Genomic DNA, 72,089 nt, shown 5'->3' with positions numbered 1-72,089 from the left:
TAGTTGCCACACTTGCGTATCACTAAAGCAGGTACTGTTGGAATTTTTTTCTGTTTTTACACCAACAATTGTATACTCCCCCCCTGTGTATATACTTATATTTTTTATGCTGATTCATGATTTATATTTATGTATATATTGTTTTATTGGATAGGGTTCCGTGTCCTTTTTTTGTACGAAACTACTACGATTTTGAATAAAACCCTGCTAGTTCCGTTGTGCTGGGGCCCAAGAGAGGGAGTCTTTCTTTTCGAATTCGCCAGCTAGGCAGGAGGACGTGCATCCCATCAGCTGAGCGTGAATCCTAAAGCCTTTTCCTCCAAGAAGAAGAACTGTACAACACAGTAGACGCGACGAGGCGGTTCTCATTTCAACTTCTATTGGGCACTGCTACGGAGAGTGTTTTCAAGGAAAGAAACTCATATGCAAAGAAGTGATACAAGCTTCACAGACCCTTTCCACAGACTTGGAGCAAGCAGCGAGACTTTAATTTGACGAACTTAAAAGGTGCTTGAACTTTGAACATTATTTTTGTGAGTACGTTCCTTTATTCAAGGCTTTATTTCGGAAGTACTTTTACTTTTAATATATTCTGTGGTAGTCGGGTTAACAAACGACCCTTCCGTTAAAACATTGTTTTATATAGAAGAACCAGCATTTTTTGTTTTGTTACTGTAATATTGCGAGCGTGTTTTGTCTTCGTTATTTTGGCGTTTCTTGTTAATGCCGGCAAAGGGAAACAATTTGCAACTGTTTTTCTGTAAATAAAACCTATTTTTCATTTCAAACAAGACCTGTGTTAACTTCTTTACCCCCATTTCTTTCTTAATTTTATCCTCTTATTTTTTTTGCTGGCTTTGTTCACGCGTCGAATTTATCTGGAAGCAAGATAAATTCCGACATTTTGCAAATTGTCTTTTACCCTAAAGCGTCGTATGAACGCGTACACGTGCCTCCCTTTCCCTCCTTTTAGAGACAGTAGTTAGATTTCTGTCCTGCCGTTATTTTAACCAGGGTTAAATTGGCCTGTTTTCGCAAGCCTGCTACTTAACGCTGACGCTATCTCCCTTACCCTTTTAGCCTTTCTTTGAACTACTGTCTCATTTCTATGGTCTTGTTTGAATTAGAAAGAGAGTGTTTTTTGTATTTCCCTTTTTGTTGCAGGCGAACGTGAATTTATTTTAAACTTTTGTATTTTTTAATTTTGTTGGTCTAATTATTGTAAACCTCACGATGTCGGTCGATTCATCTTCATCTTTTCTTGTTAAGAAACGAAGTTCTTACAAAGGCAGAATTGTGACTGCCTTAGACTTATTAAAGTCAAGGGGAGAAAGTTTGTCCAGGGATTATTTTCAATCCGAGAGAGCCATAATAGAGAATTGGCTGGCGTCGGTAAATCTATTAAGTGAACAGATTTGCGACCGCCATTTGGAGGAAGATGGGGACGAGTCTGTCGTTTCTACGGACTATAGTGTTGGGGTTGAGTTTGCCGCGGGTATCAGAATGGATCTCTTCAGTTTGGCTGGCAGGTTTGATAAGCTTTCTGTCAACCCCCCAGTGAGTGCTAGCAATATTGAAAGGGCACCTATTCACCATACTTTGGCGCCCAAGTTAAATTGTCCAACCTTTGACGCCAGTTCCTTGGATGCGGATAAATTTGCGTTCAAGAACTTCTTATCCCAGTTTGAAAACTGTGTTATGAACGTAGCGTCTAAGAGCTTACGGCTCCAAATTCTAAAGAACCATCTCTCTGGTTATGCTTTCCAAATCGTGGAACCCTTAACCATTTCTGAGGAGAACTATCAGGTTGCGTTGGACCTCCTGACTGAGGAGTTTTTGGATCGGGAGTGTATTATAGATGCAATTTTGGAGCAGATTTTTGGCTCAAAACCCACGTTGTCTGAGGACTTTTCTTCAGTCAAGCATTTTTTGACAAAGATGAAGGCGGATCTTCTCGAATTGAAGAATTCGTTTGATATAGATTGTTTGGAGGAGGGTAGTTCCGGCCACAGGGTGATGAGTCATGTGATCTTCGCCAAGTTGCCTGGAGTGTTGAGAAGGGAAATGATTCGTACTGCAGGATCGAATTATCCTTCTCTGGGACAAATTTTTGCGTCCTATAATAGCATTATTCGGACTTTCCTCTTAACTAAGCCACGGGCAGCCAGTAGCCATGCGCTTGAAAAGCATAAGAAGCCCAATTATTCCTATGGTGGGAGAGCTGTAGGCAAGACCCTCAAAAAGGATTCCCTTAATAGAAAACCTACTACCTTGGAAAATTTCAAGGTTGAGTCAAAGGTGGTTCGATACAAGTCCAATTTTTGTATGACCAATGAGCATATTTCTTTCCTTTGTAGGAAATATGTTTCCTTGGAGGAGAGTCTTGCACGCTGCAAAACAGCTAATTTATGCACTTTGTGTACCAGTCGCATACACTCTACTTCCCGTTGTCCTGGCAAGACTGATAGTATTGCCTTCCAATGTTGGCAGTGTAATAGTAGAAGTCACTCTGGTGCCCTTTGCCCAGTGATTAAGAAAGCTGATGTGACATCCAATGTGTGTTATCAAAGTAGAGATCAGCATCAGGATCTCCTCCTACCCATCATGAGTATTAGGGTCATTAAAGGAGGTAAGGAGCAATGCTTTAATTGTTTGTTGGACACTGGGAGTCAGCGATCCTACCTGTCGAGTGAGTTGTTAAACCGGATAGGGTACAAGGGAGGGATAAGCGATTCAAGAGTGTATGATGTCAATACCTTTCTTGGTTCTGTCCGTAAGAGTATGAGAGAGGTTGGTCTGTCAGTGGTACTATCTGAGGGTACCCGTGAGATACCCTTCTTGATAGATGATGATATAGACATGAAATTCACTGTTCCTGGATTGTCATCAGCAGTCAGGAATTTCTCTCAGAAGTCTATTAGGTTAGCTGTGGATTTTTCGAGTGTCAGGAATGATACGATTCACGTTCATGGGTTGGTTGGTGTGGACCTGTTGCAGTACTTGCACTCAATGAAATTAATCAAGTTCTTGAATGGATATGCATGGGAGGTCGCTCAGGGCATTATCCCCTTTGGAAATGTTGAACATTTTCAGCTCTTGGAGACGAACTCTGCTGCTCGTGACTGCATGCAAGTGAACAGTTATCAAAGCATTATCTCCCAGTATTCTGCGTGTCCTGTCACACATGTTAATTTTGTAATGAATCCCAAGGCTGACTATCTGGATCCTTGTCAGACATTTGAAGAGTCGAGTGTGGAGCGGAAGCTGGACATGATGTTCAGTTTAGAATCATTGGGGTTAAAGAATGACAATCCTATAAGCAGTTTTGATGAGTCCAAGATTAGTGCTTTTCGTGACTCCATAGTTTATGAGAATGATACTTATTATGTGGAGCTTCCTTGGGAAGAGGACAAGATCAAGTCTGTCCCTTCTAACTATAATGTAGCATTGGGAGTCCTCGACCGAGTAGTCACGAATCTGACAAAGAAACAGCTCTACGAGGACTGCTGTAAAGTTTTCCTTGAACAAGAGAAGGAAGGCTTCATTGAAAGGTGCCATATTGAGCCGGCACAGTATAAAAATTATATTTGGATCCCGCATAGGCCTGTGTTTAAGAATGACTGTCAAAGTACCACTAAAATACGGCCTGTGTTTAATTGCTCTCTCAAGACTGGTGGCTGTCCTTCTCTTAATGAAGCGGCCTACCCAGGCATAAATCTGTTCACTGATATGTTGGACCTGTTGCTTAAATTTAGGACAGATAGGTACGTGTTACTCGCTGACGTCAGGAAAGCCTTTCTTATGATCAGGCTAAAGAAGGACTCGGATAAAAATAAATTCTGTTTCTTCTTGAAGTTAGGCGAGGAGTTAGTTTGCTTCCGATAAAATACACTTATCTTTGGATTTGTTGCCAGTCCTTTCATTTTAAATTATGTGCTTAAACATCACTTAAGCAAGTATGAAGAGAATGCCTGTATAAAGATGCTTAGGAGTCATTTCTATGTGGACAACTTAGTTAAAACCCATAATAGCCCTGATGAATTGTTGTCTCTTTACCAGGAAGCTGGCAAAATAATGTTAGAAGGTAATTTTCTACTAAGGTCCTGCAACTCTAATAATGAGCTGTTGAGATCTCAAATGGAAAAGGATGGGAGTTTGGTAGTTCACAATTCCTGTTTCGAGAAGGTACTGGGGTATTTATATGATCCTAGCGCCGATAAGATTAGCGTTTCCTGCAGTGCCCTCCGTACTGGTGCAAGTACTAAGCGAGAGATACTTTCACAAAACTCTAGTGTTTTTGATCCTTTGTCGCTTTGTCTCCCAATTACAATTAAGGGGAGACTGCTCTTACGAGAGCTGTGGAAATTGAAGTTGGGCTGGGATGCCCAGATTCCGGCTGAATATCTGTCTGCATGGAATATTTTATTTGAAGACCTTACACAACTGAACTCTCTGGAATTTCCTAGATACGTGGTGGATAGTTCGGCCCCTTCTCAACTGGTGGTGTTCTGTGATGCCTCTCAGAAGGCCTATGGGTTTGCGGCTTATATGGTGCAGGGGTCCTCTCAGAATGTGATATTTGCCAAGTCAAGGGTGGCTCCTTTAGCAAGTAGAACTTTGCCGACCTTGGAGTTGTTGTCGGTTTATTTGGCTCTAAAGTGCCTCCCCAGCTTACTAGAATCTTATCCAGGTATGGTGTTCTCAGGCATCTCTGTAGCGGTTGATGCACAGATTGTTTTGTCTTGGGTGTTGTCCGATACCCTCAAGACTAAAAACCAGTTTGTAAAAAACAGGTTAAAAGATATTAAGCAGAATGTAAGTTTGATAAGAGAAAAATATCTTGTGGACATTAGATTTAGATACGTCCCCACATCGGATAACCCTGCTGACTTGATCACGAGAGGTATTGCTCTGAAGAAATTTAAGCCCCAGCTCGGATTCTGGCTTTATGGACCTGCCTGGTTGGCAGATGACTGTGTTAATTGGCCCATTAGTGAGCTGAATTGTTTGAGTGCTGACAACCGCATGGTTGTTCTGTCTAATGTCATTCAAAAGGTGGGGCCAGCCCCTGAAGAAGGAGGCTTAATTGGTTTGGAGAGATATTCTTCGCTCGCTAAACTAATGAGGGTGGCTACTTATTTGTTTAGATTTGTAAATCGGTTGAAGAAGCATGATAGGGATCCTGCACTGTGTGCTAAGTTATATTTGTTCAAGCATGTGCAGTCGCAGTTTTTCTCTGAGGAAAAGCAGTTTTTGTTGAATCCGCAAGGCAAACAGGTGCTTCATTTAGTTGCGGATCTAAACTTGTTTATAGATGCTGAGGGTTTGATTAGAACCCGAGGAAGGACGGGTAAAACCGAGTTTTATGATTATGAGGTTTTGTACCCTATACTGCTGCCGAGAAATTCACACCTTACATACCTTATAATCTTAAACAGCCATTCTGACTGTAAACATCTGGGTATTGCTGCCACACTTAACAAATTCCGTTTGTCTGGTTTCTGGGTGCCCAGGGCAAGGCAAGCAGTTAAAACTGCAATTTCCTCGTGTAGTTTGTGTCGGAAATATAACTCTATTTCCTTTAGATACCCTAAGGTGACAAATTTGCCTAAACATAGGGTTAATTTGATTCGACCTTTCCTGCATACAGGAGTGGATTTTACGGGTCATTTATGGATACGGACCGAGAGTGGAGATAAGAAGGTCTACCTTCTGTTGTTTACATGTTTAAGTGTTCGAGCTGTCCACCTGGAAATCATCGATGATATGAGTACGCATTCGTTTGTGTCAGCTATGATTAGGTTTGTCAACATTTATGGTATTCCTACGCATTTGTATTCGGACAATGCTAGATCCTTTGTAGCACGTAGTAGTCTGTTTGAGAAGATGTATACCTCCGATGAGTTCTCCGATCGCTTGGGAAAGTACAACATTAAACATTTGACGATACCCATGTATTCCCCCTGGTTTGGCAGTGTCTGGGAGAGATTGATCAAGACTGTTAAACTGTGCCTATACAAGTCTATAGGTCGGGGTAGAGTCGATTACTTCGATCTGTTAACTGAGATGTCTGATATACAAAATGCTGTAAATTCTAGACCTCTCACATATAGGTGTTCAGGTGATTCTGGTTTGGAAGTCATTACGCCCAATAGTTTCATTCGCCCAAATTATAATGGTGAGGTCTTCCTTAGAATAGACAAAGATGTGTTCATGGATGAACCCCCTGCAAGAACGAGCCTTGTGGAAGCATTGGATTCGCGGGACCTACTATTGAAGAATTTCCGCAGAGTCTGGCACCAAGAATACCTACTCAGTTTGCGCGAACAGAGTAAGGACTTGTACCAGAATAACTTTCATAATATTATTCAGGTTGAAGACGTTGTTCTGGTGAAGAATCCTGCTAAATCTCGGCCTTATTGGTACTTGGGTAGGGTATTGGAACTCGTGGGAGGAGATGATGAAAATGTAAGATCTGTTAAATTAAGGAGGTCAGATGGTGGAATTCATAGCCATTCGCTAAAGCACCTGTACCCTCTGGAGTTGAGCTTGACTCATTCTCACCAGGCGGCTAATCCTCCTAATGAGAACGCTAATGAAGCAGTTACCCCTGTTGATCAACCTACGGACCAAGATGTTAGATGTGGAAGACCTCAAAGACGCAGGAGGAGGAGGAGGAGGTCTGATAATGAACATGATTTTTTGTGGTATTAAACCGAGCTAGTCGTCGTTGTTGTTTTGATTTTTTTTTTATCTGAACATGTCCCAACTGTACATCGTGTGGTATTGTGAAAATTTTCGTATTGTAAATTTTACAGGTGTCATCCAACTGTAGGTTGACTGCCATTTCCTGTTGGGGGAGAATGTTGGAATTTTTTCTGTTTTTACACCAACAATTGTATACTCCCCCCCCCCCTGTGTATATACTTATATTTTTTATGCTGGTTCATGATTTATATTTATGTATATATTGTTTTATTGGATAGGGATCCGTGTCCTTTTTTTGTACGAAACTACTACGATTTTGAATAAAACCCTGCTAGCTCCGTTGTGCTGGGGCCCAAGAGAGGGAGTCTTTCTTTTCGAATTCGCCAGCTAGGCAGGAGGACGTGCATCCCATCAGCTGAGCGTGAATCCTAAAGCCTTTCCCTCCAAGAAGAAGAACTGTACAACACAGTAGACGCGACGAGGCGGTTCTCATTTCAACTTCTATTGGGCACTGCTACGGAGAGAGTGTTTTCAGGGAAAGAAACTCATATGCAAAGAAGTGATACAAGCTTCACAGACCCTTTCCACAGACTTGGAGCAAGCAGCGAGCCTTTAATTTGACGAACTTAAAAGGTGCTTGAACTTTGAACATTATTTTTGTGAGTTCCTTTATTCAAGGCTTTATTTCGGAAGTACTTTTACTTTTAATATATTCTGTGGTAGTCGGGTTAACAAACGACCCTTCCGTTAAAACATTGTTTTATATAGAAGAACCAGCATTTTTTGTTTTGTTACTGTAATATTGCGAGCGTGTTTTGTCCTCGTTATTTTGGCGTTTCTTGTTAATGCCGGCAAAGGGAAACAATTTGCAACTGTTTTTCTGTAAATAAAACCTATTTTTCATTTCAAACAAGACCTGTTAACTTCTTTACCCCCATTTCTTTCTTAATTTTATCCTCTTATTTTTTTTGCTGGCTTTGTTCACGCGTTGAATTTATCTGGAAGCAAGATAAATTCCGACAGTACCAAGTCAGTTTAAAAATCAATCGTCAACAAAACCACCTGACAAAATTGGGAGCTGGTACGCTAGTGATGTCATCAAACGTGAAGGACAACTGATATTATTAGTTCGAGAAAATGTTTCTTCCTTGACACAGGCAACATTATTACTATCGGAGAGCAGTCAATCTCTTAAGATGGCCTAATCACCACCATATCAAGATTCCATCCCCCGTCAGGAGATGAAGTAAAAATCAGGGTCGATGGCGCTTCGGGATTTCAAGCCCTACTCACCGATAGTTCACTGGAATCGTTCCATATCAAAATAGAGGTTGGAGAAATAAAGAACATTAACAAAAACCCTATTAGTGAACGTTCAATATCAGAATTCCATACAGAACTATGCAAATTGAAACCAAATGGTGGCAAAATAACAGACACTGAATTGACCATAATAATTTCCAATATGAACAGCAGATTCAGAGAAAATGGCTACTCTTCACTAGAAATTTGGACAACGAGAGACCAAATCACAGGAGAAAAACTACCAATAGAATACAAAAGCCTGATTGAAGAGAAACACCGAAATAGATTAAAAAGACATGAATCCTCAGCTAAATATAAGGGCCGAGACAGAACTACCGAAATAAAAACCGATACTAAAGTTGGAGAGATCGTCTATCTATACCAAGATAGAGTTAAAACCAATGCTCGCAACAAATATATGGTGATGGAAGTTGAAGATCAGTATTGTACTGTACAAAAGTTTACAGATAAACAATTTCGGGGAAAAAGATATAAAGTGAAGAAGTCTGACATTATCAAAGTTGAACAACACCCTAACTACCACACCATTGATCAAAACAATACCGAAAGTGAATACGAAATAGATAGTCCCATACATGTCGAATCCGAATCATCAATAGATGAACAATCGGACTCTTCCAAGCACAGTGACACAGAAAACACACAAGATGACAGTATAGACCATAAAGATCCAACCGAAGAAACCCCCCTGGAAGTAACTCCCGAGGAAATTACTTATACGCGTCGTCCGTCACGGATCCGAAGACGTCCGAAGTTCTTGGAAGAAAATTATATATTATAAATTAGCTCAAACAAGTGCGTAAATTCGGATCATACCCGTACAACACGGAGGAAGAGGAAAGAAGGAAATAAAAGGACTCCGTCACATCACGTGACCTCCTTGTTTACCTTAAATACCCTCTTTATGTGAAGAGTCGAGTTCGTCTAACAACTCGCTACACTTCGACGTCTCGTCTCTGACATAAACTGTTCTCCTGTGAATTATTGTTGAAACCTGCCTTATCCCCGGAAAGGCATCTGACCACATACATACGCAGTGAATACTTATTTGTGACTTTCTTAACCTCTGTTGTAAAAAAACAAACAAACAAAAACACATACATTTTATTTATAACGTTTGTTTAACTAAGACAAACTACTTCATTTCATGTGCTATTAATTTAAAGGGAAATTGACATCGCGTTTTGATTACAAAAAAAAATCACCTCCCGAGGAAGCACATAAATAATAAAAAAAAAAAAAAAAAAAAAAATGGAGAATTTCATGGCCTTGAAAGGTGTGAAGCCACTCGTGGATTCACGGAAGCACATTAATAATAAAAAAAAAAAAAAAAAAAAAAATGAAGAATTTCATGGTCTTGAAAGGTGTGAAGCCACTCGTGGATTCACGGAACATTTTAAAGGATGATATCATCCTTACCATTGAAATGTTGGAAGAAGGTGAAGGACCGACTAAGAAGACTTACCAGGAAGAATTAGCCATTATCAAGGATATGCAATTAGAGGTTCGTACCTTAAATAACAAAATTAAGGGACTATGCATCAAGGCAGAGTTTAGGAGTGTGGCTTCGTGGAAGAACAGAAGGAAATTAGATTTCGGACTAGCTCCAATGACCGCCTCTCTGTCATAGAAAGCTCTGTTATAGAACACGCCCCGCCGGAAAAATCTGAAGCTGCCCAAGTTCCTCTGTTATCGATCCCAAAGTTGCAATGCGCTACCTTCAGTGGAGTTAACCCCTCTAAGTTTGAATTTAAGAATTTTCTCTCTCAATTTAAAAATTGCACCGATTCCATTAAGTCTGGTAAAACCAAACTGGCCCTTCTAAAAGGATATTTGAGCGAGTATGCCCTACAGCTGGTCTCTCATCTAACATTAGAAGATGAAAATTACGGTGTGGCTGTGGACTTACTAACCAAGGAGTTCTTAGATGTCCCCTTCATCATAAACGAAATCTTCAAACAAATCATTTCTGCTTCTCCTCTTTATGACCCCGATTTTGTGTCTGTGAAGCATTCAATACCTTGCCGAAGTGAGGGCAGATTTGTCGGAGTTAAAAACCTCATATCGGATCGATTTTTTGAAGAAAAGTCTCCTGGATTTATATTGGTCAGTCATATCATGCGTGAAAAATTACCAGCGATTTTGGAAAGAGAAATTAGTCACCGAGTGGGATCAAATTACCCTACTATGTCACAAATTGTTGACAATTACAGTGAGGCCATTCGTGCTCTTTCAAGGAATAAAAAACAATTTCGGTCATCAGAAACACATTTAAAAAAAGACCGGGGACAGGTCAGAGTCCACGAAAAGAAGAATAATGATGCTGCTGCCTTGCAGAATTTTGTAACAAGCTCTCCCAAGACTTACTGCAAACTCTGTACTGTACGTGGCCACACCATGTCGGGTTGCACTAAATATTCTTCCTATGAGGACAGAATTGAGAGATGTAGACAATCGAGATTATGTACAGCGTGTTCCAGTTTTAAACATAAAAGTTAAAACTGCCCTGGACTCCAGACCAAATCACCTCTCTCATGTAAATTATGTTCCTCTAAGGCGCATATTCCACCATTGTGTGACGGTACCAAAAAGGTAATTTCCCTATTTTCGCACATGCTTGAAAATGACATTCTTCTGCCTATTGTTACTATTTCCTTGAAATACTGCAACCAGAGGACGACTATTAACTGCCTTTTGGATACGGGAAGCCAGCGTTCTTATTTCTCTAAAATAATATTAAAGGAGTTAAGGTACCCTGACGAAAATCCTAATACTTCTGACTACCAAATGAAAACTTATTCTGGTATTACCATGAAAACTCTTGAACAGGTTGTACTAGAAGTTAATATAGAACCGGGGAAGCAATTGCCTATTCCTGTCCTGACTGATGAACAATTTTACATACAATTTGAATTTAGTAATTTCAGCAAGGTGAAATCCAACTTGAATAAATTAAACTACAAGTTGGCATTTGCAAGTGATAACCAGAGTGATACTATTAAAATACTGGGTATCATTGGTATTGATATATTCCAATTCATGACAAGCTCCAGGGTCATTGAATGCATGAATGGACACGCCTGGGATTTGCCTCAGGGGATTTCACCCTTTGGAAATGTCCAACATTTTTTATATCCTATGCTAGAAAGAACAATGCTTTCCTTGAGAAAAAGGAATTTGGAGGAAGCGTACATTGACATTTTTCGTCAGCAGGAGTCTGAGGGGATCATTGAAAGAATTGCACTCTGTGGGGACTAGCTACAGACGTTGCCGTAATTACCATACAGTAGTTTCGGAATATGCATACTGTACTGAGTGGCAGTTAAATTCCATATTAGAACCCAAATCTACATACCCAGCTCAATTCCCGGACATATTTAAAACTTCAAACGTGGAAAGAAACTTGGAGAACATGTTTGCTGTAGACTCAGCTACTGCCACTCTGGGAGAGGAACTTGTTAGCGACTACGACAAGGAAAAGGTTGAGACATTTAAGTCGTCTATTGAATTCAAGGACAATTGTTATTTTGTGGATTTACCCTGGCATAAGGACAAGGTCAGTTCAGTTCCTTCCAACTACCAAGTCGCACTTAAAGTGCTAGAAAGAACAATGCTTTCCTTGAGAAAAAGGAATTTGGAGGAAGCGTACATTGACATTTTTCGTCAGCAGGAGTCTGAGGGGATCATTGAAAGAATTGCACTCAACCCTCGAGATTTCCACAAATACATCTGGATACCACACAGACCAGTCTTCAAGTTGGACCCACAGGTAACTACCAAAATAAGACCTGTTTTTAATTGTTCTCTCAAAACTGGAGGCGTTTACTCCCTCAATGAAGCATGTTATCCCGGCATAAATATGATGAATAATATGCTTGAACTGTTGTTTGTCACTAACAAATATGTTCTATTAGGAGATATAAGAAAAGCCTTTTTGATGATAAAACTCAAGTCTGATGAAGACAAAAACAGATTTTGTTTTTTTTGTAAAGGATGGAGATAACTTGCTATGTTATTGATATTGTACTTTAATATTTGGGTTCAATGCCAGCCCCTTTATTCTAAATTACGTTCTCCGACATGATGCCAAATGATGCATGCACTGAAATGCTGAGGAGAAGATTTTATGTGGACAACTTGTGCGTGACAAGAAATTCTCCCGAGGAAATAATTAACCTCTATAAAAATGCGGTACCTCGTTTGCAGAAAGGAAATTTCCAACTGAGATCATGTAATTCGAATTATGAATCCCTGCGAGATATTATGATCAAGGATGACAGAATTGTGCAACATGGTTGTGAATTTGAGAAAGTACTAGGGTATAAATATCACCCTAAAATGGATTATATCAGCATTGCTAACACTTCTGTTCAAAAAAACATTATCTAGAAGAGGGATATTTTGGCCGAGGCAGCAAAATTATTTGACCCGTTGCCACTCTGTGCTCCTGTCACTGTTAAGGCTAAGATTCTTCTCCGAAAATTATGGCTACTCAAATTTAGTTGGGATGAGAAGGTACCAGATGAAGTGATGACAGGTTGGTCGGATTTGGCCGAAGATCTTTCTGGTATGAGTGATTTGGTTTTCTCCAGACAAGCTGTGAACTCTAATAGTCCACTGAGATTATATTTATTCTGCGATGCATCTCCTCAGGCTTATGGCTTTGTAGTTTATGGAGTGCAAGGTGGGAAATGCCATATAATATTTTCTAAGGTCAGAGTGGTTCCGATGAAAGCAAAACCCTTACCTATGATGGAATTGCTCGCTGTGTACACAGCATTCAAGACATTAAGCATGCTGTTGAAATCCTATTCTAACATTAAGATTGAAAACATCTTTGTCGCTGTGGATGCACAAGTTGTATTGTCATGGGTTTTGTCGGACAATATTAAAACACAAATTTATATACCAGAAACAGAATCAGAGACATTCGAGATATGAAAGAGAGATTGATTAAAGAATTTGGAGTAGACATATATTACAAATATATACCCTCTGCTGACAACCCGGCAGATCTTCTCTCTCGAGGAATCACTCTGGAAAAATTTAAAGAGAGATTTGACCACTGGATTTACGGGCCTTCTTGGCTGGTTGAGGAGCCTGAAAGATGGCCTACAAATACTTTAAGTTGTCGAAGTTCTGAAAACAAATGCCATGTGGAAATTTTTTTCCATAACACATTAAGTGAAACAATAAAGGAACCATTGATCCCTTATGAAAGGTTTTCGAACTTTGATAAGCTGTGTCGCTCTACTGCCTACATATTCAAATTTGTCAGAGGATGCGAGCGAACAAAAGAACAGTCTGATTCTATCCAAACTGCCAAGATTTACCTGATAAAAATGATGCAACTGGAAGCATTTAATAAAGAAATTGCATATCTAAGAGATTCTCTTAATAAGGATATTCCCTTACTTGTTAAGAATCTTAATGTTTTTATGGATTCTGACGGCATCTTAAGAGTGGATGGGCGAATTGCCAATTCTTCTAGGTACGACTATAATTTGATCTACCCCATTTTAATTGCCAAACGGCACCCTCTTACAAAGTTAATAATCTTGGATAGCCATCTTCTATGCAAACCCTTAGGCATAGGCACAACAGTGACTAAATTAAGACTATCTGGATATTGGGTTCCTTAAGCGAGACAGTCTGTGAACACAGTGATTTCTGATTGCATTACCTGCAGAAAATTCAATAGCCTTGCCTTCAAATACCCCAAATTGACTAATTTACCTAAACACAGGGTTAAGTTGATAAATCCATTCCAACACACTGGAATCGATTATACAGGACACATTTGGGTAAAAAGAGATGGGAAGTCTCATAAAATGTATCTATTGACTTTTACATGCATGAATGGGAGAGCGATTCACATCGAACTTGTGCATGATATGAGCACGCAAGCCTTCATACAAGCATTGATACGCTTTTCTAACCTTTATGGAACACCCACCCACATATACAGTGATGCATTTGATGCAGCCTTAGGTGGTGATGTAATTAGACATCACATCAGCAGCAATGAATTTAGTAAGTCATTTACTAAATCCATCATCAAACTCATTAAAATACCCTTATACTCCCCTTGGATTGGAAGTACATGGGAAAGGATGATTAGAGTGATTAAATCCTGCCTATTTAAAACGCTGGGGCGCTCCAAAACTGATTATTTTAACCTTCTTACCCTCCTATCTGATATCCAAAGGGCAGTTAACTCAAGACCCCCGACTTACAGATGTGGATCTACTCCCCCTAACACCCAACTGCTTCATTCATCCAAACATAAACTCCGAGCTTTCCTTCCAATCCGATTCACCCAGTTTTGTTGAGACAGAACCTACCTCCAGATCTCTGCTTGTGACTGCCTTGGAAAACAGAAGAGTTGAGAGCAAAATTCAAGGACCTTTGGCACGACGAGTATTTGCTAAGTTTGAGGGAATCTTGCAAGGACTTACATGAAACTGAATTTCAAAATAAAATTAAGGTCAATGACGTGATCCTTATTAAAAATCCGGCCAAGCCCAGATCTTTCTGGAAGCTTGGCAGAGTTGTGGAACTTTTCAGTGGCAACGACGGCAAAGTTCGTTCTGCCCAAATAAAAAGAGGTGATAATTCAGTAGAAACACACAGTCTCAAACATTTATACCCTTTGGAGTTGTCCCTCACTCACAGCTATTTCCCTGACATACCAGCCGACGAAGAACCTGATGAAGTCATATCCTCTCCTAAGAAAGCTAAGAAAGCACCAGAATCTTCAGTTGAAATGATAACTAAGCGGCCTAAGCGAATAAAAACCCACACTCTAACCCTGATTACCATTACTTTTGAAACATATTGTAATGAAAAATAAAGACCTTTTAAGATATTAGGAAGGTTTTATTCAACATAAAATTCAGCAGGTACAACAACATGGTCGGTAACGAACGACTAAGCTGGGAAAAGGTGCCAATTTCGTTCTATTTGTAAACATCTGGTGCGCATGCGCACTAGCGCTCTAAACTCACAACACTCTCCACCACATTTTATTTATATTTCGGGTTGTAGGTGATCTTCCTTCCCCTTTTTGTAGCTTCTGGAAGAAATTTGAAAACGCCCTTCTTCGAGTCAGACTGTTGCTGCTGCTCTTCTATTTTTAAACACTTTGTTTTGTCGACTGAAGAGAAAGACTCTCCATTTGGTGAGGTATTATTCTTTGGGGTCTCCTGTTGATCAATCAACTCTGGTTCGCGGATGTTTAGTGGAGTAGTAGAATCTGGTGACGTACCATGATCAGGGGAGACAGGAGATTCCAAGTTTGTAGAGAAGGGGTCAGTGACAGGGGTGGGGGCTAGGTCTTCTGTTGAGACTGTTGACTGACGGCCGTCAGGGGAACGAATTCTGGCAAAATTGGGAGTTGCAAATATTATATCTACTGGTTCCACTAGGGGATCTGACTTGTGTTGGCGGACAAACTTCCTAAGGAGGGCCGGTCCTCCTTGCAGCCACTCGGGTAAGGTATATCCGGTGCCCGACCTTCTGGAAAAGTTAAACATTCTCTCGTGTGGGGTTGAGTTAGTTGCTGTACAAAGTAGCGATCGAATAGAGTGCAAAGCTATGTCGAGTACTTCATGCCAGTGACGTTCGTCCAATTGCCTGGTTTTGAGTGCAAGTTTGATCGTTTTCCAGATTGTGCCATTTACTCTCTCGCATTGCCCATTGCCGATTGGATGGTATGGAGTTGAGTGGGTAATCACAACTCCATGTTGCCAGAGAAACTCTTTTAGTTCACATGAAATAAACTGACTTCCTCGATCACTATGGATGGAATCTGGGCAGCCAAAAAAGGTAAATAAATTCTGGAGACAATTTATAACAGTTTTTGTTGATATGTCCTGACATGGATAGACAAAAGGATAGCGTGAATATTCATCTACAATCACGAGTAGGTATTTGAGATTATTCATAGATGGTTTCGGTCCCATGAAATCTATTGAAAGACGTTCAAAGGAGGATCGGGAATGGATTAATCGACCTGATGAAGGTTTGAAGAACCTTGGTTTTAGTTCAGCACATATTTGACATTCAGCGCAGGTGCGCTTAGCATCTTCCAGGGAGAATGGTAGATTCTTCTGCCTCACAAAGTGATAGAGTCTCGCTACTCTAGGATGACAAAGTACTGCGTGCAGGTCCTTTAGTGATAATGAACGCGAAGCAGAGCATGATCGAGAAAGGGTATCTGCAGAGTTATTAAGAGAACCTGGTCTATATACTATCTCATAAGAATAGTTTGAAAGTTCAAGTCTCCACCGAAGCAGCTTATCGTTTTTAATACGATTTGGTGTCTGCGTGTTGAACATAAATGATGCAGCCTGTTGGTCAGTAATAATGGCAAAATGTCGACCGAGTAAGAGGTCACGCCATTTACGCACAGATTCTACAATGGCTGCCGATTCACCTTCCACTGCTGAATGTCGACGATCTGACTGCGTTAGGGTTCTGGAAAAATATGCTACTGGACGTCCATTCTGGGAAAGACAGGCTGCTAATGCTGTCGCAGATGCATCAGTTTCTATCGTAAAAGGAACTTCATCCTCAATGGCTGCAACCGAAGCCTTGCAAATTTCATCTTTCATGGCTTGAAATTGATTTTTGAGTTTCTCAGTGATAGGAAAGGACGTAATGTTTAATAAAGGTGAAATCCGATCTGAGAAATTCTCTATCCATGGTGAATAGTATGAGAAGAGACCTAGAGCCCGCCTGAGTGACTTACTGCAGTTCGGAATCGGTAATTCTTTTAGTGGTGTAAGTCTGTCTGGATCAGGACTGATTGTTCCATTTTCCAATAAGTGCCCAAGAAACTTTAGTTTGGTTATACCATATTCACATTTTACAGGGTTTATTTGCAAGTTAAGACGGTTGATAACCTTTCTAAAAGCTTCCATATTTTCGTTTAATTCTTTATTAGTTTTTCCTCCGATGACAATGCCAGCAATGTAGGCAAATGTACCTTGGAGTTCATGTTCTTGAATCAGATTATGCATAATACGTTGAAACACAGCTACTGAGTTCGTTAGCCCAAAAAGTAACCTAGAAACTCGTATAGTCCTCCGTCAGCTTCAAATGCTGTGTAAATTCTCTCGTCTCTACGTATAGGGCATTGATAATATGCAGACTTCAGGTCCAACTTATTGAAAATTTTGTACTGTGATAGTTGGCGTATGATATCCGAAATTTTGGGAAGCGGAAAAGCATCCAAAAGTGTAAAGCGATTTATAGTTGTAGAATAGTCAACGACCATGCGACGCTTATGTCTTTCATTTCTAGTTACTAGTACTTAGGCTCTCCATGGGGAATTCGATTTGATTATGATACCTTCTTTTAATAATTTTTGTATCTCATTCCGGATAAATTCGCAGTCCGACGCTGAGTAGTTTCTGCTTTTCGTTGCGATGGGTTTACAATTCTTTGCTAAATTAGCAAAAAGAGACGGTGGCTTGATTTTCATCTGAGTGATGTTACAAATCTGTAAAGATGGTATCTTTCCGTTATAACGGAATTCCACCCGGTTATGCAATTGCATGAACTCTTGTCCTAGTATCATTGGAGCACACAAGTTGGGAAGGATAGATAGACGCATATTAGTATAAATTTGTCCATTAACAGCGATGGACGCAACACAGTGTCCTATGGTTTTGCTCGTGAGATTCAAGGAAGCCATGCTTACCGTATCATTAGAAGGTAATATACTAAGGCCTAGTGATCTCACGATGTTCATTCGTATAAAGTTATGAGTGCTTCCACTGTCTACCATAGCTTTCAAACAGGTACTATTAATTGTTGCATTTACTACAGAATATTGTGTGCATGGAGTGCATTGGGATGACGCAGTGAGGGCAATATATGCAGAACTAGTCCTGGTATTATAAGTTGTTTGTTTTATTTTAGATCGGCAGACTTTAGAGAAGTGGCCCCTCTTTCCGCATTTAAGGCAGTCAGCATTCCGAGCTGGGCAAATATTTCGAGAATGATTTTCTCGTCCACAGAATTGGCATCTGGCGAAGTGAGTCGCCTGATTATTTCTGGAAACAGCAGCACATTCATTAGTTAGTTCCAAACTAGAGTTATTTTCAGATTCATCTGCATGAATAGATGCCTTTGCTACAATTGATGTGTCATACGCTGCTGCATTATGTTGGGCCATTTCTAGACTTCGTGCAGTTGCTACGGCATGATCTAGGTTAATTTCAAAACTTTCAAGTAATCTCTGCCTAATAGTTGAGGAAGTGAGACCTGTGATAAATGCGTCATGTATCGCTAGCTCCGCATGTTGAGAGGCAGGCAGTAACATCTTCAAATTTACAATCCTTAGAAAGATTCTTTAGTTTTAGGAGAAACTGATCAATAGATTCACCTTGATTTTGTTTCCAAGTAGCGAGAAGGTGACGAGCAAACACAGAATTTACCGGTTTTACATAGGTTGCTTGAAGGATGCTAATAGCCCTCTCGAATGTTGAACAGTGAGATATAAGAGAATAGACCTTCGGTGAGATGAAATTAATCAGAATACTTAACTTATTCGGAGGATTTTGAGGATGAGCGACTGTGAGAGAGTCGATGCAGTTGATGAGGGTACGACCAATGATTCCATTCGCCAGTGGTTGTATCTGACGATCCTTCGAATTTACCAGGTCTCAGTATAGCATCCATTGTTGCTGTTAATTTTTAATTTTATGTTGAATAAATTGTAATGAAAAATAAAGACCTTTTAAGATATTAGAAAGGTTTTATTCAACATAAAATTCAGTAGGCACAACAACATGGTCGGTAACGAACGACTAAGCTGGGAAAAGGCGCCAATTTCGTTCTATTTGTAAACATCTGGTGCGCATGCGCACTAGCGCTCTAAACTCACAATACATATATTGTAATTAGGCTATAATAATGCCTAAAAATATTTGAAAAAAAAATACTACAGTTAGCCATGCAATGATTACATTCGTCGCATTTTGTTGTCGTTGGGAGAGTATAAAAAAGGGGTTTATCATTCCCACTTACCTCCCTTTATTACACTAACACTCTAAAAAATAGGGTATGTCTAATTAATCAATCAGGGACCCCCGTTTATCGGGTTCGCTTTTAGAACAATAGTCTCTTCCTCTTTTAACCACAGCTCGTCCATGAAGCAACAGGTAGAAAAATTCCTCTCCTAAAATTTTGTGCCTATACGAACATTGTAAGAAAAAAAATGTAAGGAAAAATTCAAGATGGCGCCCGACTCTCTCTTTAACACGGTAAGATATCCTCAACACGGCACAAGAAGCAACAGCCACACGAATCCCCGGCCAACTCAATCGTCACTCCCCCACGTCTTTCCCCTCACCCGCTTTTATCGTCGTTCTAGGCCGGCTAAATTTGCATATTCCAAGAATTCGTGTGACTTTGCGAGACATCATACTTTACAAAAGACGGCGGTCGCCATCTTGGTCCTCTTTTCTATTTTTGGTCGGTAACGCTGAGCTGGTCTCGAGGTAAGTCTTTTTCCCCTCATCCGTCTCTCCCACGTACCCACACAACACGCAAACACGCGGGCGCTTATCTCCTGGATGCACGTTACACTCCCCCCTGATCTGATGATCACATAGAGAGCACTGGGGGGGGGGTGGCCTTTTAGTGCGTGTGCTTCTGCGAAGAGGTACATTCACTGTTTCAGAGTCGGGCTCTGGATCTGGTTCCGCCTCATCAGATGAAGTATCGCTATCAGTCTCTGGAAGGGGCTCACTGAATCCGTGCATCGGCAGCTCATCGCTAGACGCTTCACTGCTTTCTTCTGTAGTTGTATGACGCACCTCGGTAGCTGGGCGAAGATCTCGCACATGTCGTGGGGTTCCATCGACCAAAACAGACTGCTGGCTAATCACTCCAGATATGTGTCCTCGCTTAAACTTGTCGGTGCACCGATTTCCTGGAGGCCGCACCCACACTGGATCTCCCACTTCATATCTGTTATATGTTCCCTTGTCGGTTGGCTGCGTAGTGTTGATTCCCTTCACTCCGACTCGGTACGTGTAAATAGCATTCGCAGGTGCGGTTGAAGGGGACGTCCCGTCCTTTGGCATAATGTTGTACCAATATGTTGCTTCCGCAATAGTACATCGCTTCCTGGCAGCAATTCTCTTGATGCTGCGATGGCTTCTTTCAGCAATGCCATTTCCTGATGGCACATGCGCACATCGCAACCGTAGACGGACGCCCCACTCATCTAACAACTGCCGGACTTGCTGGCTACAAAACGCTGCATCATTGTCAGTCAGGAGCTCTTCCGGCGCACCTCGCTCAAAAAAAATGGATGATAGGTGGCGAACAACATTTGCTGAATCTTGTCTGGTCATCTGCCGCCACACCACAAATCTCGTAGGCCCGCAATCAATGAGAGTTAGAAAGGGCTTGCCACTGTAATGGGTAATATCCATGGCCAGCCGCTGCCACACACTCTCAACTTCCAAGCGACCCTTCTGCCATCGCTCTGGTGCAGGATCAATAGACTGGCAAGCCTCACAATTTCTGACGATCTGTCTGACATCCATCTTGGTCACTGCTGGGTATGCACGCCTCACAAAATAAAGGGTCCTCTTGATACCCGGATGTCCGCTCTGTGCATGAATTTTTTGTATTTGACATGGGTCGATTGCAACTGCACAAGATCGAGCAGTAATCTCCATTCCCATCTTCACGGCTTCATACCATTTGTGAGGTACACGGGTCAGTTGGTCAGCACGATTACAATGTGATGGCACCAGAGTGACGCTCAGTGATAGCCCATACTCAGATACCAGGTTTTTTAGCGTGTCTAGCCTTCTCCGTATTAACATTTCGCTTGCTGCCTTGGTACGGATTCGTGTCCGTCCTGAAAGTGTGTCAGACACCCAGTGGTAGACACAGAGAGAATCTGTGTACAAGGTCAACTTCTTAGACTGCCACTGCAGGGCCAGATTTACCCCCTTTACAACAGCGTCCAGCTCTGCCAGGTTGATATGCTGAGAATCTGTTACGGGCCGCAGCCAACACGCATCCTCGAACACGTTTCCTCCTTGCTCCAACGATACTCCCAACGCCAAAGAACTGGCATCAACCCACACACCTACGTTGTCTCCGTTAACACACCACCGCCCACAGGCAGGGTCCTTCTTGTTCACTCTCTCCAGTGTCTCTTTAATCATCAGAGTTAGTAGGACATCATCGGATATGTCATCCCAACCCGTGGTTGTTAAATTTGCTCTGCGTTTAATCACACCAACAGCTGCGCGGAGCCAGCCACAGACCGGTAAGTGACCAACAAGTTTTCCACACCAAGAAAAAACGGTCCGCCTTGTAACGAGGTTGGGGATGCTTGGAATTTCACTGCCACGCCTCCATTGTAGGGTGCCATCCTCTTCATAAACATCCAATCCCAATACACGTGCTCCTTCCCTTAAACGTTCGGGATTCTTGCATTCCAGACCAAACTGAGCCAACTTTTCTTTGACACACGACGCAGACTGTACATCTTCATTGACGTATACGTCATCAATGTAAGCTGACGTTGAGTCCCTCATGGGCTTTTCTTGGGACAATACTGTGTTGACAATAGTTTTCATGATTTGTGGTGCCACATTTAGGCCGAAGCCAAGGCGTGTAAGGCAGTACCTCTGCCCCTGGAACCAAACTGTCTGGAACGGCCACAACGTCTCATCAACTCGCACCTGTAAATAGGCTTTTCGTAAATCCAATATTGAGACATTAGTGCCTTTCTGACGCCATTCCCTCAACTTACTGGCGCATACGTCAGCATCGGCAGTGTAGGCTTCAATATGCTTGTTAAGCTCCCTATAGTCCAGCACGGGCCGTACTTTCGACTTGTTATGCTGGACTACTGCCATCAAGGGTATTAGACCCTTCGGAGGCCCAAGCTTGTCCTCAGGGTAGGGGATTAACCAGCCATCTTGGATCCACGCCTTTAGTTCCTTTTCGTATTCTGCTCGGGCCTCACTGGGTATAGGGTACTCTGCAACCCCATTCTTGAGTTTAGTCGGTGCCATTCCCTCGGTCCACTTCCAAGATGCAATCCAGGCCCTCTTGCGCGAGTCGTAGTCCACTGTAAAATCCGGCCGATCGATATGGAGCGCTGCACACACTGGGGCCTCTAAGAATCACACCTTTCCATCCCGATGAATTGCGACTCCCCCCAGCGCCTTGATGGCATCGTATCCGAGCAACAGGTCAAACCCCAGGAGATTTCCTTGGGTCACGAGCACATTGATCTTAGTGGCTGCACCGGTGTCCGTGTAGATCTTGACAGTTCCAGCTCCACAGCATGTCTGGGTCTCGCCTCCTATCGTGGTGACTTTGATCTTCCTCTTAGTCCAACTTGGACACAGCCTGGTGCTCACTATAGTATGCGAACAGCCTGAGTCGAGAAGTGCTGAGCAGGGTATCCTGTTTACGTAGACGGTTATTACTGGTTGCGCCTTGTTCAAATTTTGCTCGGGGAGCAGGGCGGCGCTGACGTCCTCTCCCCTGATACGTTTCCCGCACAGTTTTGGGCTAGATGCCCCAAACCGCCACACTTAAAACAGCGCACACGCCCCCTGTTGGTGCAATTCCTTGCAAAATGTCCGCGTCGGCCGCAGCGAAAACATTTCCCATTGCTTGCAGGGTTCTGATTCGGAATCTCCCGAGCGCCAATCTGGCCTGTCTGTGTCGCCATCACAACTGGTTCCCCCAGGTCCTCCTCATCTTTGATGATGGCTCGAGCACGTTCCATCAAGTGTTCCATGGTCGTTGTTGAAACGCTGGTTGAGGCTCTCAGTAGCTGCTTCACCCGAGTGGGAAGGCCCGCCACAAACGCGTACGCGAGCGTCCGCTCCGACACCCCTCCACCGAACAGAACTGCAAGTTTCTTTAACTCAGCGAAGAAAACGTCCACGCTTTCCTCCGGTAGAAGTTTTCGGGAAGCAAATTTTTCATAGGCCGTACAAGGATCCATGGCAAATGCCTTGTACAGCGCAGCTTTAATTGCGGTGACATCTCCCTTTTCGGCAGCACTGAGTTGCTGATATACACTCAAGGCACCCCCAGCCAATCTCAGGGGAATTACAGTGTGTACCCTTTTCACCTCACAAAGGTCGCACGTCAGCTCGACCCTTTCAACCCAGTCGACGATGGACGTGGACCCGTCAAACTCGGGTATGAGCTTTAAGTCAAATTTCGACTCGGTCATAGTCCTAGAGGCCAAATGGCCGGAATAGCTTGTAAGAAAAAAAATGTAAGGAAAAATTCAAGATGGCGCCCGACTCTCTCTTTAACACGGTAAGATATCCTCAACACGGCACAAGAAGCAACAGCCACACGAATCCCCGGCCAACTCAATCGTCACTCCCCCACGTCTTTCCCCTCACCCGCTTTTATCGTCGTTCTAGGCCGGCTAAATTTGCATATTCCGAGAATTCGTGTGACTTTGCGAGACATCATACTTTACAAAAGACGGCGGTCGCCATCTTGGTCCTCTTTTCTATTTTTGGTCGGTAACGCTGAGCTGGTCTCGAGGTAAGTCTTTTTCCCCTCATCCGTCTCTCCCACGTACCCACACAACACGCAAACACGCGGGCGCTTATCTCCTGGATGCACGTTACAAACATTACAAGAGCCGTCTAATTCTTTGGACGTAAAAGAACTTTATAGTTGGACTTTCTCTAAAGCCGCAAACACAATAAGTTTTGCAAAACTTGTAAATTTTATTGTTTTAATAATTAATACTTTTTTCTATATCCTGTTTTGTGTCGTTAGTGAATCCCTGTATTTCAGTCTGATCCAACGAACTTCGCGGCAATTTCGGACTACAACCTCCATTTGCCAGTATTCGCTTTACTATATTTCTGTCCTCAGTCGGCGAGGCCCTCCACGTGGGATAGTCGTGCCCCCGGACTTTAGATTAGTTTATTTTCCCCAGCCGACGAAATTAAAGTTGGGTATTTAATTATTTTAGTTTCCCTGGCATTGGTTCTGTCCGTAGTTTAAAAAAAAAAAAAAAAAAAAAATTAGGCTGCATTTTTCTGTGAAAAGAAATATTCCTTCCGTCCTCAGTCTAAGAAGGATTAATTATTTTATAGTTTTCTGAGTAGAAAAATTCTGTTTGTAGTCGGAGAAAGATAAATTCTCATGTACCTTTTTGGTTTTCGCTAATTTAATAAATAAAATATGTTTGTCATCAGTCTTGAAGGATAATTTTTTCTCTGATATAATTTCACTTTAAGTGGTTCAGGAACTGGATTCTCTCCCACACCAATACGGCCTAGTTGTTGTAAGTAAAACAAATACTGTATACCCTTTAAATAAGGTTTTTATTAGCACAAATGAACGATACGTCGGATCCGACGTCAACATTATAAAGTAACAAGGCGGACGCTACTGGAGTACAGAGCTAACGCTTCGTCAGGGAGAGTGCTATTGGGAAGTTTCATATCCATACGAAACACAATACAATTAATTTTATTTGATATCATTTCATTATAAATAAATGGGATCTTGAATAATTTATCAATATTCTCTACTTATTGCGTCCGTTGAGAGCGCGTAAGTTATTTAATTATTTTTCTTTATATTCTGGAGAAAGGAAAATTATATTACTTCTTTTGCCTCGTAAGTTGAAACATTATCTCCGTTAGTTTAGGTCTGAATTCTGAGTTTCTTAGGAGATAAATTTCATCCCGGAAATTTTGTTTTAAGATTTTATCGGTAATCCGGAAGAAAGAGAGAGAGTCTGTTTCCTCCGTTTGCCTATAGGTAATGTTAATGTCTGTCGTCCACCCAGTTACGGAAGCGCAAAATGTATATAATGGCACGCTGGAAATAAAAATAAATGTTTTTGTTATATTTTAATTTTAAACATGTTTTTTTTTTTTTTTTTTTTTTTGCAAACATATTTCAGTTTTTTTTTCCAAACATTTACGTTTTGTTGCTTGTTTATTTTCAAACATTGATGTTTTTGTTTGTTTTTACATTTTTTTTTGTTTTTTTTTTTTGCAAGCATAAACTAAATATTTTGGAAATATTTTTCTTTTTGAAAAGTTTGCTTATGAACTTATTGTACCGCGCTATTTTTTAATAGTAGTTTCAAGTAAAATTCAGGTTTTACAATATCTTTTTTCAAATATATATATATATATATATATATATATATATATATATATATATATATATATATATATATATATACTTGCGGAAAAGGTAAAATAAGTGCAGAAAAATTAAGAAAAAAAGGGGAGGGTCCATAAAAAAGATAAAAGAAAAAACGTTGATTTTTTATTATTATTATAAGAGCGTAAAGAATACTCGCGGAAAAACGATTGTAGCCATAAATATGTTTAAAAGAAAAATATAGCAAAAACATTTAGTTTATGCTTGCAAAATAAACCCCCAAAAAACGTAAATGCTTGAAAATAAACAAGCATCAAAACGTAAATGTTCGGAAAAATAAAACTTAAATATGTTTGCAAAAAAATAAAACTTAAATATGTTTGCAAAAAAAAAAAAAAAAAAAACTGTTTAAAATTAAAATTTAACAAAAACATTTATTTTTATTTCAAGGATGGTATTATATACATTTTGTGCTTCCGTAACTGGATAGACAGACAGTAACGCCACCTATAGTCAAACGGAAGAAACAGGCTCTTCTTTCTTCACGATTACCAAACAACGTAAATATGTTTGAAAAAAACAAAAAAAAAAACAAAAAAAACTTAAATATGTTTTGCAAAAAAAAAAACAAAAAAAAAACATAATTAAAATTAAAATATAACAAAAACATTTATTTTTATTTCAAAGGTGGCATTATATACATTTTGTGCTTCCGTAACTGGGTGGACAGACAGTAACGCCACCTATAGTCAAACGGAGGAAACAGGCTCTCTCTTTCTTCACGATTACCGTCATTACAGCTATTAAGATGTTGAAATGTATATTCTTTAAAATTAGAAAAAAAAAAAATTATATTGTTTGAGATTATAAAAAAAAATTCTATTTATATTGTTTAATTTTTTTTTAAGTTCTGTATATATTATTTAAAATAAATTTAAAACAATGTTTATTATTAAAAAGAAGAAAAAAGTTCTGTTGATAAGGTTTATTTTTGAAAAAGAAGAGTTGCTTATTTAAAACCGTTAACTTCTGAAATATCGATATCATTGTTTACGTATTGTTTGCATTGTAACATGACGGTGATTAGGGGAATTTAGTTTCGTTTTATGCGAAATAGGTATCAAGAGAACTTTGCCGCAATCTTGCCACAGGAACTCCGGTCTAGGAAGCAGGACAAGTTTACATTAGTAAGCGATTTTCAACTGACACCGGTTTGTTCCGTTACGCCCCTTTTATTTCATTTGATTATGTGAAATAGTTTCGCAATTTTTTATATGAGGATTATTTCGATTATTTAGACTACTCTTTTTGGATGCTGATATTAGGTCAACTAATCCCCAAAAATAATGAAATGTCCAATCTTGAAAAATAAACCTGGTTTTTGTGTCTTCATATCATCTTTATTTGTTTACTAAATTGTACATCCAAAATTTATTTTTACAAAATAAAACCCAACAAACGTTTAGTATTGGTAAATATAACCTAAACTTGGTAGGAAACAATTAGGCACACTTAACTAATGAACGGACATTTTTACACGGTGAATGAAATAATGATTACACCGTTTGACGATGACCTGAATTCATTGTTCTTTAGCAGTTGATTTTCCTTTTAAATAATTTCACGTTTAAATCGTGTTTTTCATCTTTTAATTTTGATTATTTTATATTTTCATATATGTTATTTCTTATTGAATTGGATACACGAAACAAAACTTGTATCAATCTACTAAAGAAAACAAAACAAATTTTCTGTTTTGAACACAAAAGAAAAAACGAATTATCCCGATTTTTTTTTCTTTTTCGTATTGAATTTCTGGAATCAAAGGTAAGTTTTTTTCTTTTCTTTTTTAAATTAATAAAAAAAATCCATTCAATTACTTTTGAAATAATCTTAAACATTAAAATAAAGTTTTTATTTTTTTTTTGGGGGGGTTGTTTTACTGTACACATAGATTCGAAAAATTCTCACAAAACAAATATATAACAAATAAATGTTATCAAAGGCAAGATAAGTTACTTTTCTACCTAACTGGATATGTTTTTAGTGTTTATATTTAATGTAACATGTTTATTCAGTTCGAAAAACATACTGTGTTTACCGATGTAGATTCGAAAAAGTTGTCGCAAAACAAATATATAACAAATAAATGTTATCAAATGCAAGATAAGTTACTTTTCTACCCAACTGGATATGTTTTTAGTGTTTATATTTAATGTAACATGTTTATTCAGTTCGAAAAACATACCGTGTTTACCGATGTATTGGAAAATTCAGAATGGCGGCCGACTCTTTCTCGGAGACGGTAAGTTTGGGAAAAGGAGTTATAAATAAAATCAGTCAAAATACTGTTTAAAACCCGCCGAATATATGTCAGCCTTTGTCACGGTAACATATATTAAGCGAGTTTCTAACAGTATTTTGTCTGTTTTTTTTATTTATAACTAATTTTCCCAAACTTACCGTCTCAAAGAGAGAGTTGGCTGCCATTTTGAATTTTCCAATACATCGCCGATGTATTGGAAAATTCAAAATGGCAGCCGACTCTCTCTTTGAGGCGGTAAGTTTGGGAAAATGAGTTCAAACTAAATAATTACACAAAATACTGTTAAAAACCCACCGAATATATGTCCGCCTGTCACGGTAACATATATTGAGTGAGTTTCTAACAGTATTTTGTCTAATTTTTTTGTTTAAACTCGTTTTCCCAAACTTACTGTGTTCAACAGAGAGCATGCCGCCATTTGCATTAAAAAAAAAAAAATATTGGTAAACACTTTTTTTTCGAGCCGAATAAACATGTTACATTAAATATAACCCCTAAAAATTTATCCAGTTAGGTAGAAAAGTAACTTATCTTTCCTTGGATAACATTTACTGTTATATGTTTGTTTTTTTCTGACAACTTTTTCGAATCTATGTGTATAGTAAAACAAACCCTTTTTTTATTGCAATACTAAAAAAATAGTTATTCAGCCATGCTTTAGGTGTATCAGAATTTTTGAGGAATTTTTGACACCCCTAACACGAAACTGCGAATAAAATATAAAAAAATTGTAATTTCTCTTTTACAAGTGGGTTGTTTATTTTCTTTTTGGAATATACTTCCAAAATAAACTATTAAAGTTGTATAAAAACAATAAAAATATTTTTTTTTATTTAAAAAAAAAAACTGTTTACAAACTGCCGGTGCTCCTTCATGCAGCATTTTTGTTTTTTACGTAATGAAATCAATTGAATTTTACGAATTAATTTTTTTTCAATTTTTAAACTTTAAAAATCTATAAAAATTCTTCTATTGGTTAATTTTTTACGATATTTTCAGGGTCAATGTGAAATTTTATGCTCTTTCCAATAAATTGAATATAATATTTTAGACAAACGTTTATTTTTTAAATTCACCCCCCCATTTTGAAATGTCTATTAAAATTTTAATAATTAATTTATGTACCAAAGTTTTATATATCACAAATTGAAGGCAAAAGATCAATAAATAATATATTGTAAATTAAAACAAAAAAGAAGTGTTTTTTTTTTAAATTTACCTATAAAGTCCAAAGTGTAAAACCTTTTTTTTAAAAAACCATGTTGATTTTTTTTTTTTAATTGGAAGCCTATGTTCTGCTTATATAGTCCAGTAAGTAATGGATGATGACAACAATTTTTTCTATTTCATTCAATGTTTTTTTTTTTTTAGATATTTAAAAACACATTTTTCACTCGACAAAAAAGAATGAAAATATAATAAATCAAAAATTTATGTATTTCTTTGAGAAAAGAAAAAAAAAATTCCTTGGCGGTCTTTTTTTTTAAAGGCAAAAACTTATAAGTAAAATTTAATTATTTTTCAACTATGGGAACACATATTTTTTCACGGACAAGGCTAGACAACTACCGCGAACGTGTGATTTTTACTTCCTTCTGTCCATCCATAGTTCAAAACAATAAAAAAACTACTTCCGATTTTTCGATAAGAACATAAAATGCTTACGTAATGTCACCTTTTTCAAGCAGGTGTTTAAAAAATAAATGGAATTTAAAATATAAATATGGAAAAATTCTTAACAATGAAGAATGGAACTACACATTGATTAGTAATTTTTATAGGTAAGTGATTTTTTGGAATTTATATCGATTTTTTTATAATCAACGTAAATAAAATTTCGTTGATTTTCTTCAAATCTTTTTTAAGAAAACCGATTTTAAAAATATATTGCATAATTTGCTATTATACCTGTTATTTTTTTAACATTTGGTATTTGCTCCTTTAATTGAAAAAAAAATTAAGGTTTAAATTAGATTTTTCAAGTAATTATAAGCTTGGAAAGATAGGAGGTCGAATTATTCAATTTTTTTTCATGCATTCTTGAGGTTGGTTTCTGACACACCTAGCCATGCTTTATAAAAGACGCAAACAAAAAAAGTATGAATCTCCTATTAATAAAAAATTCCTAAAAAATAGCATTCAATCTGAGATTTAGATTTTTGTCATAAATTTAGTTATTTAAGTAAAACTTTGTGATTTTGGAGAAAATAATAATGTTTAGCACGGACGCAATAATTTTATTCCAAGTTGATTTAATTGTTAGAAAGCTGATCACAAAAATTGCTGCTTTTTCGATATTTAATTGTTTTAACCTAAAAAAAAAAAAACATCCTTTTTTCTACTCTTACCTATTATGTCGATAGAGAATTCCATTTGATTCTTAACGTTTTATATAACATATATATTAATATTTAACGATTTTATATAACATATATATTAATATTTAACGATTTTATATAACATATATATTAATATTTAACGATTTTATATAACATATATATTAATATTTAACGATTTTATATAACATATATATTAATATTTAACGATTTTAGACTGAGGATTATTTTCTTTTATAAAGATTACATAAACTGGGCATCCATTTATTGGCCACTACCAATTAGCAGAAACTTAATGCAGAAAAAATGGACCAAATAAAGAATAGATACTCTGTCGCAGAAGACGAGGACCGGTGCACATTTCAAGTGACACTGGTGGTTCGACCTTTACATTGGTGTTGGTTGTTTGTAAACATGTCACAAAAATGGTTGAATGTTCGCAAGCAAGATTTAAAAAAATATATTTACAAAACTTTTCAAGATTTAAAAGAAAAAATATATTTACAAAACATTTTTTATATTAAATATTTACAATACTTTTAAGGATTATAAAAACAACTTTTTTCTATTTACACAAAACTTTTTAATGTATCGAAACGAACATATTTAAACAAAATATATTTTTTAAAAATCATTTAAAATTACCACTTTTCTAGGTTTTCGAAAGCGCTGAAAACGAAAATAACATTAAAAAATTGCCGCAAACGAAGAAATGTTAGTTTTTAAAAATTGGGGGATAACGTTCCTATAATAAATTAACGTAAAATGGGCACCCACTTTATGGCCATTTTTGTGGAGGGTGGGGGGCTTTCTTTCCACCCTTGGGAAATCGTTTGGGACTTCTGTGGGAGAGGACCATAACTGAGTTAGCGCCCTCTGTTTTTTGAATAAGAAGTGACCTTTGTCGGTTGTTCTGTGAATCTCAAATATAAACAAATGTCTCCAAGAAGGCAAAAACATGAAAATTAAAACATTTATTCTATAAAAAAAAGTATCAAAATGTAATTTTAATGTTTTAGTATTATTTCTTTTCAATGAGTGATTTATAACTGAAAATAAAATAATAACCATGTCCAAAACATGAAACATAGATTTTTAAAAATTATTTGTTTTGTTTTTTCACAGCAGGATTGTATAAAAATATATCAGAATGTAATTTTAGTTGAACAATGTAGCAAAATATAATTTTAAACTATAAAAATGTATTGATATTTGTTTTCAATTTTTTAGTAATCTTTTTTCCTTCAACGAGTAAATTTCATTAAAACCTTGTTGGAATATGGTGTTTACATAGTGTTTATTACAGTGACAAGAAAAATATAAGTTATCGACCTTGTTCTTTGGTTGACAACGACCTCTATTGGCCATTCTCGAAACTAAAATACACACATTCATCCTGTGGTCCTCTCATACTGAAGTGCCTATCATTTAAAATTACGAATATCGTTTAAAATTCCAGGAAACGGCTAGTTTAAAAAATATGAAGAAATGCACACACTTTATGGCCACTTTTTGGGGGGAGAGGGCTGCCGGTTTATGTTTTTCATTCTTTTTTTTTTTTTTTTTTGAAGGGGTTTATAGTTTTTAACGGACACTTCTTTCAGTTTAATTAACTGGGTTTTTTTTTCCTCCATAAGTAACGTGCCTACATTAACTGAGCAGCAGAACCGGTTCCATAAGTAATGTGCTGACATTAACCGCTGCTCGGCATGTTACGTTAAAACAGTTAATTAAACTGCAGAAGCACCTGTTAAAAACTATACAAGTTCTATAATTGACTACCACTCTCCAAAAAGAGAAAGAGAGACATAAACCGGCAGCTCCCCCCACCCAAAAAAAGGGTGGTCATAAAGTGAGTTCTCATTTTATGGTTAATTAATATAGAAAAGTGATCATCCACTTTTTTAAAACTAACATTTCTTCATATCTGAGTGTCAGGTGAGTTTTAGACTTCCACTGGTACCATGAAACCCCGTGCTAGCTGCCTCATGGTCGGGTTGTCGGCGGGTAGACTGGCTCCCCCGCCTGGGGTAACCTGGGTGAGGAGGGTGTGGGAACACCCAGCAGGACCAAAAACAAGACCTATCAAAGGTCGGATGAGCTTCTTATGAGCCAACGGCCATCTCCTGCAGCCAGAGTCAGTACCAATGTATCAACCTTGTCTTTCTACCGGCTCTGGTCAAGTTTCACTCATGCCGCTTGGGCAACGCACGATTTTCTTCGCCCAGGCTCTCACAACGGTAGAAGATAGTTACGAATTAAAAGTTTGGTCAAATTGACGTTGCGACCAGGCACTTTGGATCCTCCACAACGGTGGGAGGGGCTATTTAGCCCCAGTGAGTGGCTACCACCCACCTCAAACCAGGCAGCCCTTGGTCAGTAAGGTGATACCCCATCACGTCCGCCGCTTTGATGGGGTGGTCAGGCAATCACAGACGTAAATCATTCACCTGTTACAAATCACAATTCAAAGACTGCTCTCTGACTCGGAAGTTGGAACATCCGTACACTGTGCCCGGGTTTCACGCATGACCCAGATCTCAACCATCGTGCATAAGGTCTGCCTCGTAAGACCGCATTACTTGACCGTGAAATTGCCATTCTGTCTGTCGATATTGTCACTCTACAGGAGACCAGATTAGCTGGAACTGGCTCCATCTTGGAAAAAAACTACACTTTCTTCTGGACTGGCAAAGCAGAAGAGGAACATAACATCCATGGAGTAGGTTTTGCAGTGACAAACAAATTACTCAGAGAACATGTAGTCAACACTCTGATCAGCATTTCAGAGAGAATTATGACACTGAAGATCAACTTCGCCGATACAGCAGTACACCTCATCAGTGTTTATGCGCTAACACTGCCTAGTGAAGATAATGTGAAGGATGAATTCTACGACTGTCTCAACGAAATACTGAGCAGGATCCCAGCCAGCGATCACCTCCTAATACTTGGAGACTTCAATGCCAGAGTTCGTGCTAACCATACTGCCTGGCCTAACATCATTGGTCACTTCAGTACTGGTAAAATAAATGAAAATGGTCAACGAACTCTGGAGCTCTGTAGTCAACAGGGACTCTGTAATGCAAACACCTGGTTCAAACAGAAAATGTGTCATTGTGTCTATTGGAGACACACTCGTTCCAAACATTTGCAATAATTGGATCTTGCATTGTGTAGAAAAAGAGACATCGGTTCTGTCAAACGATCAAGAACCTACCACTCCGCTGATAGTGATGCCGACTACTCACTCCTGCTGACACAACTCGATCTCCCGAACAAGAAACCTGCACGACGTAAGCCAAGACCACACCTTGTCTCAACACGGCTGCAATGAAGAATGACAGCATCAGTGCGTTTCGCACTGCGCTCAAAAATAAGCTGAGAGATTCTGCACCAGCGGGAGCAGTGAACCTGGATAAATCCTGGGAAATCTTGCAAACTGCGATGCATGATGCTGCAGTCACATCCTTTGGAACCAAGCTGCTGCCTTGCGAAAACTGGATGGCTGAGAATGCAGAAATCTTAGAACCTCTACTACTGTCAAAAAACGATGCTCACAAGAACTATGTGAGCAGGCCGACACGCAGCACCCTGTCCAAGCTGAAAGAGGCTTGCAGTCAATTCCAGAAAGCTGCTCGGCACTGTGCGAACAACTACTGGAACAACCTGTGCGACGAAATCCAGACTGCTGCTGATTGCGGCAAACTACGTGTGATGTACCGTGGACTCTGCAAGGCAACTGGACCGAGCACAAAGAAAGTTTGCCCTTTAAAATCTACTACCGGGGAGCTCATCACTGATCCTATGAAGCAGCTTGAACACTGGGTGGAGCACTACTCTGTACTATATGGCGAACTGCACAACGTCACAGTCACAGCTTTAAATTCCACTTCGAACTTCGACACCCTAGTTGAACTGGACAACATTACAACTGTCAGAACTCGAAGTAGCTCTCCAACACATGAATGTAGGGAAGGCCCCAGGTACTGACGAGATTCCAGCAGACCTGCTCAAGTGCGATAAGTTCCTGCTCCCGCACTTGTACAACCTCCTCTGCACCAGTTTGCACAACGGAAAATTTCCAACAGCTAGGAAAGATGCTAAAATTGTCACTTTATACAAAAAAGGAGACAAAGGAGATTGCAATAACTATCGTGGTATATCTTTACTCAGTGTCACTGGCAAAGTCTTTGCTAGAGTTCTCCTTCCAAGGCTCCAGCAAATTGCAAACTGCGTTTATCCAGAATCACAATGCGGCTTCCGCAGTGGATGCTCAACCACGGATATGATATTTTCAGTGCGTCAAATCCAGGAAAAATGCAGAGAACAACGTAGACCTCTCCATATTGAATTTGTGGACCTCATGAAAGCTTTTGACATGGTCAGTAGAGATGGTCTGTTTGCCATCCTACAAAAATTGAGCTGTCCACCAACTCTTCTTAGTTTGATAATATCGCTCCATGACAACATGACAGCCGCAGTCTTCTTCGAGGGTGACATGTCTGACAACTTCCCCATGTGCAGTGGAGTCACTGTTTGGCATCTTCTTCTCAGTTCTTCTGTACCACGCTTTTGGAAATCACGAGGACGAAGACAGTGTGTTCCTTCATACTCGCTCTGATGGAGAACTTTTTAACTTGGCTCACCTACATGCCAAAACCAATTTTTCGATAAGTCCTAATACAGGAGCTGCTGTTTGCAGACGATGCTGCATTGGTCTCGCACTCCGCAAGTGGACTCCAGTGGCTGCTTGACAAATTGAGCACTACTTGTGCGGAGTTCACACTGGTAATCAGTGTGAAGAAGACATTTGTGATGCACCAGGGTGACGCATCACCAATCACCATCAATGGCCACGAACTAGAGACTATTGAGAATTTTGCATATCTTGGATCCAACATCAACAAGGGAGTATCCATTGAACAGGAACTACAAATGCGCATAGGTAGAGCAGCATCTACTTTCAACCGACTACGTGAAAGATCATGGTTCAATAAATACCTCACTTCTTCCACAAAATGTTGCATCTACGAAAGCTGTGTTCTGAGTACCCTACTGTATGGAGCAGAGACTTGGACCACGTATACTCGTCATGAGAAAAGACTGAACGTCTACCATCTCTGATGCTTGCAACATATCATGAGCATCAATTGGTGGGATAGAATCACCAACGAAGAGGTGCTAAGACATGCCAGCAGCCGCTCCTTGTTCAAGACACTAAAGATATGATGATCGCGCTGGCTTAGACACCTGTGCAGAATGCCCGATAGCCGTCTCCCTAAGGATATCCTCTACAGCGAACTTGCAAATGGATCAAGAAGCCGCGGTCGCCTGGTGTTGCGCTTTAAAGACGTGGCCAAACGGGATCTGATCGCTCTTGGCATTGATGTGAATGTGTGGGAGGAGCTAGCCGAAGATAGACCAGCATGGACGCGTGCCTTGAGTAAGGGTGGCGAAGGACTTGACAACCTTTGGTTCGTGAGGCTCGCGCAGAGAAGACAAAACTAGTGACTACGTTTACTGTTGCTTGCATTAATCTTTCGTAGATTGCTTGCCATTATTATTATTATTATTATTATTATTATTATCATTATTATTATTATTATTATTATTATTATCATTATTATTATCATTATTATTATTATTATCATTATTATTATTATTATCATTATTATTATTATTATTATTATCATTATTATTATCATTATTATTATTATCATTATTATTATCATTATTATTATTATTATTATCATTATTATTATTATTATTATTATTATCATTATTTCTTCATATCTTGAAAACTACTCATTTGCCATAATTTTAAACATTATTTGCATTTTCAGCACTCACAAAAACATGTAACACAAAAACTCACGAAAACATATGTAAGTGGTAATTTTAAAGGATTTTTGGAGATTGGAAAGATTCTTGTACTTACCTTTTTAATAAAAATAAAAGTTATAAAACGATTTGTATCTTTTGATACTACACTTCATCTTTATAAAAATAAAAGTTATAAAAAAATATTTGAATAAAATAATATATTTTTTAAATCTCGATTGTTTATACTTATGATTTTATTATGCAGAAAAAATGCCTCAGTCTGTTGCATAGGGGTCCATATTGGGCCAATACATATAACGAATGACAATGATGAAGAGAAGGAAGACGAGAAGACATTTATACATATTACAGTTCTGTGGATTCTTATAACATATATTAGCAAGGAGAGAGGGTGATAGATGCACAGTTCTTATATTTCTTTCAGCACATATAGAGAGGAGAAGAGATACATATTCTTGAAAGGGTTACATAATGTTCATAATAAGATGATTAACACATTACCTTCAATTGTTGAATGATGACACGAAGACAACAGTTACAAAAATCGATGATGTTCTTTATTTCATTTGACCGGTCGAATGATGATGACGTCAGGAATTCAAATTCTTTTCTCCATGGTTAAATGGTCTCCCTTCGCTTCTAAAGGGACCCTCCTCTGATCATGTCAACTCTTTCCGACTGCCTTTGCTGACTGCTCGAACTTGTCTGCCCGACTGCCTTGATCTGATTAAAACTAGCTCCTATATTGATAAATTCCGTTTTTGCTATGGGTTCAGATGTGTGGTTCTAAAACGTGACCAACTCACATGGCTAAGCACATATTTGTCCAAAACACACTTCTGCTACAAAAAATTCTGAACTAACTTATTTTTCAACTTAACCTATTTTTTCAATATATTTTTAATTTGTATTGTTCATTCTTTTTTTAGCTGACCTTTTTAATTCAGTTTTCATAAAAGAATGAATAATTAATTCTTTTTACAAACAATATCTAAACTATTTTATATGAAATTTAACGATAGCGAAATTCTAATATTCCAATTCTAAATCTATTTCTGAACCTTGCTTACAAGGTTCAAGTCTCGGCTTATCCTAATCTCATTTTCCACTTATCTCATGTTCTTATTTACAGGAAAAGGAGGCAGCCTTTTTCTTGTAACAGGTCTAGAAAGATTTCTCCTTCATTTACCACCTAAATACATTGCATTTTCAATAAATATTGGATTGTATTAAAAACGCTCACAGAAAGAAAAAAGACATTGTACATAAAAGTCAATCTTGGTCACAAAACATTGGAAAACATCCAAACAAATCACTCATTTTATATTTGTTTCTGCCACTAAAAAGTTTTGTTTAAATAATTTTATTTAAAAGTTTTTAAAATTATGTATTTTTTAATAGACAGGAATGATCAGCGTCTGAAATTCTGTTATAACATCAGCTATTGTTTTACAATTAATATAGCTCATTCTTTTTATTCATTTTTATTATAATTAAAATATAATTAAAATATAATTAAATAACCCACATGTTATTTCTTCTGCCCTTCCCATCAACAATTTCTTGGTTAAGTTTGACACAAGTTGTCCAAACTTCTGTATACATAACGCACCTTCTCTCAACTGCAAAAGCACTTCTGCGGATCGAATTTACTTCTTCAAAATCCAACTTCAAAATGAAAATCCTCTCTGAAAAATCAACCCTCTTTTATCTTTAAGCAGGAGCATCTCATCTGCATATCAGGTAGTAACATTGCAGGCATATAAAGAGATAAGGCAGCCATTTTTGTTTCTTTCTTCTTCATTCATTTTATTCCACGACCGACGTGTTGAATTATGCACTCATGCTAATTAGGCAAGTCACATGTTTCCGTACATATAGTTATTATAATTAGTACTAGTTTTATTAAAAAGTTCTGTAAATAAATATTTTTGTTTAATTATGCTTTCTGTATGACAATAAAATTTTGTGTGTGTGTGTGAGTTGGGGTATTTTTAAGGAACAATTAAAAAAATTTTTTGTTTTAATTTAATAACAGTAATATTTTTGTGTGCATGTGTGGGGTATTTTTAGTGAACAATTTTATTTTTTATTTTGTCTGCTTTAATAGTGATAATATTTTTGTGTGTGTGAGTGGGGTATTTTTAGTGAATAATGTTTTTTTATTTTTTCTACTTCAATAACGTTAATATTTTTGTGTGCGTGAGTGGGGTATTTTTAGTGAATAATTGAATTTTTTTTATTTTGTCTACTTTAATGATGATAACATTTTTTTTTGTGTGTGAGTGGGGTATTTGTAGTGAGCAATTAAAATTTTTTTACTTTGCCTATTTAATAACGGTATCATTATTGATACTTATGCACCTATGTTACTGTGCTATTTTTTAAATAGTATTTTCAAGTAAATTTAAGTTTTAAAATATTTGTTTAATTAATTGTTAGGTGAAAGTACAGAATAATTAAAAAAAACACTCCTTCCCTGATGTTAAGAAGACTTTCTAAATTATAACGTTATTTTAGCACAGTAACATAAGTGCGTGAGTACCTAATTTTTTATAGAGATTTACCGACCACTTTTCTTTAATTTCTAAAATCTTAAAGTATTTGTAGAACAGCATGCATATAATTAGTTTTGGTACAATTGCATAACAATCAAAAATTGAAATTTCTCGCTAAGAATGTGTTCAGCAGTCAACAATAAATTGCAAGAATCAGTTTCCTTTTAAGAAAATATAAATCACCACATTTTATTGTTGAAAGTGATTTTTCCACTGCAAATTTGTATTTTATTTTCATTACAAATATATAATATTTGTTATAATTGAAATGTTTTTTTTGGGGACAAATTCAAGAAATATTTTTAACAAAAGGAGGGGAGTTGTTGACTATTTTATACTTTCACCTAACAGTTAAACAAAGTATTTTTATATCAAACTAAGTATAATTAACACTGCTCTTAACTTGAACGTAATATTATGGACACGTGAGTTTCACTATTCACTGCTGACACTGAATACATTCATTATTTGATTTGATTTTAGTTTTTATTTCAAGTCCGATAATTGATGCTTATATTACTATTGTTATTTTTATTAATAATAATAATAATGATAATAATATAGTCTTTGCATTGCATATGTATTTAAAGAAAATATCTGACGTTTGCAAAGGAAAAAAAAGAGCACACAAAACTTCAGCTCACTGCAGCAGCTTTGTCGATCAGTTCTTTCTGTAGACTCGTTTTCGCCTCTGCTCCAGTGGCCTGTTTTTATAAAAGACAGAGTCCTCTCAATTTGCCTATTTATATATGTGCTTGAGAGCACACAAGATTTCACAAGACTACATTGATATATAACGCTGCAAGTGGCATCTTGGACCCTTTTCAGCATCATGACGCTGCGTCGGCAAAGCATACACCAAGGCCGTTTAAGAGGTAAGCCTGCATTTCCACAATTTTCGCCACACTCCCCGGGATATAATCATCACAGACAGGGCAGGGATGTGGTGGCCTTTTTCTTCGGGTGCATTTTCAGAGAGAGGGACCGAGGGCTTCGCCCTTGCCTGTGCTTTCATCCTTGGTTTCAGGTTCGTTGAATCTAAGGCTGCTAATCTCGGGGTCGCTGTCTGACAAAGTTGGCATAAACCAGAATGATGGTTCACTGGTCTCGGATCCAGTCTCGCTCTCATCGCCAAGTGGCGGCTGCACTTGTGATGTCAATTGAAGATCCTTGTTGTGATGGGGCACCCCCTCAACTTACACAGATTGTGGGCTGATCACCACAGTAACACGCCAGGTTCCATAGCATGCCGTGCACTTGCTGCAGAGGTTCTTAACCCAGACAGCATCCCCCTCTTTGATACTCTCTCTCTTGTCGCCTCCGGCTTGGGCAGTGGGCTGATCTCCATGCCTCTCACCCTGACATTGTACAAGTGCAGTGCTTCGGCTGGCACGGTAGAGGGTGAAATATCATCCTTAGGGGTGACATTATACCAATAGACCGCCTTAGGCACCGTACACCCCTTCCTAGCTGCGATGGTCTTTACAGTCCTGTGGTTTCTCTCGATAATTCCATTTCTGCCGGGCACATGGGCACACTGAAATCGCAGATGTATACCCCAGCTATCTGCGAACTGTTTGAACTGCTCGCTAACAAAGGCATTGTCAGTCAGTATTTCAGAAGGGGGACCACACTCAAGGAAGACACTTTTCAGCTCAGACAATGGCGCCCGCTACAATGCAAATCTAGACAGTCTGCAATCGATGAGCATCAAAAAATGCCTGCCGTTGTGGTGAGTTACATCCATTGCGAGCATGTCCCAATTTCCTCTCACACTCAGTTTTCCCTTCCACCTGACGGGTGCTGGGTCGATTGACCAACATTTTTCACAGCTCCTAACAACAGATTACACGTCTCTCTTTGACATATAGTGGTCCACCAGCCTGGCAAAGTAAAGGGTTCGGTTTACACTGGGATGCCTGCTTTGGCAATGGACATCAGCAACATGGTCCAGGCTAAGTCAATGTCCAACCGCAGCGCAATTCACAGGTGCTTCTTTTGGCAGGTTCAGCCAACAGCGTGGCACTCTGATCAGACGATCAGCGCGATTCTGACAGAACTACATCAGTGTCACATCTATTGCCAGGTTGAATTCCTTGATGATCTTGGTCAGGGAAACAAGTCGTCTCCGTATTAGCATTTCGGCCGATGCCTTCATTGTTAACCGTGCTTTCCTACTCAAGGCCTCGGCTATCCACTGATGTATGCATGTAGAGTCTGTGACGATGTGTAGCACTGTGGCCTGCCACTGAAGCGCCAGATTTACCCCTTTGAGTGTAGCATTAAGCTCAGCCAAGTCTATGTGCCCAGCATCATTTTCTGGCCAAAGCCAGCAGGCATCTTCTACAATAAATCCGTCGACTGCCAGAGCAATGCCAATGGCGAGTGAGCTGGCATCTACCCAAAATGTAAACTCGCTCGTGTCGACGTACCAGATCCCTTGCACGGGGGTCGTCCTCTGTCACTCTGGCAACAGCTTCCACCAGCATGCTTCACAGGGAGGGATCACGCTTCTCATCGTCCCATCCCATTGACATTTTTTTTTTTTACACAGTGGTCACCACTTATCAAGGCCCGGAAGCAACTCAGGGATAAGGGTTATTGCAAGTACATTACATTAGTGTGGAGATTTGATGAAGTGTTTACTTAAGGGGGCGGTTCATTAAGAATTTGTTAACGTTGGACTTGAAGACATCCAAGTTGTAGTCAGGTGGGAAGCAGGCAGATGGAACAGAGTTCCACAGGCGTGCAGTTCTAAGAAAAAAGCTTTGTTCATGGAATCCACGTTTTGATTTAGGCACAGATAAAGAGTGGGGAAAATTTTTCACAGTGGATTCAGCTGGATGGGTGTTTTTCGCGAAAGATTGGCGAGGGGGGACCAGAGATTGGAGTTCAGACGAGCACCTGCCATGGAAATTACGATAAAACAAGAATAGGCTCGCAACGTCTCTTTTGTGGGAGAGAGGTTGCAGGGTAGAGAAAAGGGCATCCCCCACTAAACCACAAAGTCTATTTTGTACTCTGTCAAGGCAGGATAGGCTGTTTTTAGACATGGAAGTCGCACGTCGCTTTATGGCCATCATCACCACCCGGAGCCACCCACACACAGAGAAGTGACCCACCAGTTACCCGCAGATAGAAAAAAATGCTCCAACGCTTGATGTTGGATGGAACTTCTGGGATGTCGCCAACTCTTCCCCAGCGGAGTCTGTCTGCGCTGCCACTCACATGCAAGCCAAGAACTTTCACTCCATCTTGCAGGTGCTCTGGCTCCTTGCATGACAGCCCAAAGCTCTCAAAGTGTTCTTTCACCGCCTGGGCAGACCTGAGGCTCTCGTTCACAAAAATGTTGTCAATATACGACGATGTTGCCTGTTGCACGGCTTCATCCTGACACTGGATTGCCTGCATAATCGATGTCATAATGTTCAGGGCCACGTTGCATTAGTGACAGCGTCTTCATTTCCATGCTCCATAGTTCGGGGTGCGCTTTGCACCACTTCTGCAGTCTCTGGTGGTCTGGTGAAGTGGTTGCGGCTACCACAGTTGTAGCACCATGGGTTCTCTGTAGGAGATTCTAGTTCATCAACTGCTGCCGAGACCTGCTCCACATCGTCCTTTAGGATGTTTCGGGCTCTAGCCAACAAATCCATCAACCCAAGCTCATTGAGCTTCATTGACGCCTGCAACAGCCAACTGGCATCATCCGGGAACCCAGACAAAAAGGGGCATCCAATATTCGATCGCTTGCACCACCGAAGGGAGCAGCAAGCTTCTTCAGGTTGGCCAGGTAGACATCCACAGTCTCCCCTGACCCAAGCCGATGTTCAGAGAATTGCCTCCAGGCAACAAAAGGGTTCTGCACCAAATACTCTGTACAATGCTTGTTTTATCTGCTCCATTGTCGCCTCATTCCCAAGCTGCTGGTACACGGCATAAGCCCCCTTAGTGAGCCTCAATGGGATGACCATAGCTGGATCCTTAATTTTGCACCACCGTCAAATGCGCTCGGCCTTCTTCAGCCATTCAACCACTGAAGGACCAGCTGGGGACCCGTCAAACTCTGGTATCAGCTTCAGGTCTAATCTGTCCATGGTAAAAAATGTACACTGAAATAACTTGACGTTTGCAAAGGAAAAAAAAAAGAGCACACAAAACTTCAGCTCACTGCAGCAGTGTCATCTGTCAGTACTTTCTGTAGACTCGTTTTCGCCTCTGCCTTATCTGCTCCAGAGGCCTGTTTTATAAAAGACAGAGTCCTCTCAATTTGCATATTTACATATGTGCATGAGAGCACACAAGATTTGGCGAGACTGCATTTTTATATAACGCCACAGGCGTCATCTTAGACCCTTTTCAGCATCATGATGATGCGTTGGCAAAGCGCACACCAAGGCCGTTTAAGAGGTAAGCCTGCATTCCCACAATTTTCACCGCAAATAAAACTGAAACAAAATCTTTTTTCAAGCAACATATGTGTTAAATGTTACACATGCACAAAATGGTTATAGTGATGATCGTTGTTTTTCCATACTTCTGTAATGAAGCCTCGGTAAATTGAACCCAGTGAGCGTTTAAGCACATTTGCAGCACATTACAATTGTTTATGCACAGGTTCTAAAGATTAAATCCTTTAAAATTCCTAGCATTTTTTCTTTCTCCTTTGCATAATTTTTTAAAAATTTCATTCTATTTAATATATGTCTTGTTTGAGATGAGAATTTTTATTGTAAAATTCTACATAAATAGCAAATAAGCTTTTTTTATGGAATGAAAATTCACCACAGGAATCAAAATAATCATATTTTGAAGTTTGTCTTATAAAATCAATGAAAAGGTTAAAAGGTTGTACAATGCTTCAGCATTTTCTCACTGGAACAGGATTCCCTGCTGACATATATTTAATTTTTTTTACAAAGGAGTCACCACTTATCAATGCCCAGAGACCACTCAAGGATAAGGGTTAATGCGTGTACAGTAGTCACTGGCATAATATCATCATTAGTAGTGGAAATTTGGATAATTGGATTACTTATGGGGAACGACTCATCAAGAACTTGTTTACGTTGCACTTGAAGATGACCATATTGTAGTCAGCTGGAAAGCAGGCAAATGGAAGAGGGTTCCACAGGCGGTGCAGTTCTAAGAAAGAAGCTCTGTTCATGGAATCTATGTTTAGGCACAGATAAAGAGTGGGAGAAATTATTAATAGTGTTTTCACCGAGATGAACCATAGATTGGAGCTCAGATAAGCACTTGTCATGAAAATAACAATAAAGCAGAGACGGGCTCAAAATCTCATTTCTGTGGGAAAGAGGTTGCAGGAAAGAGAAAAGGGCATCCCGCTAGTCTTCAAAGTCTGTTTTTAAACTGTCAAGGCAGGATAAGCTGCTTCTAGCAGCTCCTGCCCAGATGTGGCAACAGTACTTATCCTTTGAAGCTAGCTTTTATGTAGGTAGAGAATTGCAGTGAGATATCTACTGAAGTGGTAGAAGGATCTCACCATTTTTCCAGCAAACTTGGCAACAAATTTGATGTACGTGTTCCATTTCAGATCAGGAGTAAAGGTCAAGCCCAGAAGCTTGTCAAAACATGGAGCCTCCCCAAGACGAGAGCCATTCATTTAAATTGATGCCAGATGGGGGTTAGAGTGTTAATGTAAAGATAGCTTGGTTTTAGATGCATTAAAAGTAACCAGCCACCTTTTTCTCCATTGAAGCACGTGCTCAAGATCAGAGGAGAGAGAATCAGAGAGAACTTGGTCATTTGCTGCCTTTGACGGGTTGCCATAGATGGTAGTGTCATCAGAATAAATGTCTATGAATGATTTTAAGATGTGATTTGAAAGATCATTGATACAGATCAGGAAGAAAGTTTGGCCCAGAATGGACCCCTGAGGGACTCCAGTAGTAATACTGTGAGCTTCTGATTTCTGCCCATCAACCATTACTCTTATTAACTTATTAGAGAGAAATGATTTAATAATAAAGAAGACATTTCCAGCTATACTATAACCAGTCACCTTTATCTTTTAATATGTAGATATTGAATTATTTGGATGCCAGTGTATTAAAAATACTTTATCATTAATTATGTGATTTAGTCAGTGGTTATAACACAATGGGTTATATTTTGATCAAAGAAAATATACATTAAAAAAATATATAACAGTATGGGGATTGAGTTATGTTTGACAAAAATCCATTGTAATTTTTCTAATATGTTTTTTTTGCAATTATCTCGTTAAATGACACGTCTTTTACAATGTCGTCTATCATTCTCTTTCCTTAGACATATTTACTCATGTATATAAAAATTATGTATATCACTCTAGAGATGGTTATCCAGCATCTCAGTACAACGCTTGTATTCATCAAGGATCCTTGTTGGGCTTAAGTCTCTTCTTTATCTTCATCAATAATCTTCTCAATCACATTTGTAAATATATATGCAGATGACACAATCATCTGTCAATACGTATGTAAATGATACGACCATCTATGGCAACATGTCAAAGGCCAACAACTACCAAAATCTGTCATAATCTCTCCTTTGATTTTGGTGTAATGAGCAAAGGTGGTTAATTTTAACGCATCAAAAACCTTTTATTTTTTTTTACCAAAAACACTTTTATTTCCGCTTGGCCCCAGTTGATATGAATGACTCTTGTCTCAAAGAAGCTTACAGCTTTAACAAGCTTTTAGGTTTTACCTTCACTCTTTACTTGAAATTGAAGATCTACATCAAATCTATTGCCAGTTGATATGAATGACTCTTGTCTCAAAGAAGCTTACAGCTTTAACAAGCTTTTAGGTTTTACCTTCACTCTTTACTTGAAATTGAAGATCTACATCAAATCTATTGCCAGATTTACCAGAAAAATACTTGCGTCATATTGTAACTCCAGAAGGTATCTCACTTTCAAAACAATTCTCTAAGTATATAAGAGTAAAATAGGTCCGAAAATGGAATACTGTTGCCACATGTGGGTAGGAACTACTTGAAGTACACTATTCAATCCAGAGTTAAAAACCAGCTCAGAATCCTAGTAATTTATGCCTGGCTCTCTTCTGTACAATATCTTTCCTACAGAAGAGACATTGCAAGCCTTCACCTTCACCGAGGTGAACGATTTATATGACCTTCACCGAGGTGCGCAACTTGACACACAAAAATAAACCGCCTCTTAATCACCTGCTAACGCACGCGTCACTGTAACGTCCAATGACAACAACAACAACAACCTTCTCACTCGACCTGCCTTTATACCACTATCTCAATCCCTTCTCTTGCGCATGCGCCTGTAGATTCCTGACAACCTCGAGACTTCCGCTTATAAAAACCCAAGTTTTGTTGTCGCGCATGCCTATACAAGGCACAAACACGAGGGCGTTTGTTGTGTTGGTAAGTACTACACGTGTCAGCTGCATCATTATTTTCCTGGTGAGCTTCAATCTTTGCTTTCCCTTTGCCAAACCTTCACAAAAATATTTGTCTAGTTGCAACCATATTAAACAATCTTTCCGACTCCTTATCCAACTGACTACAATATTATCATCTTGAAGTTGAATGTAAACAAGATTTTTGTGATCACTCTGCTTAAATAATTAAATTATACTCAATTTCAACCACTACAGTTACTACACTATTGTCATGATAAATATCATACATTCATTTACCCTTTACCTCAAGTAGCCTTTGGGTATTTATAAGTGGTGACTCCTTTGCAAAAGTATGCCTGACACATTAAGTAACTTGTCTAAGATGTTTGACTTTCTTCTGAACAACTAGTCCTACACTAGGACATCATACTATCTCAGCCTGCACTTTACAGATAACATGCAAAATTGTTAGCAGCAGGACTCTTTCTATACAATGCTTATGTACATGCTTTATAATGCATTAAGTGTAACAACTCTAAGAACTGATTTGCATTATCATCCGGACTCTAGTCCCTCGTTGGAAAAAAAAGTTGAATCATGCTATCCACCATTTTTACTCGTTTTTTTTTTCTTGTTTTTTATCTCTTTAAAATCACAGCTGCATATACTAGTTGATATAAGTGTCACTTGTGGATAGACCGTCCATCACCCGGTTGGTATTCTAACATTATTCCAGATGGTCAGACTGGCAAATGTAAATAGCATTCACTGTGGGTGTGCTCACCACGACTTTGTCACTTTTTGCTTGCTGTGCTCAAGCTGGTTGTAAGCACAAACTTCATTCCAGCCAGCATCCACTACTATTATGTTTAAAGTATTTTGTTATAATACACAATATTCCAGTACCTTTTTCCCCAAAATTGTATGCTTGTGGAACGCTACTCCAGCTGTTTTTGTTTTCTTACTATAACCTTTTTTTTCCAGATTAATATAAATAGGTATGTGCTGCCTTTGCATTGATCATCTTTAGTTCCCTTTTATTTCTTATATGAAAGTGGCTTCATTCCTTGTGTTTAGCGACTTCCATGTAAAAGAAAGGTAACCGTTTTTTTAATTTCATATAAGTGTATTTTAGTAAGACAATGATATATCTTGATTAAAAAGAAATAAATTGTTGCAATCTACAAATAAATACACAAAAATATATAGTCTTTAAAATTAGAAAAGAAAACATTAAGAAATAAAAGAATGAATGCAAATTTTTCACAACTTTATATGCTTATCTTACATGTATATACGTTTAAAAATATTTGTATTGAATATGTTTTAATTATATTGTTATAAAATATTTGGTAACATGTTTATCATCTGTTTGTAATAATGAACAAATTTTTCTTAAAAATATTTTAATAACAAACATTGAACACAATGTGAAAACAAATAATTTGAATGTTAACAGGAATTATGTGTTATAACTGGTATTTAAAGATAAAACATTTTTGATCCTTTCTATTCAAAACGAACTGCATTACAACATGGATCTAAGTGACTACTATATGGGATTACTAACAGAGGATTATGAGGAGTTAACAGTGAGGTGTTTGTTCACATTACATTTAAACTTCTGCATTTCATTGGAGTCAAGGAAGCATGAAGCGCGAAAGGAATTTTAAAGTCTAGCAGTCTAATGTAAGAATGCATTAATGTAGAAATCTTTTGGGAATCTAGATCTGTAAATAGTAAAGGGGTGTGAGTTGATTTTTTATCAAGTTGGTCGGCATTATCTACATCAAAGAGGGATAATTACTGTAAATTCCTCAGAGCACATTTCTATTAAAATATTTGTAAAATAAAGGTATACAATATTGTGGCGACAAAGTGTGGACCTTTTGACATGATTTTAGGCACGTTTTAATCCTGGGTAAAGTAGAGAATATTTTGGTAGTTTCACCAACCCTGATATGGCAGAAACGTATGTGCAAATTTTGTTTTTTTAGACGTATACGATTTCTAGCAGAGTTGAGGAAATCTACCATCTTGGTAATGTCCTAAAATCTTTGTTGATGTATTCTATAATTAGTAAATTATAAATAAGTTCTTTCCAATATTTACAGCTAACAACTTTCAACACGTTGATAAGTTAAACACCTGTATTTACAAATGATTTTTATATTCAGATGAATTAAGAGTGAACTAAAAAGCTTATTTCAAGAAAATGTCGGTATTTTTTATAATTTTCGATATTGTTATGTCAAATATATGCATATGCTTTTTTGTATCAATACATTTTTGTTTAAGTCGAGATCTTATTCTAAAGTAAAACATTATAAACCGGAAGAACTTTCTTGTCAATCTTATAACTTTGGTTCCTCGTATTTTTAATTTTATATATATATATATATATATATATATATATATATATATATATATATATATATATATATATATGGTGTAAAGCGACCATTTTCCATCCATCACATTCCCAGGTGCCCGATAGTAAACAGCTATTCAGATATGGAATAACTGTAAATAAACTGCTTATTGTCTGTTGGATATGCTCTGGTCAATGATGCATGTTGTAAACTTGAGAATTGTCAGCCGCCATAAAAGCTGACTATATCTCTCTCTCTCTCTCTCTCTCTCTCTCTCTCTCTATATATATATATATATATATATATATATATATATATGTATATATATATATATATACATATATATATGAATAGAGGAAGTCTTGAAATAATGATGAAGCATTGATGAACACATAACATGGTTTGTTCCTTTTTATTTCTCTCTTTCTATATATATATATATATATATATATATATATATATATATATATATATATAATTTCCCCCAAACCTCTGGCATTGATAGGGGGAGACTTACACTTGCTGCTATGGTTTCAAATGATTTGAAACAACAGTAAAGGGAAACCTTATTTTAAATATTTCTCTTTTGGAAACAGGATGTGATTATGAATCTCTCTCATATCAAATAATCTTTATTCACAATGAAATTTACTTCATCTATTAAAACAAACCAAAGCAGCAAGTTTTAGACTATCCTCCATTAAGACCAGAGGTTCGGGAGCCAACAAGTACCACTCGAGAAGAATTGCGAACCTGCACAAGGTAATAGAACAAATAAAGACTGCTGTATGAATCTACTTATCAAATGCTTTCAGTATTAAACTTTTCTGTTTATGTTGGTTACAATGCATATTTGAGGCGGGATTGAAAAGCCAGCAACGATTCAAGCACACTGAAATAGTCAAAAATCTTATTGACAGAACCACATACATGAAACACGACAGAATAGTCTATCATATATATATATATATATATATATATTTATATATATATATATATTGTTTTCACAAAACAAAACAAAGATTGGATTAATAGCAACAAGAAGTGTATTTTCATTGTACGTTACAATCGTTTCGCGACCATTCAAACAATTTAAAACCTTATATCGTTTGAAAATATTCACAAGAACGGCCTCTTTTGAGATGGTGAGAAAAACTCTTTAATGAACAATATGTAATCCATTTTCTTTTTAAGGAAAACTATGTGATAAAAAATTTATCTACATTTCTTCCTTCTGAGTGTTTTTTTCTGTTTTCCGTTTATTATGGATTTTTTTTATATCTACCTATTTTCGTGTCTATTTTTAAATATTTCAATCGATTACTCATTCATCCTTTTAACCAATTTCCTGTATTCCCTGAATTGATTGTATTTTTATTTTTCTCCAAGTTATTTATTTAAAATATTTTTTTTTTAAATACTTTACTAATCTTCCCAACTCTGGCCCTGATATTCTTCGTTTGTTGTTTTGATTCTATTTTCCTTTCGTATCCAATGTTCATATTGGCGATTTTCAATTATATCGACACACTTTGTGCAAATTCAAAACTTAGTTGTGATTTAAATTTACTGTAGAAGGAAAAATGTTTTAGTGTTACTTTGTATTCAATGCTTAGTTTGCATTTTAAATTTTGAATTAAATTTTTTTCTTTCTATTTTTCCTCACACAAACTTATCTATGTTTATTTTGTCACCTTGATGTAAATTATATAAAAATTCTAGTTGTATTTATCTGTAGACTATATCTTAAGTGAAAAATATACAATTATTTCTTTTCTGTGTCTCATATTCCTTTGTCGATTAATTTAATAAAAAATGTGAGTTCTATCCAATAATATTCACAACAAAAACAAATAGAGTACTAATATGATACAAAACAATACAAAAATATTGATTTTCATTTTTTGCTTTCATTACAGATGTTCCTGCTTGGAGGCCTTCTAAATCTTAGTTGATCATTATTTTCTTTGAACATTGGTCTATAGAAATTATTGCCTTGTGTTTGAAAGACAACAAAAACATTCTCTATGAATATGTATTTCTCTAGATGCTACTATTAAACGAATTCTCTGAAGTACTGACGAAAATAAAAAGATAATATTATTTAAATAAAGACATAATTGAACCACAAATGTTTAAAATAGTGTAAAAACTAACAAATCTTACTATTATATTATTGAGCAGTAAACAAAGGTTTGGAAATTTGCTTAAACACGTCTAAATTTAGACTAAAAATATGAGAGTAAAATGCTATATTATCAATACGTTGATAATCTTGTTCCAATTGTTGTGAAAAGTCGTATTTTTTGACATCTGATGATACTAGTCTTCTAATGAATAGTGAGATATATAATAACGCCCTTTAGAGAAAATCAACATTCTTGAAAAGGATGTTCATATAATTGATGTTAGTGATACATATGAAAACTATCACTATGGAAAAGCAAGGTTCTTCTGAAATTGGTGGATATTTGTGTTCTGAAAAATCAAATTTAGTCAGAGACCCTACACTGGATGAAAAAAAAAGAAAAAAACCACATTCTTGTGAAGTGTGTGGATATTCTTGTTATGAAAAATCAAATTTAGTAAAACATATGAGTAAACATACTAAAGAAAAGCCACATTCTTGTGAAGTGTGTGGATATTCTTTTTCTCGGAAGTCAAGTTTAGTGACACATAAAAGGACTCACACTGGAGAAAAGCCACATTCTTGTGAAGTGTGTGGAAACCTTTTTACTAGAAAAGCACATTTAATTACACATAGGAGAACCCACACTGGTGAAAAACCACATTTTTGTGATATCTGTGGATATTCTTTTTCTGATAAATCAAATTTAATGAGACATATGAGAACACACACTGGTGTAAAACCACATTCTTGTGAAGTGTGTGGATATTCTTGTATAGTTAAATCAAGTTTATTGAAGCATATGAGAATTCACACTGGAGAAAAGCCACATTCTTGTGAAGTGTGTGGATATTCTTTTTCTGTTAAATCACAATTAGTGACACATATGAGAATTCACACTGGGGAAAAACCACATTTTTGTGAAGTGTGTGGATATTCTTGTTCTCAAAAATCAAGTTTATTTAAACATATGAGAACTCATACTGGGGAAAAACCACATTCTTGTGAAGTGTGTGGATATTCTTTTTCTCAAAAATCACATTTACTGGCACATATGAGAACTCACACTGGAGAAAAACCACATTTCTGTGATGTTTGTAAATATTCTTCATCTGACAAATCAAATTTAGTGAGACATATGAGAACTCACACCGAGGAAAAGCCACGTACTTGTGAAGTGTGTGGATATTCTTGTTCTAGCAAATCAAGTTTATTGAGACATATGAAAATTCACACTAAAGAAAAGCCACATTCTTGTGAAGTTTGTGGATATTCTTGTTATGATAAGTCACGGTTAGTTACTCATATGAGAACTCATACTGGTGAAAAGCCACATTCTTGTGAAGTGTGTGGATATTCCTTTTCTGAAAAATCAAATTTAGTGATACATATTAGAACGCACACTGGGGAAAAGCCACATATTTGTGAAGTGTGTGGATATTCTTGTTCTCAAAAATCAAGTTTATTAAAACATATGAGAACCCACACTGGGGAAAAACCACATATTTGTGAACTGTGTGGATATTCTTGTTCTCAAAAATCAAGTTTATTAAGACATATGAGGACTCACACCGGCGATACAATAGCAAGCTCCTGAATAACATACGAAGCACCTACAATTTGTGCCATCAGAACCCAAGCAAGAGAGTAAATTATCTGCTCTTCATGAATAATTTTAAGCTGTATGCCAGCTCTGATACAGATCTGCGTCAGCTTCTGAAGGTAATACACACATTCTTTAATGACACCGGCATGAAGTTTGTCCTGGACAAAGGTACCAAGTGTACACTCAGAGTTGAAAAGAAGACCCACACAGAGTATATGCAGCTAAATGAAGACATTGGCATTAGGGATCTAGAAGCGCACAAGCCCTATAAGTACCTTGCGATAACATACAGATTTGGCATCATGGATTGGCCACAAAAATACACTAATAGGCTATAGATGCAAAGAAAGGGAAGCTACTAACACTGCTTAAAATAATATATAGAAATCAGTATCTACCAAGACTATTTTCACAGGAGATAAGGAGGACTGGGTTCTCAGAGATCAACCATGAACATAGGGCAACTATAGTGAGCACAGGCCAGTATCTGAGAAGCTCCCAGAACCACACCCTCAGAATAATATACGAACATCAAGAGACGAAAGCCAGCAGAACAACATCAGTTCCCCAGCTGGCCAAGCATTTTGGTCAGAGCTGTCTCACAGATGAAGCTGAAACACCAAACGAGCCTGCCACTGAAATAGCAAGAAAGAGCCAACAGAAATGTACCGAAACCTTCTAAAGGAGGAACTTTGAAGAGTGGGAGCAACCACAGCATGCAAAGTATTTTCTGAGGGAACTCTCCCAGGAATACATAGATAAAGAAGGTTCCTTAGACTGGTTCAAGACGAGAACCCTCCCCCATGATCAGGAAAGAGTCATAATGGCTGCTCAAAATCAGCGATTGATGACCAATGCATTCAAGAAGATGGTAGGCCTCAGTAATGACAACAGATGCAGGTTTTGCCACACAAATGGAAAGTGTTTATCATCTGGTATCAAGTTACAAAGTTCTTTTGGGGACAGCTTCCAATATCACTCCAGTAGCTCTGCAGCTTGCATCCATACATACTGTAATTCTTTACTGTGTAAACACTAGTTTCCTCCAACGGGATCTGCTCCTTGTACTCTGCTCAGCATCTCTGCTAATATGTGACAGAAAGAAGGGTTTTCGATGATATCATTCCACCAATTTGTTACTGCAGTTGCCCAGTTCTTGATTAATTCAACTGACACCCTAAGCCATCCACCCACTAGTAGGTGACCTAAAGTTTGCTGCAGATGGAAAATACATGCCGACGGGTTACAGCATCAGGGATTTCTGAAATTTGCCTTATTCCAGACCTACAAACCAAGAACTTATGCCTCAGTGTCGCAGTCAAACAAGATTCTTGGAAATTAACCCATAGTACAAAAAGTGTTTTTGCACACGTAATGCAGTAACTAGGTTTTCATCAAGAAAAATGTCATCAACATATGTGACATTTTTCATATCGTTTTGAGATACCATAGCATTTATAACGAATTTCATCAGTGGTGTCACATTCAGACCAAATCTAATTGCCTAAATCAGCATTTCAAGTCCCTAAAAATTGTCTGAAACGGCCATTGTGCCTTGTCGACACTGATTTAAAGATATACATTTCAGTTTCTATGCGCATATTTCTGCATTGATAGTGAAAGCATCCACACACCATTCAATTTGCAGTAGTCAAGCACTGAATGCACTTTCTGTTTCTGTTACTGCATCTCTCTCTTCCTGATCTACATCAATGATCTCCCAAAACACATACTTAAATCATTTATTGACATCTATGCTGATGACATGACAATCTATGGCAACACATCAAAGGCCATAAATGCCAAAGTTCTCTCTGATTCTTTATCCTCTGATCTCGAGCACGTGGTACAGTGGGGGAAGAGATGGTTGGTTACTTTTAATGCATCTAAAACCAAGCTCCTATCTTTACATCATCAACGCTCTGATCCCCATCTGGCATCAATTGAAATGGATGGCTCTCATCTTGGGAAGGCTCCATGTTTTGACAAGCTTCTGGGTTTGATCTTTATTCCTGATCTGAAATGGAACACTTACATCAAGTCTATTGCCAAGGTCACAGGGAAAATGGTAGGACCTTCTACCGCTCCAGAAGATATCTCACTAATGATGCAATTCTCTTTCTGTATAAAAGCCAAATACGTCAAAGGATGGAGTACTGCTGCCACATCTGGGCAGGAGCTGCTAAAAACAGCCTATCCTGCCTTGGCAGAGTACAAAATAGACTTCATGTCTTAGTGGGAGATGCCCTTTTCTCTTCCCTGAAACCTCTCTCCCACAGAAGAGACATTGCGAGCCTGTCTTTGTTTTATCATTATTTCCATGGCAAGTGCTCATCCGAGGTCTAATCTCTGGTCCCCCCTACAAATCTTTCACGAAAAACACCCGTCTAGCTGAAACCACTCTCAGTAATTTTCCCCACTCTTTATCTGTGCCTATATCAAAACATAGATTCCATGAACAAAGCTTCTTTCTTAGAAGTGCACACCTGTGGAACTCTCTTCCGTTTGCCTGTTTCCCACCTGACTACAACTTGGATGTCTTCAAGTCCAACATAAACAAATTCCTAATGAATCGCCCCTTAAATAAGACACTTTATAAAATCTCCAATACTAACGATTACTATGATACTATCCCATTGATTACTGTACATGCAATAAGCCTTATCCCTTAGTGGCTTCCGGGCATTGATAAGTGGTGACCTCCATGTAAAAAAAAAAATGACCGTCATCAAGAGAATTAGCCCTTGGGTGGACTTAGGTCTTCTTCTGAATATAGTAACAGCTATCCATTTCGCTGCCACTGTAGGAGCTTATTCTCATAGGAATCTCTCATATGAGAAAGTACCACATATTTTGTTACTGCAATCATATCACACTAAAATCTAGTCTGTCAATCGACATGGCAGTGCATCTATTCAGGCCTCCAAAATATGCTTCGCCTTCCATTAGATTTGTGCCACCAAGTTCCTTGATAACGTCAATCTCCAATAGTAGAAAGCTGTTTATCTATTACAGACTAGAATAATACAATTGTCGACCTATAAAAGAGATACTTCCATTTTATGTTTGATGAAAACCATTTTTCTTTTTGCTGCAGACCATCTATTTGTATTCCAGTAGTATACAAATCCCAAGAGTGATAGGAGCCTTCTATCATATCTGAAAATGACACAATGTTCAACAAGCAAGTTCAGAGATGCACTGGTGTATAACTCATGCTCTCTACCGATTCAAGTTATACTAACAGAACTATTGCCAGCACCATAAAAATGCTAATTCGGATGGTTCAATTCTTAAGGGCATGCCCGAGGTGATAAAAATATTTCTGGCCACGATTATAGTTTTTGGTGTGGTTTTAAGAGAGTACCACATTATGCCACCTCACATCTTTGAAGTTGGCTTTAAAGTCAACATCAAAGTGTACTTAGATCTGGTACAATCAGGTGGCAGCTGAAAAATCACTAAAGATGTACGAAAAAAATCACTAAAGATGTACGAAACAAATCACTAAAGATGTACGAAAAAAAATCACTAAAGATGTACGAAAAAAAATCACACACTTTCGCAACTTTAAAAGCCCAGGAATTGACAAGATTCCAAATTTCTGGTTTAAAAATCTCAAGCTACCCATGAGCATTATGCCCAGGCATTTACTCATGTTGTCAGTGGCGAGGAGAATTCACCAGAGTGGTTAACTATTCACAAAACGATTCTGATACCCAAAGGCCAAGAGACTCACTTGCCCCATAAATACAGGCCTATCTGCTGCCTCTCAACCGCATACAAGTGGCTTACAGGAATAATTGCAGACGCAATCTACCAATACTTGACCGATAGGGGGTACCTCGAAAACAAACAAAAAGTATGTACCAGGAATAAACTGGGTAAAAAGGACCAATTCGTACTTAAAACAATCCTTGAGGACTGTAAAAATGTCAAATGAACTTGTCAATCGTTTGGATTGTCTATAAAAAGGCATTTGATAGTGTGCCTTACTCCTGGATACTGTGATGTTTGGAGATGTATAATGTCCATGAGAGCATAAGGACATTCCATACAAAACAAATGACCATGTGGCAAATATCAATTGTTCTACACCATATGAATGGGACAATACAGACTTCAAATCTCACTGTCCAGCGGGGTATATTTTAAGGTGATAGCCTGTCACCATTGCTCTTCTGCCTTACAATTGACCCACTCAGCAAGCTCCTCAAAAAATGTGATGCTGGGTAGTCTTAGTAGAGGCAGGAAAAAATAAAAGAAAAAGTCATCTACTTTTTATGGATAATCTTGAACTTTATGCAGAGACATAAAACAGCTTTTCTCCCTGATAGAAACGGTAAAGACTTTCACAAAGGATCACTACATAGAGTTTGCATTTGACAAATGTGCCAAATGCATAATAAAAAAGGAAAATAGACAACATCTAAAAATGTTCGGTTCAACGATGTCTTTATTGAAGATCTAAGAGGGAATGCCAATATAAGTACCTCAGTTCAGAAGAAAATGTAACTGTGGAGCATGAGAAAATAAGACATAAGGTGGAAGAATACACAGCATGCCTTAAAAGATCCTCAAATCTGAATTAAGCGTCAAAAGAAAAATAACAGCTTGCTTTCCTTGTCATCTCATATGAGTTTAGTATTATTGACTGGCCTCAATGCAATATCAATAGGCTAGATACAAAGACCAGAAAACTCCTAACCTCCCATAAAATAATATACTGAAACCAATGTATGGGCAGGATATACCTATTACGAAAAGAAGGTGGCCTTGGTCTCACTGAAAGAAACCGTGTATATCGAGCCACCATAGTAAGCATGGGGCAGTACATCAAAGGCTCAACAAATATGACAATAGAAATAATGAGGGACCACCACAAACGTCTACTCCAACAAACCTCAATCAGGACACTTGCTGAAAACTTTGGGGATATCATATTGGAAAATACTGCCAAGGTATATGATGAACCAGCAACACAGATTGCCAGATAAAAAAATAAGGTGGTCTAGGCCTCACTGAAATGAACATTGGATATCGAGCCGCCATAGTAAACATGGGATAATACGTCAAAATTTGACAATAGAAATGGTGAGGAATTACCAGGTAAACCTGTCCCAGCAATCTCCAATCACAAAGCTTACTGAAAACTTTAAGGGATCTCTACTAGAGAATACTGCCAATGGTGAACCAGCAACACAAATTGGAAGAAAACAAAGAGAAAAACATGAATCAAGAAACAAGAAAAACAAAGATGAAACCAACAAGAAGTTCGGTAAGTTCCTGGATGAGCTTTACCTCATAAAGCTGGAAAATCCACCTGACTAGATGAAGTCTTGTTCTGAAATACGTTATAACAAACACAAGATGGATATACAATGATATATTCTAATAGTCAATTGTGAAGAGGAAATTAATATTCTTACTTTCTTTATTAATTAAAAAATTGAGAATATTAGCATGGATGCTTTACTTCAATGGCTCAGTAATAAGAAAGGCGCTCTTCTACCGGTACTGCCTTACTTGTTTGACTCTGCGAACCTGGGGAGGTACTATTGAAACGGTTTGGCAACAGGAGCAAGTATGACCCGATCGTCGAGGTAGTGGAACTCCTCGAGGCCAACCCTATGCATGCGAGAATACGGCATAATGATGGCTGGGAAGATTCAGTGGCGCTAAGACATTTGGCTTGTTTTCTGCACTCTGATGGACCTCAGGGTCCTGTTGAGAATACTTGACCCGACCTTGAAAATGCAGACCCGGCCCATTTGATTGAAACAAGTCCAGTTGACAATACACCTAATGCAGAAAATATAGAGAATTCGCAGAGACCTGCTAGTCCTTGGAATATTGAACTGCTTCCATGCCGGTCCAGCCAAATCCGTAAACCAGTCCAGCGACTGGATTTATAAATAAAACACATCGCCACTTTCAATTATAACTCTGTACTTTGAAAAAAAAAATCTACACCTTCCAATATCGCTTACTAGTAGGGAGAAAGATTGTTATATTTCCGTTAAAGTAAAAGTTTCTATGGTATGCGATTTTGCACACGTTCCTTTTCCTTTTTAAAAGGGCTGAGTTTTTTCTTCTTCAACATTTCGTTACTAACAGTTCTTGCGTTTACTGCTGCTACCTGCTCTTTACTATTTGCTCTTACTTTACTATTTGCTTTTATATTTATTATCGGCTGTGAAATTAGTTAGGTAAAGCCTTGTCAAGAGGTTTTTCTGTCTTCCATTCTATGATAAAACACCACACCAAGCTATAATGAAAAACAGATAGCAGCCATAAAGGGGACAACATCTATCCTTAAAAGACCCTCGGAGATAAATGAAAATCGTAATGGAATTAAGTGTTAGGTCCAGGAAGGAGCTCCTTAGTTTCTTAAAACTAACTGCAGTAAAATAAGGGAATGTCGCTGGCAAACCTCATAAATATTCACATCATTGACTAACACAAAAACATAGCCAGGCACACATTACCATTCAACTTTTGATCTGGCAGGACCGTCTGTGTCCATGACACTTCAACATGGATCTTATTTAACATAATGATTGCGTAATTATTTACCTGCTTCTCTTTCACCTACAGCAGATAACAAAGAAAAACCCATAACAGTCCCTCACTTTATCTTGGTTCTTCGTCATCACTATTGACAAGTACACTACTGTCAACACCTGTATACACAGCACTTTATCAGGAATTGCCTGAACTAAGAGATAATCAATTAGCACTTGAGGGGGAATTATGTAAGATCATTGAGAATGTTCAGAGTATGGGATGTAAGAAAGGACCAACGCTGCTGACAGTACAATCTACAAGAGCTTACAAGGCAGATATACAAAATGTTAATGTTTCATGGAATTGTGTCATATTTAAGCTGAAAAATTTCACGAGAAATGCTGAAAAATGTTGCAACTGGATACATTTCACTGAAACAAACAAAACAAATTAAAAACATTTTCTTTCGCCAGACATTTGTAACTAAACAATGGCTCCAAATATCAATAAAATACAGCAGACGAAAAAGATTGAACGCTTATACTTGACTTTCACTGTTTTCATGCTGCTTTTTCTATTACAATCTCTCTGCATAAATGCATACTCGGAGATTTTAACAAACTAAAAATGAATCAACTCAACACCATTAAACCCATGTAGTGTAAATATCTGTAACTATAAAGCAATCTTCCAACATAAACTTTACCCCAAAGAATGTATAAAAAGTAAAATGGGCCAACTTGACATTGTATGCACGTGCTGTAAATATTCTCTTTGACAAAAAACATTCCCCTTGCAAATTTATGTAACATATAAAAAATTCTTTTAACTGTAAAGCAACAATTCTTTTTTCCACGGACAAAATAAATTACTGTTCACCGAAAATTTGGACCACCACACAAATTCGTTACTGGCGACTAGCCATTCAAAATAACTTTCACTGAAGGACGACTCAAAATATTTTTTTTTTCACAATCTCCAATGGAAGTAATTTCTGAAGTAAACTTGTCAACAAAACAATTTGTCACCGGCATTTAGCAACAAGCAACAATGACTTAATGACTTAAAATTCCGCTCGAATTATTCAAATTTAAAGAAATTGTATACAATGGATCTTACAAGCAATTGCAACAGATGGACATATTCCAAATCCTCACTATTTTGCATTTTCTAATATACAACTTACTGTCACAGACGGACACACATAAAATGATCTTCCTCCGTAGTTTGATAAGCTTTTTTTGGTTTTCAGAAGAAAACCAATCCAAATAAAGGGGTATTTGTAGCAGCTAAAATTGCAACGAACACATGAAGGAATGAAATCTCACAGGTTTTAAATGCACTTTCTTTCTTGGCTCTCAGTTACATGACCAAGTTTATAAAAAGTTAAACCGATAACACACCCTCTCTTTCTTCCTAGATCTTGGGCAGAAAACAACATATGGAACAGACCTGCCACCCCAACTTCTCTCACTCGGCCTTCAGGATCGGTCTGCAACTATGATGTGAATACAGACAAGCCAACATGGCTATCTGCTCTTCAATGCAGTTCACACATGAATTCTCTTTCTCGTACTGTCTCTATTCATTCGTGGCACACGTTTCCACAACTACCTAGGACACAAACATACATAAACTCTGTCTATTTCAATAGGGCTGTCTAATCTTTCATCTACATTTCCACATAAAAACACTTCGTTTCTTTATTCTTACTAGGGACCTCCTTTAATTGTTTAACCTAACTGAAGTAAATTTTTAAAAATCAAAAGCTATATCATGGTTTCTTTCATTGTAAGCCATGTTTAATTTCAGAAGAGTTTTCGCTGGGTAGCTATTTTGTACAAGTCCTGGAGATAAAGAACTTTTAGTGGGGAACTTTCTGTACAGGTCCTGGGCTTTATAATTTTGCAAAAGATCCTTATCGTGTTTACTCGAAAACATTATGGGCTGGAATGCTCAAAATAACAATATTTTTATGGAGAAATTCTGATTTCTGATTGGTTGCTAGCAGAATGTTTCTTTATTTGATTTGTCAGTTCTTATCGGCAGCGTTTATAAGTAGAATCATCCAACTTTCATGGATCATACCCCATTATATATCAAAATATTGCAACACCCCCTATTTTGTATAAAATGAGAAAGTCCTTTCTGTTTATGTTAAATTCTGTTTAAGTATATATACATACATACATATACATATGTGTGTATGTGTAAAATAAGTTATAGCATCTAAAATAAAACTAAAAACTCATTTAGTACATTAAGATCTTAAATTTTGAACATGAAAAAGAAAGCCATTTTTTAAATTTTGTTCAAATATGAAAGAAAAATGTGTGTGAAAAGGAGAAATAAAAAAAATGGTTTCTACTTTTACCTTTAAAAGGTGAGCATGTAAAAATTAACCATTTTTAATTTTTTTAATTTTAATTATGCATTCTCGTTCTAAGTACGAATATACAAATAATCTGTAAAAACAAGTATTTTTTTAAGTAAAATTGAAATAAAGCAAAGGAAGAAAATAATAAAGACTTGTCTAATTTTCAGTAAATTAGTAAGAAAGTATTGCAAGATAAAAGTAAAACGTCAATTTTAATTCATGTACATCTAAACATAAGCATTTCAAAAAGTGTCTGTCATGATATTTTAGCAGTTCTCTTTTAGTGGGGTCAATTAGGGGCCGATTTTTCATGTTGGATACGATGGTTAATTTGTGATCCAGCTTCCTGTGATGGTCAAAAGTCACACCAGTAACAGTTGAATTAGAGCTTTTTATTATTTTTTTATGAATTGATGCATACGGTTCTCCACCGATGTTCACTGACCATCAGGTATAGAGAGGAAGAAGAGACAATCAGGCGTCAAAAAAAGTTCTCGTTTTGAGTAAATTTCTAAGTATGCTGTATATTTTTCCTCTTTTCATAACTGTAAAATATCACTTTTGGATCCAGAATTTATTTAATAATTTATCTTTATAAAAGAAAAACAAAGACTTACCACTGGAGTCATTAGTGCGTACGGAAGTCGTCACTAAACCACAAACAAATAGTACCTATTGAAGTTAATTTCTTTCATGAGGTAGCAAGCAGGAAGAAAGCTTGGCCAAACCAATGCCCGCAGACGCGTGTTCCCTGGGGACTTTGAGTTGTTTACTTGTTTTTTTATTCTTTTTGTTTCTTAGTTTATTATTTTTTTTCTCTCTTTACGGACCACCGTTGAGGCAGGAAATATGAGAATCGTGCATCAGCTGGTCCTTTGACAAGCGACCACACTATTCTTCATTGGATATTGTGAAATCAGAACCACTGTAGACTACACTTGTGTACCAGGGAACACAATGGTCATCATATTATATTTGCTCCGTTTGACTAGGATATGACATTTCATTTTCCACTGCACCAGCTGGAGTGCTACATAGATATCATATTTGAATTAAAGATGCTGAAGCTAACCCACTGCCCAAACCAGAAGTGATTGGCTCGAAGTATGAAAAAGGAGATATCGTCTGGATTTAAAATCCGCATGCCGAGTGCACAACAAAATATAACACGGGTTGAGTTACTGAAGTGATCAGAACGCAATTTTTGAAAGTTGATGAGAGCGTCGACACGTTAAAGACCTTCGGCGAATAATACAGATGCACATTTCAAGTGACGAAAGTATTTCTGAAGATAACGGCTAATCTATTTGGAGTCAGATCTACTTGAAATTGGTTCTGATGCTAGTAACCTCCCAACTGATTGAAAGCCGACCTGCAGACGAGAGTGAGGTCCGCATCATTCTTCTTCTAAGAACTGCCCCAAAAAGACGAATATTATCTCCCTGCCCTGTTTGTAATTATAAGATCGGGGAAGTGTAGGGAAAACCCTTGCATATCTGATTAACCAGTGACATTTGCTGAAAAGAGAAAGTCTTAAACTCAAAACCCGACTGACATAAGATAAAAACGTTGCCGGGTTTCTAAAGATAAAATATAAAAGTCATCATTTCTTGAATTGGGATGAATTTTTTTTTTTGTCGGCTCGATGCAGTGGAGTGGAACTTTTGTAAGTGAACTTAGCAAATGTAGAAAATAAGTTTTCTTTTTTTCTCAACTTGAAACATTCAACGTTGGATTAACTAATTAATTACTAAACTTATCTTCTTATTTCAATTGTGTCGGAATTTATCCTGCTTCCAGATAAATTCGACGCTAAAGTAACTAAGCTGAAAAAAAATGCATGAAACAAAAGAGGGGGTATAGAATAAAATATAAATGTCTTGCTTTGGAACGAAGAAGAAACTTTATTTACAATAAGTTGCAAATTTTTCCCTTTGTGGGCATTAAACTTAAATGCCAACGTAGCACATGAAAAAAGTAACATGTAATGAAAAAATAACAACACTGCTGGTTCTTATAAAGAAGTTGTATGTATCCATTAACGAATACAACAAGAATATACAAAATAGTAGTATCTCCCAATCACACTCGCATATGAAATTAATTTTAGGAGCGTACTCACAATTGAAAGCCTGTTAGGCACGTGCCTTTTTCTTTTTTTTGTTTAAAGTTCTTTTAGAATTTTCCTTGCATGAAAACCGTAGTCACACATGTATTACAGGAGAAAGACCTCGTCGCTTGTCCGGATAGGAAATTCCATAATACCTTGTCACGTAAAAAGTATTTTCTTTAATTCTACTCCTAAAATACGTGCAGAACCGTAGTCACGTAAATAGTTTCCAGAAGCCTGTCTCGTCACAGCCGGGTATTAATTTCTTGCCGGGTTTACTTCTTTCAAGGAGGCTCATCAAAATTCCATTTTCAGCGCCCGGCAATGAACACGTTCACTCTCCACGAGAGCAGAATTTCAAAAAAGACCGAAATACGCGCTGAGCTCGTGATGTCATTACAGAGCTAGCATTTCCCTTTTCTCCAAATCAAAGGGAGTTTTGTACAAACCGAAAATATACGAAACTAAAAATCATAATGGATACAAAATACAAAAAATCATATATAAGAACCAGATAAACAATAATAAATGTAAACAGGGGGGATGCACCATTATTGGTACAAAAAAATTCCAACATTCTCCCCCAACAGGAAATGGCAGTCAACCTACAGTTGGATGACACCTGTAAAATTTACAATACAAAAAAATTTTCTTTATATATACATATACTACACAATGTATGGTCAGGAGCTCTCCAAGAAACACATATTAGAACAAAAAAGCAGAAAAATTCAAAGGCTCATTCTACAAAAATTCACATGAGAACATTCATGTTTAAGGTTAGAACAGAGGAGTGCATAACCAGATTAAAAAATTTAAAACTAATGCTTCAAACAGTCTTTATTTGAACTTAATGGGCTGTTTTTTTGGGGTGGTATTTATTTATCAACTGTTTTATTCTTTTTATCAAACAAAAATAGAACTTTTATAATGAAATATATATTGTGGACTTGTTTTCAAACATCGGAATTTTAAAATTAAAGTTTTATTAAAAAAAAAAAAGAAAAAAAACAGGTGTTTTTTTTTGTTTTTTTTCGAGATATTTTTTTTTTTCACCATTTATCACTTTGAAATTTTATTCAACAATGAAATGATAAAAACAAAACTTTTCGTTAAATATATTTTTTATAAAATATCTATAAAGTCTATTTTTTATGTCTGTAAAAATTTATTGAAAGTTCAAAAAAGTTTATAATTTAATTGAAAAAAACACCTCGTCTTTTTTTTCATTTAAATAAAACTTTAATTTTTAAATTTCGATGTTTGAAAAACAGTCCATATGTCATTATAAAAGTTCTATTTTTGTTTGATAAAAAGAATAAAACAGTTAATAAATAAATAAAAACAATTATTAAAAAGTTCTGTAAATATAGTAAAAACGCACCCAGAAAGACACCCATTTATTTAAATATCTTTTATTTAAAAAAAATCTTGCTCGCGAATATTCGTCAAAATTTAATATTTAAAAATATTATTTTAAAAATATATTAATTGTCGCTGAAGTTAATGTTTTAAAGAATAATTAAATAAATATTGAATTATCTTAAAAACGCACACAGACCCCCCCCCCCAAAAAAAACAAAAAACACAGTACATAAAAATCAATCTTGGTCGAAAAAATCCGAAACAAAAGACACCCATTTATTTAAATATCTTTTATTTAAATACGTTCGTTTTGTTACTTACTTTAAAAAAAATGTTTTGTAAATATATATTTTTTCTTTTAAATCTTTAAAAGTTTTGTAAATATATTAAAAAAAAAAAAAAAAGAAAATTGCTGGCGAATATTCGAGCATGTTTGCTATTTGATGTGTTTTACAAACAACCGACTCCATGTGCATATGCCAATGTCAAGGTTGAATCACCGGTGTTAGTTGAAATGTGCGCCGGACACCGCCAGGCGGCGTCGTCTGCTACAGGGTATCTATTCTTTACTTGGTCCCTTTTTCTTTTCACGTGTACAAATATTTTTTTCCTTTAGGAAATTAACTTTAGTCTCTAATGTTTCAAATACAATAAAAAATAGTTGGAAACTGACAAAAATTATGATAAATCGACTTTCAAAACTAGGTCCCCCTATCTTTATCCGCTCATTTTTGCCCGTACCTAGCATCTAGGTACGGGCAAAAATAAGGGGACCTAGTTTTGAAAGCCGATTTATTATAATTGTTTTTGTCGGTTTATCACTACTTTTTTTATTGCATTTGAAAGATTAGAGACTAAAGTTAATTTCCTAAAGGAAAAAAATATGTGTGCACGTGAAAAAAAAATGTTATGAAAAATATTTTCAAGGCGAGCTAATTCAGCTAAATTTTGAAGTTAAATAAATTCATTGCAAAAATCCTTTAAAAGATAACTATTAGCTTTCTGCGTCTATTTCAAAGATAATTAGTAAAGTCCTAAGATATTGAATTAAATATAAAAAAAACACATCGTTTGTGCAAAAATAACTTAATTAGCTCTCAAAAAGCAAGTAATTTACCGTTTCGCCCCAAACGCAACAAACTAAATTTTTGTAAACACGATTATAAGGAAGCCCAAAATTTTAGCCAATCGAAACGCTGTTTCAAAATGAGGCCATGATAGTAAAAGGAGGTAGGCGTATCAGATTTTTTTTCAAGACGTGCATCCATACATTCCTATTCTGAACGTTTGTATCAATTTTTATCGTTTTTTAATTTAATTATTTTTTATGTTCCTGTTTTTAAATTATTTTTTTTTAATTATTATTAGAGATTATATAAAAATTATGTTACGCCGAAAGTTTCACATTCTTGCGAGCAAGGAAATTATTAAAATCTTGCATATAAAAATTATGCGAAATTTGTAATTTAAAAAAAAAGTAGAAATATTTTTGTTATTATATTTGTGTGTGTGTGTGTGAAAATATTAAATAATCAATGCTTACTTCAATGGTAATATTAGTAGTCCGAGAAACTGATTTTTCTTTGAGTTATATTGAATTTATTGATATAGACTTTAGGAGCTTTTTTCGTAATGTTCCGGTAAAAATTATTTTATTTTTATTGTTACAAATTACGATGCTTTATTTATATATAAAAAAAAGCAAAAATAAGTTCTTGCGTTTTTTATTTACTACTGAGAACCATAACTTTAGTAAAGGTATTTTTTGTTTAAACAAAATAATACATTTCCACTAAGATTTTAATAAAAATAATTAGTTCATTATATTTCGCGATCATTATTTGATAAATACTGAAAATTTCATTAAAATTAGTTAATTTCCTGATTTTTGGTGAATTTTTAAGTAAAGAGAGGGGTCAAAATATTTATACATTTTGAGCATCGGCATTCATTTTGCCCGTACCTATATCATACACAGTCCTGTATATATTGTCTAACAGGACATTCAATTTATCCAGCGGTAATCCAAGCGTTTGAATAACGTCCAAATAATTGTTGAATGCCTAGTACCGAAACTTCCACTCTTTAGCGGCGACTGGTGAATTAACGTCCTGGCTGAATCGTTCTGGTTTCAATACCTTATCCATTTGAATAAATTTGTTTTGAATGAGTTTGGAATAACTTCTAGTCGAATAAATTGTGGCGAATTACAAGAATACCTTTTGGAGATTTAGGGTTTATTCGATTAGAAGAAGACACGATATAGTCAAGATGGCGACTCGGTATGTCGTAGCCCCGACGCACGCACGTCGAATCTACTCCAAAACAAAGTAATGGCGCGCTGCCTCAACAGTAAAACCCAGTTGCGCGCACGTGGATGTATAAACATCGTTTCAGCTGTGCATACATTTTTCTTTGCACACCCACGCAAATTCGGTGGTTCTTAAACGAAATTTCAGTCATTCGTGCAGACGTCATGTAAGGCATCTTATGTCATAAGAAAGTTATTCTTTTCATCCAATCGGATTACAAGGAAAACAAATTTTAAAAAATGTTTTTTCTGAATGCCTCCCTGGAGCCGGTCGGACAAGTATAAAAAGGGCATTTTTCGCCCACATCGGGGTCGACCTTTGAACACCATGGCGTAAACATCAACATCGACCCGTCCGTGTTGGGACGTTAAACATGTAGTGGACTGGTTATATTATACATAATAGGAGAAATGATTTGAATTGGGAAAGGAAAAATGAATTGCCTTGAGGAAGGAACGAACAACGCGCTTATTTGAATTAAACGAACAGGAATTTATTTCGTGAAGAAACAAATGAAAGAAAAGGGTACAACACGTGTTCATGTCTGTGCTCGTCTCTCGCTGTTTACTGGTGAGAAGGAGAAAGTCTATTGTTGTAGAGAGAGAAAGAGAGAAAGTCAATCCAGTTTGGTGTGCGTCACTCGCTGTTAGCTGGTGAGGAGGAAAGTCTATTGTGGTATAGAGAGAGAGAATGAGAAAAAGTCAATCCAGGCCATGGAGAGAGAAAGCATAGTAAGTGTACATACTGTCTGTTAGCTCATGCCCCATACATAGTCGCAGGGGACGTGACGCGCGCGGGCGCCCCGAAAAGGGGTGAATGGTACAACGACCGCTCAGCTCGAGAGCTAAGTCGAAAAGGCCTGGAAAGAGTTTGTCTCTTACTTTTATAATTGTTTCCGGTGGTCTTTTGCGCATGTGTGGATTTCCTTTGAAAGGGGAAGTGAAGTTGTCCTTATGTGCGTATGTGTGCGCGTGTGTGAGTACATGTGTGTACGTTAGCGTGTGTGCGTATACACGTGAATGTGAGTGTATGTACGCGAATGTGAATATATGTGCGTGTGTGGACGTGCGCGCATATGTTTGAGTGCGCGTATGTATGTGACAAGTAATATAGCTTGAGATGTGAACGCGTTTTTGTGTGAGACTAGGAAAGGCTCCCACAAACACGCGCGTGCCCCTCAATCAATTCCTCCACATGGATACGGGCTTGCAACCTTAATGCCTTTTTTTTATTCCCCTTTTCTATCTCCCCGCTAATTAAGCAGTGTTTTTTTTATAGTTTAATTCTTTGTAAAAAGACTGGTTATTTCTAACCAAGAACTCTTACTTGTCTCCTTGAGAACATTCAGTCGAAGACTTTCCTGGATTATTTCAATACATAAAAAAAAACATTCAATAGTTCTTTTTATACCTCAGTTGAGGAACTGTCTTTTTATTACATGGAAAAACATTGAATTATCTCAGTCACAGAGAGAGACTTTCGACCAAGAAGAAACTTTCGTTTCCTCTCTTTTCATTTACAATCTTTTATAAAAAGATAAATAAATTTTGTAAATAATTCATCCATTCGTCTCAGTCCTCCTTGCTTGATTGTTTCAACTCCATTTTACACTCTATTCTTATTATTCAACTGCCTATCACTCAACCCCTTATTTATCACCATCTATCTCCATCTTACCACTATTACAATCATCTATTACTACATAGTCTAACTATCACTCCCTCCTGAATTATTATTATACTTTTTGAATTTTTGGGATTAACATCGACACACACATTAGTCCCGCAACACTACAGGCATATCAAATAAAGGGAGACAATTTCCTAGAAAGGGGCAGACTACTCTCAAGTCATTATTATTTTACCACACCATCTCCCTCTCAAAGAAGGAAATTATGCTGTTGGCTTGAGGTTTATCATTTTTATCCGACATTCCCATTCAACCTGACAAGAGTCTTATTTGAATGTTTAAGTGTTTTTTTCACCATACGTTTCTCATTCAATATATTGATTCATGTTCCACTATCAAACTGCAAAATAATTGGCTTTCCTTTCACTTCTGCCTTTATTACTTCTTTATTATGTCTTACAAAACGTATTTTTCGGTACTCTTGCATAATTTGACCCGCATTCTCTTGAATTCCCGTCAAGCATGGATCGGGCGAGATCGGCAATCATCGGTGTCAGCCATGCGTGGTTGTTCAAATGTTGAAACGTTAACTCGACTTTTTATTTTATTTATTTAATTTTTTTTTGTCATGTTTTTAATAATTTTTAAGGTGATATTAAGGGGGCGGGGTGACTTTTTATTTTCTGATTAGTTACTTATTTATTATTTATTTATTATTATTTTTTTTAATTTAAATTTTGGGAGTTTGATTAGCCAATGAAAAAGTGCTATCTAAGATAAGTAATCAACCATCTCAGCAAAAATAAGTGATACAATATAATTTTTTTTTTTTTTTTTTACAAGGTGGTCACCACTTATCAAGGCCCGGAAGCAACTCAGGGATAAGGGTTATTGTAAGTACAGTACGTTAGTGTGGATATTTAGAGTGTCTACTTAAGGGAGCAATTCATCAGGAATTTGTTTACGTTGGATTTGAAGACATCCAAGTTCTAGTTAGGAGGGAAGCAGGCAGACTAAACAGTTCCACAGGCGTGCAGTTCTAAGAAAGAAGCTTTGTTCATGGAATCTACGTTTTTATTTAGGCATAGATAAAGAGTGGAGAAAGTTTTTGACAGTGGATTCAGCTAGACGGGTGTTTTTTTGTAAAAGATTAGCGAGAGGGGACCAGAGATTGGAGTTCAGACGAGCACCTGCCATGGAAATAACGATAAAACAAAGATAGGCTTGCAACGTCTCTTCTGTGGGAGAGAGGTTGCAGGGTAGAGAAAAGGGTATCCCCCACTAAACCACAAAGTCTATTTTGTACTCTGTCAAGGCAGGATAGGCTGTTTTTAGCAGCTGCTGCCCAGATATGGCAGCAGTATTCCATCCTTGGACGTACTTGGCTTTTATATAGATAGAGAATTGCATCAGTAGTGAGATATCTTCTGGAGCGGTAGAAGGATCCCACTAGGATCTACAGCAGATGTGCTTACAGTTATATCTCATAGGATTAGCAAATCTTTCGACGGAGGCAACCTTTCTAGGGCAATTGCTCTTGATATATCTAAGGCCTTTGATAGGGTATGGCATAAAGGTTTACTTCATAAGATCTCCACCTATGGTATAGTTGGAAATGTCTTCTCAATTATTAAATCATTTCTCTCTGATAGGTTCATTGATGGGCAAAAATCAGAAGCTCGCAGTATTAATGCTGGAGTCCCTCAGGGGTCCATTCTGGGCCCAACTCTTTTTCTGATCTACATTAATGATCTTCCAAATCACATCCTTACATCATTCGTAGACATTTATGCTGATGACACGACCATCTATGGTAGCACATCTAAGACAGTAAACGACCAAGTTCTCTCTGTTTCTCTCTCCTCTGATCTTGAGCATGTGGAACAATGGGGAAAGGGGTGGCTGGTTACTTTTAATGCATCTAAAACCAAGCTCCTCTCTTTCCATCATCAGCGTTCTGATCCACATCTGGCATCAATTGAAATAAATGGCTCTCGTCTTGGGGAGGCCTCAAGTTTTGACAAGTTTCTGGCTTGAACTTTACCCCTAATCTTAAATGGAACACATACATCAAATATGTTGCCAAGGCCGCTGGAAAAATGGTGGGATCTTTCTATCGATCCGGTAGATATCTCACTGCTGATGCAATTCTCTATCTATATAAGAACCAGGTACGTCCAAGGATAGAATACTATTGCCACATCTGGGCAGGAGCTGCTAGAAAGGACTTTTCCTGCCTTGATAGAGTTAAAAATAGACTTCGTAGCCTCGTAGGAGATGTCCTTTTCTCTTCCCTGCAGCCTCTATCTCACATGAAGAAGGAGAGAAGCAGACATTTTTATTTTTTAATTTACATGATGGCGATAAGTTAAACAAAATGACCAGCTTCGATATTTAGCGTAGAATCGTACAATAGTACCCATCCTCAAATAATTCTAACTGAAAATAAAATAATAAATATGTCCAAAGCATGAACATTTATAGATTTTTTAAAATTATTTGTATTTCTTTTTTTTTTCACGGTAGGATTGTATAAAAATATATCAGAATGTAATTTTAATTTAACAATGTAGAAAAATATGATTTTTAATTATAAAAATGTATTGACATTTACTTTCAATTTTTTAATAATATTGTTTTTGCTGCTGTTGTTGTTTTTTTGTTTTTTTTTTCAACCAGTGAGTGTGTATATAGTGTTTATTACAGTTACAAGAAAAGTACGAGTTATCGACCCTGTTCTTTGATTGACAACGACCTCTATCAGTCATTCTCGAAATTAGAATACACACATTTGCCCCGTGGTGGTCCTCTCCTCTCCTTCGCATTTTTTATATGAGGATTATTTGGATTATTCAAACAATTGTTCAATCGTATTTAAATTAATCAAAATTAGGCACTTGTACAGTTTAATCAAGATATTAAAAAATGAAAATATCAAAAAAAAAAATGGTTATATTGTACGTATCCGTTTTGAACTGAAGATCTCAGAAAAATTCACTGAATTTGATCGATTTTTTTTTTTTTTTTTTTTTGTACAGCGGAAAACCCCTTTTTTGGTTTGTATTACTGTACACAGATTCGAAAAAGTGAAAAAAAAAACAAATATATAACAAATAAATGTTATCAAACGCAAGATAAGTTACTTTTCTACCAAACTGGATATATTTTTTGTTTTTATTCAATGTAACATATTTATTCAGCTCGAAAAACATACAGTGTTTACCGATGTATTGGACAATTCAAAATGGCGGCCGACTCTCTCTTAAACACGGTAAGTTCGAGAAAAGGTGTTATAAATAATAAACTAGAAAAAATACTATTTAAAAAACACCGAATATAAGTCAACCTATGTCACGGTAATATATATTGAGCGAATTTTTAACAGTATTTGTTTTTTGACAACTTTTTCGAATCTATGTGTACAGTAATACAACCCCCACTTTTTTTTATGGCAGCGCGGTAGACATCTTTGAACTTTTTGAACACGCCACGGGAAGACAACTCAATTTAAAGCGCCGACACTCCCTCCCCTTCTTTAATACCAGCTTTTCTTCCTAAATATTGAACCTTTTGCTCGGTATCGTAACAAATTGTTTTTAGTTGTAAAAAAAAAAAAAAAAAAAAAGTACTTGGTGAAATTAAGTGAAATTTTTTTTCCGGAGAACTTCATTCCATAACGAATACGTACAATTTAAACTTTTTTGTTCGATATTTTCATTGGTGCTAATGCACTTACTGATCCGATCCGCGCTATTTTTTAAATCGTATTTCCAAGTTTAATTAAAGTTTTATTATATGTTTTTTTTTTATTCAATTGTAAGGTTAAAGTATAGAATAGATACAAAACACCCTCCCTTCCCCATGTTAAGAATGGCTTTTTAAATAATAACGTTAGGTATTCCGGCATAAAGCTCAAGACAATACTCTCTAACCCCCTTTCACAACAAAAGGAACTAATTTCCCTATACACCGCTTTTGGTTACTATGGGAACAGTTAATTTTTGTGATGATTCGATTTTTAATAATAAACACATTTTATTATTTTA

At 37.2% G+C, this 72,089-nt stretch overlaps 3 protein-coding genes and 1 long non-coding RNA gene across 4 annotated transcripts; all 4 read left to right on the top strand.

Annotated features, from left to right (window-relative positions):
• The first annotated feature begins 1,233 nt into the window (after positions 1 to 1,233).
• On the top strand, positions 1,234 to 3,885 carry LOC145292827 (uncharacterized). Its single transcript, XM_080138869.1, has one exon. The coding sequence runs from the start codon at positions 1,234 to 1,236 to the stop codon at positions 3,883 to 3,885; it is 2,652 nt and encodes an 883-aa protein (XP_079994995.1).
• Positions 3,886 to 3,981: 96 nt separating this feature from the next.
• On the top strand, positions 3,982 to 6,714 carry LOC145292826 (uncharacterized). The gene has a single exon (XM_080138868.1). It carries the CDS (start codon positions 3,982 to 3,984, stop codon positions 6,712 to 6,714), a length of 2,733 nt encoding a protein of 910 aa, XP_079994994.1.
• A 4,732-nt stretch (positions 6,715 to 11,446) lies between these two features.
• LOC145292825 (uncharacterized) lies at positions 11,447 to 12,975 on the top strand. The gene is made up of 2 exons (XM_080138867.1): positions 11,447 to 11,803; positions 12,424 to 12,975. Exons 1-2 carry the CDS (start codon positions 11,447 to 11,449, stop codon positions 12,973 to 12,975), a joined length of 909 nt encoding a protein of 302 aa, XP_079994993.1.
• Positions 12,976 to 26,309: 13,334 nt separating this feature from the next.
• LOC145293319 (uncharacterized) lies at positions 26,310 to 50,273 on the top strand. Its single transcript, XR_013869713.1, has 2 exons — positions 26,310 to 27,015; positions 49,929 to 50,273. It is a non-coding gene; the product is annotated as an uncharacterized LOC145293319 (long non-coding RNA).
• Positions 50,274 to 72,089: the final 21,816 nt, after the last annotated feature.

This window comes from Euprymna scolopes, chromosome 14 (assembly GCF_053919585.1).
Source record: "Euprymna scolopes isolate OS-2025 chromosome 14, ASM5391958v1, whole genome shotgun sequence".
NCBI lineage: Eukaryota > Metazoa > Mollusca > Cephalopoda > Sepiida > Sepiolidae > Euprymna > Euprymna scolopes.
Note: the sequence above shows the minus strand (reverse complement) of the source record. Positions and strands in the feature narration are given on the sequence as shown.

Coding starts and splice junctions, on each gene's coding strand:
- LOC145292826 (XM_080138868.1), top strand. CDS start 3,982: ATGCTTAGGAGTCATTTCTATGTGGACAACTTAGTTAAAACCCATAAT.
- LOC145292827 (XM_080138869.1), top strand. CDS start 1,234: ATGTCGGTCGATTCATCTTCATCTTTTCTTGTTAAGAAACGAAGTTCT.
- LOC145292825 (XM_080138867.1), top strand. CDS start 11,447: ATGTTTGCTGTAGACTCAGCTACTGCCACTCTGGGAGAGGAACTTGTT. Junction 11,804..12,423: donor TCTTCAAGTTGGACCCACAG/GTAACTACCAAA, acceptor AACATTATCTAG/AAGAGGGATATTTTGGCCGA.